This window comes from Siphateles boraxobius, unplaced genomic scaffold (assembly GCF_051911475.1).
Source record: "Siphateles boraxobius isolate OS27281-9 unplaced genomic scaffold, OSU_SipBor_1 29, whole genome shotgun sequence".
Lineage (NCBI taxonomy): Eukaryota > Metazoa > Chordata > Actinopteri > Cypriniformes > Leuciscidae > Siphateles > Siphateles boraxobius.
The window spans coordinates 20,671,041-20,743,129 of NW_027508908.1; the positions used below are offsets into that span (position 1 = coordinate 20,671,041).

At 39.3% G+C, this 72,089-nt stretch overlaps 2 protein-coding genes across 2 annotated transcripts in view; one reads left to right on the forward strand and one right to left on the reverse strand.

Moving 5' to 3' along the window:
• Positions 1-12,616: 12,616 nt before the first annotated feature.
• LOC143753962 (UPF0524 protein C3orf70 homolog A) lies at positions 12,617-30,260 on the forward strand. Its single transcript, XM_077246901.1, has 2 exons — positions 12,617-13,114; positions 26,102-30,260. Exons 1-2 carry the CDS (start codon positions 12,940-12,942, stop codon positions 26,737-26,739), a joined length of 813 nt encoding a protein of 270 aa, XP_077103016.1. The 5' UTR covers positions 12,617-12,939; the 3' UTR covers positions 26,740-30,260.
• Positions 30,261-71,590: 41,330 nt separating this feature from the next.
• The window catches only part of vps8 (VPS8 subunit of CORVET complex), a 138,627-nt gene continuing 138,128 nt past the window's right edge, over positions 71,591-72,089 (reverse strand). Inside the window, exon 45 of the mRNA XM_077246890.1 lies at positions 71,591-71,789. Coding sequence (XP_077103005.1) covers positions 71,646-71,789 — 144 coding nt within the window. The 3' untranslated portion in view covers positions 71,591-71,645. The remainder of the gene's footprint in view (positions 71,790-72,089) is intronic.

Here is a 72,089-nt window from a genome sequence, read left to right on the forward strand (position 1 = left end):
GAGCTGTCGTGGCTGTCACACACAGCCCCCTGGCCGATTCCGGTGAGGAGGGATCTCTTCTCTCAAGCCCGCGGCTTAATCTGGCATCCCCATCCAGAGCGCTGGTCTCTGCATGTATGGTTAATCAACGGATACCCGTTGTATTGCCAGGAGGAGTGATGAACACGATTAGGCAATCCAGAGCTCCCTCTACGAGGCGGCTCTACGTGTCTAAATGGTCTGTGTTCTCCAAATGGTGTGCCGATAGAAATCCGGACTCACGGATATGCAGGGTATCGTGGTTGCTTAGTTTCTTTCAAGAGCTGTTGGACAAGGGCAGGTCCCCCTCTACGCTTAAAGTCTATGTGGCGGCCATTGCAGCATTCGCTGAATCAATGCACGTGCAGTCAAAGTCTATAGGAAGGAACGAGCTGGTCATCCGCTTCCTTAGGGGAGCCAGGAGAATGAACCCCTCATGACCCCATGAGCTGAGGGCTTACATTACGCGCTCCGCCTGCTTCAGGCGCTCGGAGCAGCTCTTCGTTTCGTTTGGTGGGCGCACCAAGGGTCTCGCCGCCTCGAAACAGAGCCTATCCAGATGGATAGTGGACGCTATAGCGAATGCTTATGTGTCTAAAGGTCTGCAATGCCCTTTAGGCATCAGGGCTCATTCCACTAGAGGTGTTGCCTCGTCGTGGGCTTGGTCCAGCGGGATTTCCATTCATGACATTTGTGAGGCTGCGGGCTGGGCCTCCCCGTCCACATTTGTTAGGTTTTATAACCTAGAAGTTCCCGCCTTGCAGGCTAGACTTCTGTCAGTTAGAATGGGATGTACGGTCTGCCCAGATCTGATCGTGCGCAGACTACTCTCATGTGACTTAGCTCTCCTGGTTGAGCAGCATTTTATGGGTTGATTTGCTTTATATAGACAACAACAATATTTGAGATACAATGTTATACACCATGTGTAATCATACTGTGTCGGAAACTATGGTAATACAAACAGTTATCATTCACACAACCATGGCTAATTCCCTAAGGGTCGGTGAACAGTCTTACAAAAGCGAGAGCTTACAAAAGCTACAGTAAACATTATATCAACACTAATGTTGGCTAGCAAGCGAGTGGAGGCAAACAGCTTTGCCCTTTGTTTACCATAGCAACAACATAAACTTATAATTGAAACTGCTATTAGAAAATGCATCTAGAAATAATAAGACATTGGCCTACTTACAAGTTATGATTCACAAACAAAATTGCCCCGAAAAAGAGGGAATTGCTCCGTTTCAGGGGAAGCTTTTGTGCGTAGTCTGCATTGTACTCTCTTAGGTTCTGGAAGCTGTTTTCCATAAAATTTGCAGCACACGGACAAAGGTACAGTGTTTAAAATAAAATACATTTTAACCACTCTAAGTCTGTCAGCCTTAGGAAGGTCAAACAAATGAGTTTTGAAAACGGGGTGGAAAAAACAGCATCCCTTTGACATAGCGACAACACTGTCTTCTCTAATGCAGCTCATACAGGCCTCGTCCTCCTTTTTGTATATTTTGTGGGTGGAAATTATTTAAATGAGTACCATTGTGACTTCATAAAGCCCACAAGTCGTTCGTTGTAGTTCTTGGAAAGTGGATTCTGTTAAATAAAATATCTCCCTTTGGAGTTGAGCTTTGTAACCTTGCAGATCTTTTTTATGCTCAAACAGCAACATTACACACTAACTAAAGTTGAAAAGGGAAAAAGCATAATAGGACCCCTTTAGAACTAGTTTTATTTGGTTCCTTTACGTCCATGTTTTTTTTTTTCTCCCATCATAGTTGACATTCTTGCTTTGTGTTAATAGAATAATGACTGATTCACTGGGACAGGACTGAAATTATGGGATGTCAACATGGTGGCGACCAAGAGAATGCAACCTGCTCCATGTAGAATAATGCTTTTTTTTTTCTTTTGATAGGAACAATATAAATTAGTGTTGAACGACGATTAATAGCGTCCAAAATAAAATATATGCATATTTAAGGAATGTTTGCTGTATATATATATATATATATATATATATACACACATTTATATTATATAGAAATATTTTATATAGAAATAAATTAAAATATTTAATAACAAAAAAAATAATAACATATACATGCGTATGTCACGGATAGTGAAGATTCAGACAGGTGAGTAGAAATGTAACAGGAGTTTTATTATGGACAGAAGCACGGAGGCCAGCAGATGTAAGATGTAAGATGTGAGTAAGCAAACAATGATGATATGGCGAATGGAACTTAGCTGATGAGTAATTAGAATTGTCTCTTACAGATGGTGGTCGGAACAGGCTGGATGGAAGCCTGAGGCAAGTGTCTCTGGTGATGGTAGATGAAGTACAGGAACTGAATCGGAGAACGGACATCGAGGGTAAGTAGATCAGGTAAGTGAAGAGGTAGAGTCTGTGTGTCTAGCAATAGCCGAGACCAGACAAGGATGTGAAGGGGAAGTGAATGTTTTATAGGAAGTCGGATAAGAGGTGCAGGTGTGGTGAATCAGTACTCAGGGGAGAGTGAACGAATGGGCGGAGCGTGCAGCTCTGGTGGAGCCGTGACAGCGTATGAGTGTATTTATATACATAAAATAATTATACTCAGTACACATAATTATATTATGTAAACACAAACTTTTATTTTGGATGCGATTAATTGTTGCCCAACACTAATTTATATTGTTTCTATCTAGAATAGTATTATTCTTTTTTAGATAGAGCATTGAGCAGGTTGCATTCTCTAGGTCACCACCATGTTGATATCACATACACCATGTTTACATCACATTGACAGTACAATAATTTCAGTCCTGTCTCAGTGAATCAGTCACTAAATTTATTAATTAATTACAAAATCCCAACAGACTAAAACAAATGTTTTCGGGATTACCCTGATTAACATTTATAGTACACATTTACCATAAACCTAACCTATCCTCTATATTGCACATCACAATTAAAAAACTAATCAACAAGATATCCTAAATAGTACATCGAAAATTGATAAACGAATAAACATCAAAAACATATAGCCTATTGTATAATATGCTACAGTTATAAGTGATTATCTTGGACCATTCAGTAACAACAAGCAATGATATGCACAGGCCGTATTAAAGTCAAAATACATGCATGAAAATAAAGAAAAGAAACTCTGGGAAAGGAACTCAAACTATCAAAATAGCTTATATTGTTTAAGAATATTATTATAATACTTCATGATGATTTTAGTTAATATATAGCAACCATTGATCATTGTATTTATGTTGGAATTGTGTGTCTACCTGTGAGTTCTAGTCTGTGTTATATGGCTTACAATTCTGTACTAGAGTATAGTGTTTGTGGACAAAAGTTAAAATGCCACCAGATGTGTGTATGCATGCCTCTGTTCTCTGTCAGATCATATCTCTTTTTTAAAGTCAGCACAATGTCACAACACCACAAAACAGGTCTTCTCTGTCAGAGTAAGCAAGAGCAATAGAGAGTGAAAGAGAGAGAGAGAGAGAGAGAGAGCAGAGGAGGTTTATGACAGGATCTATTTTGCTTCGTATGCATGCAGATTGTCTCTGGCAGAAGCATATGCAGCAGCGCTGAGCAGAGATGGCACGCTGCCCTTCTCACATACCTCAACACAGAACAGCAACCGAAGCTGCAACAGAAGCCACACGCCCACTCTCACAAGATGTGTCCTCAGCTGAGAACTGCATTAAAACCTTGACTTCAATTCAAATAGCATGTCAACAAAACGGTGAAACATAGTCTGCTTATGCTACTTTATACTAAGTACTCTGTAAATGCAGCTGATGTTTATAAACCTAACCCTCATATATGAGGAAAAATTACAATGCTGAAAGAAGATAAAAAGAAACCTAATTTATTTAAGAAAATGGCATTGAAAGTTCCCTTCAGAGATACATTCACATGTTTTCTACATCAGAAAAGCCATAGATAAGGTTGGTAATGTATGAAAATGTGTTAGTATAGTCTAGGTTGATGAAAGTAAGTGCGGTCCAAGCAAACATCTTTAATTATATGGACAAATTACATTGAGACATTGATATATATATGAGAGAGAGAGAGAGAGAGAGAGAGAGAGAGAGAGAGAGAGAGAGAGAGAGAGAGAGAGAGAGCAAAAACTCCAGTGTTAAATTAACTTTATTTGAGACCACACTCAAGAGTGTTAAAGTGTTAAAATAAGAGTGTTAAAGGAACACTGAACAAGCAGCCCAAACAAAATCTCAACGGAAAAGTCAATGGACAAAAGCCCAACTACAGCAAACACTGATCTCCATAATGTTGACTTGACATTTTTTATTTTCTCCTTTGGTGATTCTGCTGGTTAACATCAGGTATGTTCAATAATGGTCAATAATCACTCAATTAATCACTTAATTATCTCATTAACTTTAACACTGCTTCTTTGTTAATTTAACACTGACATTTTGATTGACATTTATCTCTCAAATGCTGAAACAGAGTACAACATGTGAAAGTCTCTGTGACAGTCCAAAACACATGAATATTTAATTAGACAAGCTGTTCAGTTTATGATTGGTTGTTGCTAAACAACTGCTTCACACTGCATCTTCAGCACCACAATGCAGGCCCAGCAAAAAAAGGTTAAACCCTGTGGTAAAATTATAAGTGTGAAAGTTCGCTTTTCCTGGAGTTAACAACAGGTTTAAAAAAATGATAACCCAGGGTTAAGCGAAGTGTGAAAATCCCAAATTATTCTATGATCAATTTTATTTTCTTCACTTGCCTTCTACATGCAAAAACTCCAAACGGTGCTCACAGGGCACTTTGTCAGTACAGAAATTAAATGAATTAAGAAAAGTATCCTATCTTTCGGCCACAAGCCGAATATGTCTTTAACAAAGAGAACCAAAGCAATTACACAGAGACCGCCTCCAGCCTGGGACTTTTTCATAGACTGATTAGAAAGTGATTGTCCTTTGGGAAACTGTTTGAGGGACTTTTTGGCTTAACCCATTTCTGTGCGAATGATAAATTGTGCTATCAGTATTTTCCATAATCATGCATTTACAGTGCAGAGAGATAGACTCTATGTAAAAAGTTTAAGTACAGTCACAGCTTCAAGGGTACATGGTCGGTGATGTATATTCAGACTTTAGAGATTTATGTTAAATAAAGGATATCTACAGAAGCCTACAGCTTTGTCAAAATCCAATACTGTACCATTTGTAATGTCTGTTAGTGTTTCACTTTGCGGTTTTCGCTCACAAACACTGTTGGACCATTTATCCCAAAATAATTCCTACCCATTGCCATCTTGCCAGACCCCTCAGGACTCTTTATGCACACACACAGAGAGAGAGAGAGAGAGAGAGAGAGAGAGAGAGAGAGAGAGAGAGACTACAGGCCCCATCTCTTGGGGAAAATGAAAGTCTAATCAATCCTTTTCCTAGGGTCAGCAGACAGTGGCTTCATTGATTGGATAGTTATAGTGACACATGTGGTGGCAGCAGACGTTAGGCTTCATGACTCCACGCTCCAGTGAAACATGGCTCATTTATGAGCCTTTATTCTGCACGGCCTGCCTGCAGCCTCTGACAAAGTGGTTATGGATGTTGGCAATTAATGGTAGCTTGTGTGTCTTTGGGTGTCTGTGTGCATGTGTGTGTTTCCCCTTCTATTCTACAGAGAGTCAGCGACAGCAATATGGGTCTGGGGATCCAATACAATTTAAACAAGGCTGTAGTGGTGTGACATTAGAAATCTTTACTAACATTGTGGAGGTTTTGCTTGCAGACAGGACAATAAAACCAAATAAATACTGTTAATGCCAACGAAACCTTTGAATGATGAATAACTTCCTTGATGCCCTGGAGACAGTGCATATTGACATTTCAGTTGAATTAGAATGAAACGTAATTAAAGCGGAATAGACCAAAAGAAAGATCGTAAATAATGCATATGAGCACACGTAAAACTATTCTTCCTGCTCCTCTAGGCCAATCATTATGTGAAGCAGTTATCCAGATCTAGACTGATAGATACATACTGTATATCCTGCCATTTGTTTGCAGTATTTCACTATACATTGTGTGATCCTAGCACCCTTTCATTTCAAGATACATGCTTGTTGTACACATAGCACTTTATGTTGTGTTATGTTAAATGCAAAAATGTTTAGTCACATTTGACCACAATATATATATATATATATATATATATATATATATATATATATATATAGACCCCACCCTCACCAATGCAAAAACTCAGGGGACCCAGAAAACCATTTGTAAGGCAAATGTGTTTTCTGCCCAATGTTCTGCACAAGATATAAAGTCACAGATATAAGAAATAAGTTCACAATTTTAGGACAACAGGTCGTATTGAGTGATTTAATTAGATTTTATTTTACTCTAAGGCAAACAAGGACTATTTGTTCTATTTTTTTCTAACAGCTGTTTCAAGTTTCAGCTCTTTCCACAGTTCTCCTAACCAACTTTGAACTTGGCACAGCAGTTTCACACTCAAACTTAGCATATTTCACATTCAATATTAACTAAAACTACCAAAACACTTCATACATGTCTCAATTCAACACGTTCTTCCAGAACAGTATAGGTTCTGGAACAAACACATAAAACACAGACCTAAAAAACCACTAACATCAGGTAGCATTATATTTTATACATACACTCTCTGCTGCTAATACAGTTTGTTTTTACAATCTCTAGGACATTTTTACAATTACACACACACACACACACACACACACACACACACACACACACACACACACACACACACACACACACACACACAGAGAGAGAGAGAGAGAGAGAGAGAGAGAGAGAGAGAGAGAGAGAGAGAGAGAGACAACAGCAACAACAAAATAACATAAATCAAGTTATCATAAATTGAGTAGATCTATTGTGCCAAAGGCACAGCTTTAAAGAAAAAACCTGTGAAATCAATTGCTCTTTTGATGATATTCTATATGGTTTGTACATTTCATGCCATAAGGAAATTCTCAATTCTTACAATTTTTTACTTTCATCCTTTGATAAAAGATTGCCTGCGAGCAACTTAAGTGCAGGATCCACCATCAATGCTATAATGTAGCCTTAACCGCATTGTTACACACCAAATAGACCAATGAGAGAATTAAAAAGACAGACATTTCTCCTGAGGTTGTCTAACATGAAGTCAGTCACTTTGCTTCCAACAGTGGCTTTGAAGGAGGAAAATGTTGGGTGAGGTTCTCCGGAAAACTCTTTGAATGTGAAAACTGAAAAAGTGAAAAAAGGATGGATGCCTCAAAATTAACTTAAGAGTTCTTAAGAGCTCAAACATGACAATCTGGGGCTCAGGTCAGGAAGCAGACAGACTGGCTAAACTGACCGTCTGCTAGTGACCTCACTGAGGTCAGATAAATCCCATCACATAGAGATTCTTTCACCTAGATATCATCATATAGAGACTGTGTCTGTTCCCCGAATTAGGACATACAAAAAACTCCCAACCCCATTTAAGGGTAAACATTTAATTGATGTTCAACAAATAAAAAGCAGATATAATACGGATGAACAAATGATAAGCTCAGGTTGTTTAATATTCAATCCTTTACTTCAAAAGCACTTATTGTTAATGATATGATTAGAGATTATAACCTAGATGTGCTGTGTTTGACAGAAACATGGCTAAAACCAGACAATTACATAACTTTAAATGAGTCCACCTCCCGAGATTACTGTTATAAACATGAGCCTCGTCTGAAAGGCAAAGGGGGAGGTGTTGCTGTACTTTATAGAAATATCTTCAGAATTACTGAGAAGTCTAGTTTTAAATACAATTATTTTGAAATGTTGATGCTTAATGTAACACTATCTAGTATAAATGATAAATTACGTTTGAGATTTGTGCTGGCTACTGTATACAGGCCACCAGGGTACCATACAGACTTTATCAAATAATTTTCTGATTTTCAATCGGAGTTAGTACTGGCTGCAGATAAAGTCCTAATTGTTGGTGATTTTCATATACATGTAGATAACAAAAAAGATGCATTGGGACTGGCATTTAAAGACATTCTGAACTCTATTGGAGTTAGACAAAACATGTCAGGACCTACTCATTATCGTAATCGATACTCTAGATCTAATATTATCACATGGAATCAATGTTGATGCCGTTGAAATTCTACAGCAGAGCAATGACATCTCAGATCATTATCTAGTCTCGTGTTTACTTCATTTAGCCAAGGCTGCAAAGTAAGACTCCGTGTTACAAATATGTTAGACCAGTGCTTTAAGTGGACCGGTACGCGCCGGTACTCAGTACCGCCACTTCCAAATATAGCTCCTGAGCATAACGCCACCTCTCCGTGTGCCCAGAACGTGCTTTTAGCGTACCGGTACGCTCATTCGCACATCTGTTTTAATCATTTGGCTGCGCTGCCGATTTTCAGAGCGCCCTTCACAATGCACGCTTCCTAATTCGTCCCACCGAGAGCAGAGACTACATTACCCATACACCCTTGAGTTTTACAAGTGAAAAGAGCATGCGTCGCTTTTGCCGCTGTCAGTAGCTACGTTTACATGGACACAATCGGAATGAAATCAAAACGATTGATGAATCTGAACAAGGTGTTTACATGAATGATAAAGTAATCAGGTTGATGTGCGCGTTTATATGTCACAAGTTTCAAATCGGATCTGATTTTTTGACATGCACAAACTGCACGAATATACAGAGTTTCCCGCTGTTCGCGCATAAATATTCTCCTCTATTGGTTCTTTATTTGTTTTAAACAGCAGACGTAATATTAATTCGTCTCTGGTCATAATGTAGACTAGAGCATATTAACCGTTTTGCCGTGCTGATCACGCAGTAAAAATGCCCCTCCCCGCGGCCAAAACCAGGCATCTGTGGTAGATGAGAATCCACAACAAGGACTAGTGGGACGTTGTCCTGCTTCACTTCACATACGCGCGAGTAAAATGACAATTTTAGAATGACGGTAAACTTATTAATATGACACTTTATTCAACAGGGAAAACAGCTCGTTCCGCGCGTTATACTCATTACGTTTATTTAACGTCCTTGCACATGTGCAGTCCTTTCAGTTTTGGTTTCCAATCAAGTGTTTACATGTTCTCTCGATCGGATTACATAAAGGATAAACCACCCCTTTCAATCCGATCGAAATGTCATACGAATCGAGCTCAATAGGATCGATTAAGGTGTTTACATGAGGGTTTTTTAGTCCGATCGAGCCGTCAATCCGATTATAAGTGTCCATGTGTCAACCATGGTGTCAACTCAACGTGGTCCGGAGAGGGTGTGTGAAACGGGTAAAGAAATGAATGAACCATAGCAAGACTCATGTTTATGTTCTACTGTTCTATGGTTATTATGTTATTATGTTTTATAATTTATTTTATGTACATTTTGTTCAAAATGTTTTCAATACCCTTTTGCACATTTTATTTATCTTCAGTAGCTCTTTTTAGCTCAAGCAAATTCACAATTAAATTATTTTTTATAAGGTCGTCTGTTGACTGCTGTATATAAAACCCCTTCAAGAGACAACAAACGTTGTTGTTACCTCAGGGGAAGAGGGGAGTCAGCAAAAAAAAAAAAAAAAAAAATTATAATAGAGTACCGGCACCTCTTTTGGGCCACTTAAAGCACTGTGTTAGACCTATCACTTCTCCCACTAAAGATCGCTTTATTAATAATATTTCTGATCAGTTTCATCTCCTCAGCATCTCAGATAGCTTAGAAGAACTCGATATTGCGACAGAAAATTTTGACTCTCTCTTTTCCAGCACTTTAGACACAGTTGCTCCTTTGCGCTTAAAGAAGTTTAAAGAAAATAGTCCAATGCCGTGATACAACGAGCACACTCTGGCCCTTAAGAGAGCAGCCAGAAAAATGGAGAGCAATTGGAAGAAAACAAAACTAGAGTTTTTTTTGCATTTCATGGAAAGAGAGCACGATTGGGTACAGAGAGGCCTTAAAAGCTGCTAGATCTGCTTATTTTTCCTGCCCTATTAGAAGAAAATAAACAAAACCCTATAGGTATTTATTTGAAACAGTGGCTAAATTCACGAAAAATAAGCTTCAACTCCCAGATGTCAAGATCCCAGATCCAAGCAGCACAGCAGTAATGACTTTCTGAACTTCTTTACTTACAAGATTGATAATATCAGGGAGAAAATTATAACTATGCAACCATCTTCTACAGTATCGCACCAGGCAGTGCATTGTAGTCTCTCTGAGGAAATTTTTTATTTATTCATTGCAATAGGAGAGGAAGGATTTTCTAAACTTGTTAAATCATCTAAATCGACAACATGTATGTTAGACCCTATGCCGACTAAGCTATTGAAAGAGATGCTTCCAGAGGCATAGATCCTCTTCTAAATATCATTAATCATCTTTGTCATTAGGATACGTACCAAAAACTTTTAAGCTGGCTATGATTAAACCGCTTGTTAAAACGCAAATTGATCCTACAGAATTAGTCAATTACAGGCCGATCTCGAATCTACCTTTCCTGTCAAAGATACTAGAAAAAGCAGTATCCTCACAACTATGTTCCTTTTTAGAAAGAAATGGTATCTGCGAGGATTTTCAGTCAGGATTTAGACCGTACCATAGTATTGAGAGTCGAGACAGCTTTCATCAGAGTCACAAATGATTTGCTCTTATCATCCGATCGTGTTTGTATCTCTCTATTAGGGTTACTTGATCTTAGTGTTGTATTTGATACCATTGACCACAACATTCTTTTAAATTGACTTGAAAATTATGTTGGCATTAGTGGAATTACATTAGTTTAAATCATACTTATCTGACCGTTATCAGTTTGTAGCAGTAAATGAAGAGATGTCTTCTCGTTTAAAAGTTCAGTATGGCGTACCACAAGACTCAGTACTAGGACCTTTGCTGTTCACTCTGTACATGCTACCCTTAGGAAATATCATTAAGAAGCATGGCATTAATTTTCACTGTTATGCTGATGATACTCAGCTCTATATTTCTTCACGCCCTGACGAAACCTACCAATTCACAAAATTAATGGAATTCATTGCTGATATAAAAACCTGAATGATTAGTAATTTCCTACTACTTAATTCTAAAAAAAACAGAGATTCTAATTATTGGACAAAAAACTTCCTCAGATACTAACCTAGAATACTGTCTAACACTTCTTTGAAAGTCAAATCTTTCATTTGAAAGTCACGTGTCTAGTATCTGTAAAACAGCATTTTTCTAAATTAAATCTAAATTACGTCATCTACTCTCAATGACAGATGCAAAAAAGTTAGATCATGCGTTCATGACATCAAGGATAGATTATTATAATGCTATTATGGGTGGTTGCCCTGCACGCTTAATAAACAAACTACAGCTGGTCCAAAACGCAGCAGCTAGAGTTTATACCAGAACCAGGAAGTATGACCATATTAGCCCAGTTCTGTCGACACTGCATTGGCTCCCTATTAAACATCGTATACCTTTTAAAATATTGCTGATTACTTACAAAGCACTAAATGATTTAGCTCCCCAGTACTTGAGCGAGCTCTTAACGCATTATAGTCCTTCACGTCTATTGCGATCTCAAAATTCTGGCCAGTTGATAATACCTAGAATATCAAAATCGACTGCTGGCGGTAGATCCTTTTCCTATTTAGCATCAAAACTTTGGAACAGTCTTCCTAATTGTCTGGGAAGCAGACACACTCTCTCAGTTCAAATCTAGACTAAAAACACATCTCTTTGACCTAGCATACACATCACATTATATACTTCTATAATTCAATGTTAGGCTGCATAGATTAGGTCAGCCGGAACCAGGAACACTTCCCATAAATCCTGATGTACTTGTTACATCATAAGAAGGATGGCGTCTATACTAATAGTAGTCTCTATATTTATCCCGAGGTTTACTGCAGTCCGCCGGATCCAGGCCGTTTCCGGATCTGATGAAGGACCTGCGCCTGGACACGACGACAACGCAGTCCTGAAGTGTCAACTAGTCTCTCCACTGTGAAGACATTCCTTCCCTTCCCTTTAACTCTGTACAGAACATTGTCGGGATAATTCCGGTTCACGTGGCAACGCGGAAGCGATAAAAGCAATTCTGTATTATAAATTTTTCAAGGCTTGTACCTTGGAACCTGTTTCATGGTTTACGTTCTTGAGCCACCAGGCACTGTTTTGTACAAATGAGCGGCCGGATCGCATTAAGGGTTTTCTGTTAGAACGATGCCCTGTTAGCGGCCCCTAAATTAATTATTATCGTTGCAACGGAAGTGAATAAATCAAAACTAACTTTAGCTAGAAATAACTGTATTCTAGAGCTGCTGTAAAGCCAAAACAATCTCTGTTACTTTAATTTCATATTAGCACTGTAAAGCTGTTTTGAAACAATCTATATTGTTAAAAGCACTGTATAAATGAAGGTGACTGACTTGACTTGACTTTTGGTAGTCTAACGACTATTTTCTTTTATAGGCTATGATTCTTTCACAGCCTACAGTAGAGACGAGGGAATTCACGCATGAATTCATAACATACAGAGAGAGAGAGAGAGAGAGAGAGAGAGAGAGAGAGAGAGAGAGAGAGAGAGGCGGGGATCGACGGTGCAAGATCCGTCTTCGACAATAAGCATCAGTCTAAGCGCCGATCTGAAGCTGTTTATACGGACACATACGGTATCTAATAGAATATGCATCATTAATTTTTTTAGAGGCGAATTGAGTGAAAACGAGATGTTTTTGTATAAGGCTTAGAAGTGGAACTTGGGTAGTCGAGGTCTTGGGCGTATCTCCACTTTTGTTCATTTATTTTCGAATTGCTAAACAGCCGAGGCTGAGCGCATCTGATCTTCCCCGCGCGCCCGGCGCTGATGAGGGCTTTGTCGGTGTGATCCGTGCGCGATGGCCGCTTCGGGCGGACTGAAGAGTGAGAAGTTAGATGAAGCTCAGGCTCTAGCGAGGAGTTGCGCAGGGCGACCGGACTTTCTGCCCTGTGATGGACTATCCATCTGCGCCACACACAGCCACGGGAAGTGTTTCAAGCTGCACTGGTGCTGTCATCTGGGCTGGTGCCACTGTAAGTACACGCATCCAGCATCGTTGAGACGTGGAGAGATAAAATCGAAATTCCTCAAGACTTAAAACTGTCACCCACAAAGAGGAGTTTAATAGGTCTCTAACAGTTCACCAGTGTGACATGCAGGCTATAAAAGAGTTTATGTGAGAAAAATATAAGTGTAAATGACAAATCATAAGCTTTCTAAACATAATTTCCCTCCCGTTCAAGGTAGCCTGCCTCTGGGTTGCAATAAAACAAAGATTTCAAGCACAGTCTCAGGGAAATTCTTTTGTTCCCATTTCCCTACAGTGTTCACGAACGCTGACGTCAGATAAGAGTTTCTTTAGTTTATTTTTAACCAGTTACGACTGAAGGTCCTACATTTGAATATAGTTCACTCAAAAATGACGGTTCTTTATTGGCATTAATGGAACAGGCTACATGAAGAACCTTAAACATCTATTGAAAGTTCCCAAAAGGTTCTTTTCAGTGGAATTCTTTAAATTAGCCTATTAAAATGTTTTTGACACTAAGAAAAACTGTTGCAGCTGTAACATTTCGTTTTAAAATGTAGCCTACCGTAAAATGTAAATTTAGGCGACTGTAGGCCTGCTTTGAAATGATCAAAATAATCAATAATCAACAATAATAAAAAAGCATGCACATCTAAGAGGTATTTTGCTTATCAGACATAAAATAGTCATTAATCTGATAACTATGTATTTTGTTTATCCGATCAAGACCGTATAGCTTTTCACATATTCTCAGAGGGATGGGGAATCTTGCGTTTGTGTCACTTATGAAATATTAAACAAGTCGATAAATGATGCATAGACATATTATGACGTAGGCTACCACCACTGTATGTGAATGTGCATCTAGTTTCTGCTCTTCTAAGCAATAGATAACAGAAGTAGTAAATGGGAATACATTAACATTGTCTTTATGATTTTAATGTCAAAAAAGGAAAAGAAAAGTGAAATATAAAAAATACAGATACACAGCAACATTGCAATATGGTTCTGCATTATAGTTAGTTAGACTATAATTAGACAACTGTATCTATTGTTATATGGACAGACACGAATTTCCGGAGATAACCATAATCAGATGCACCTTATAGGCTACCACCGTTGGAGGGAGCTATTTCTTTTTTCACGTATACTCATCATATACTATCCCATTGCCCTGCTCTAAACTGCTAAATGTTGACTAAAGTAGCCTAGGCTATAAAGCATTATGCATTTTCTGTAACTTGACATATGAATAATAATAAGTGACCATATTCTCAAAATATGGTGACAAAACCTGTCCCTTAAGATTCCAGCCTTGAAAAAGTTTGAGAAATCAATATCATTATATAACCCAACTATCATTTAAAACCTAACATTGTTATAAATAATATGCAATGGTTTGACTATAGTGATATTATAGATAATTTTTGTTTAAAAGAAGAAAAAAACAATAATTTGCAAGGTGCATGAAAAACCCTTTGTCACCTTCATCTAGAATGCCATTTGCAGATGTTTCATTCATTTATTGCTCCTTTTTTAAAGCAGTGCAAGGTCTAGCAAGTTACATTGAATAATGTGTGTTTGACATTTTGTGTAATTAGTATTCATTTACAAAATATTTAATGGTATTATATATTGATTTGATTTTTGAGACATTCTTGAAGTCATGTTTTTCCTTTTATTAAAATGTAACACTGAGGTGTACTTAATTGGTGTGAACTAAAAAAATAAAGTAAAATCATAATAAGACCAAAACTCAAAGCAAAACTTCACCAGTCAGACAGTCAAGATTTTTGAGAATGATCCATTACAGTATCTAACTCAAAAGAAGGGACTTTACAACTGAAGTGAAACTTGCTAAGATTGTACTCTATAACAACTATAATGACTGTGCATTATAGAGGAAGGCAATAGAGAGATAAAGCTGAGCACTGGGATGTCTTTATAAGGCAGTGATAAGATCAGGCCATTTCTGGTGTCAGAGGTGTCTGATAAAAAATGGCAGTCATTGTGAGGCTAACATTGCAGAGGCTGACATAACATGTCATGTGACTGTGAAGGAGGGTGCAGATTCTTTAGATTCCTTTGACCTCACTGTGAAATAATTATCTCAAAATGTGTGTATGTCTGTCTGTAACACAGACAGACAGAGAGAGAGAGAGAGAGAGAGAGAGAGAGAGAGAGAGAGAGAATCAGTGGGAGCTTTTTCCCCCGGTTTCTCAGACATGGCTTAAGCCTAGACCCGGACTAAAATGCATTTTTGAACTGTTTTAACCGAAAGCAACTATCACGGACACAATTGAACTAAGGCCTAATCCCGGCTTAATCTAAGCGCTGTCTGTGAAACTAGGCCTTAGTAAAAATTCTCATTCTTCTGGGAAAATGACAGTAAATGAGGTTGCTAAGTTTTCATGGGTTTCAATAGGCAGTTGCATCATGATCGTGTTTCTGCCAACAGACTGTCTGGTTCTTAAGTCTCACTTCCTGTTTCAGATTTGCACAGCATCACTAACGCCTTCCTAGTTTTAAAAACAAAGGGAGAAGAACTGTCAAAAAAGCGTATGTACCTGACTTTGTTTTTTTCCGATTTTTTTCCGATTAGCTACGTCCAGCTGTGCTGTGCTGTATCTTGAGCTCTGAAATGAATACATCTAACAGTTTTGCTTCTTTTCTGACTGACACATTGAAAAGGAAATTAATCAGGATATGACAGGAAGTTCACATAGCTCTGTCAGAGGTCACGCGCTAGACTGGCCTTGTTGCTAAGTTGGGCTTTTTATCTCAGCTTTAAAAGGTCAACACAATTTATTCCAAGCTTTAAGGTTTCAGCTTTGGCTTTGCTTTTTTAAAGTTCAACATTTCTCTTTCAGAAAAAAATGATAACGGTCAAGTCTTTTAGCTTTTAGCTTCACTTAATATAAAATGACAAAGTACAACATAAACTCACCCACCATTCAAAACTAAATTGAGAATGCCAGTTTAATTCCAATTAAATTCCAGAATTTGAATTGATGTACCAACAGGATGCAGAATTGCAATTTGAATGTATGGGAATAGAATTAAGAGGGATTGAAATAAAAAAAAATTAAAAAAACTGGGGGGGGGGGGGGGGGGGGGGGGGGAGATGGGGGGGGGCATACTGTTTAGTTTTGGACTTTTTATGTGCTGTGTAGGAACATTTAAATCTTTGGTTGTCCTCTTGCTGCCATTCTAATTCCGATTCCAATTCAGCATTTTGTAGGGTGTGACCATTACAGGAATTATTACATTAGTGGCAAGATGTCTAATCAGACACACCCACACCACATAACTGTAAAGTTATAAAGTTCAGTTGTCACAGTAATTAAGCCATTATCTGTTCTCATTAGAGGGAGGATGTTTATGTCTGCAACACTATGAGCATTATGTAAACATGCTAAATATTAATTTGATACTGCGTGCAGTGCCGCATAGGCTCTCGGGCGGAACCAGTGCTGTTTAAAATGGAACGACAAGGATCCTCCTAGGAGCTTGACTGACATTTGCCCTACTTGTGAGCTGAATTGCATGAGTTGTGTCTCCTTTCATGACCCAGCAAAGTTATTACCAGTATTACACAGAAACTCTTTCAGGTGCTCAGCTAAAAAACACTGATTAGGTCAGTTTAATGATAATGATAAGATAGAGTGAGACACCGGGAGAAAGATACCATTACTTTTGCTAAATATAACAATTCCTTGCATGATTTCATTGTTACAATCAGCTGGACATTATCCCAAAATAAACCCCAAGTATGGTGATCAGGTCTTAAGAGGGTATATTTTGCGATAATGGCCGGCTGACTATTCAATTTTCCACTTATTGCATTGCTACTTACAAAATGAATAATGGATAAATAAATAAATACATGTATATGAACTACTGATTTGAGTTTATGATTTTGTTTTGAGAGAAGAAATTACCCCAGAGTGCTACAGGAAACATGGAACTACAGTACCACAGTATAAGATATTGGTTACCAGGAATACATTTCTTATACAGATTTTATACATTTTACATTTCATTGTACAAAAATATATTTTATTTCATAATAGAGCTATTGACCCATCAGAATTCTATAGAGTCTTTACTACATTCTGTGTATTTATACAACCATTCTGTATTTTAGCAAAGTACAGGAGAAACATACAAATGCTGTAGACACCTTAAAAAATATCAGCTGAGCAAAAACTGATCCCAAGATACCGTACAATACCATTGCTTGTTAGTCTCACACATGGTGACAAGAAGTCGTTGTACAGTATAAAGCCCAGAGGAATTTAGAAATGTATTTATACACACTTGCAGGATTGAATAACTGAATACAGATTGGCTTTGTCCTTTGAGATAAGTGTTTTAGAGGAGTTCTCTGCGAACCCTGGGGAACTCTGATGTTTTCTGCTCTCGTATTCCTCTTTTTCTGTCTTTTATTTGTTTGTCTTTGCTGTTTGGGTGCATGTAAACACAGCAGGCATTATTCTTGTTTACCTCCCTAAAGGTTAGCAGACAGATATGCATTTCAGGGACTTCAAAACTTATAGGAGGTTTTAAGATTTCACTAAATCTGCTGTTTATGGTTAGATTTTTAGAAATGGAAATTTATTTCCATATGTTAAAATAGTTGTTTTACAGCCACCAGATGTCTGTGAGATTTAATATAAAGGGAAATCATTCCAAAGTGCAAAAACATAATGATATGCTTTAGTCCAGTGGCCCTAGTGTGCTGGGTAGTATTCTGGGTGTTGTAATGCTATTCTGTACTTGTCGAGCTCTGATGAAAAAGGAAGTGAGAGTGCTATGTTTCTCCCAGTGGGCTGTAGGGCAGGCCATAGCACATCATTCAGTACTATGAGTTAGCTATGTTTAGTGTTAATAATAACATGTCTCCTCACAGCGTGTCTACACCGGACGCGAGCGGCGCAATGCGAGATGAGAAAAGACAATAGAAACCAGTATAACCAGTGATGTTGTCTACACTGGATACAGTGTGCGGCAACATGACAAATCCCCGACCTTAAACTGATGCCTCGTTGTATTTATGATGTACTTCAACTACTCTTGATACTTCTCAAAGGACAAATGCAGTGCAAGGATTTGCAACGGTCATGGCTGTATACAGTTTCTAGCTGTTGCGATGCGACGCGTCAACGGTATTGTCCGGTGTAGACACGGTGTGAGTCTGTCTGGGGTCTCCAAAGGCCTTAGAAGCCACATGGTGCGAGCAAGGGTTATTATCATCAACTAAAACTAAAACTATTGAAAACATTTCTGTAAATGTAAATAAAATTACTAAAAATTAAAGGTGCTCTAAGCGATGTTGGGTGACGTCACTTCTTGTTGAAACCAACAACCCCCCAAACCCCATCCCCAAATCCATCTTGTCAGTTATTGGCTGGAACAGTTTGTTATGTTTCGTGGTGCGGGTAAGTCCAGTTTGTTTTGTTGCCGTTTGTGGAGCCTGGGGTGTCTGCAGAGACCGCGTTTTTTTACAGTGTGTTCAAGGGACAGGCAGCTTGCGGATAGTGAGGGGATGTTTGCTGTATGTGACAAAAAATGTTTTGGCCTAAAAAACGCGTTACATCGCTTAGAGCACCTTTAAACTAAAATTAACATAATTTAAAAAAAATATATATATATAACAATTAAAGCTAATTCAAAATATTAATAAAACTAAAATAATTACATATTTCTGGCATGAAACTCTAGATGGTGCTGGCTGATAGGTCTTTAACTTATTGGTAGCAATCATGTCTGCATCTATATAGCACAGCTGATTGGTAGCTGTTGCATCAGCGGCCAATGAGCTTGCTGCTCAAACATTCAAATACTTGCCATTGTTTGCTGTTACTGTCTGCAGCACGCTTTCAGAACCCTCCCCCTTCCCCAGCTCCACCTGTATAGATCTGCTACGGGGTAATTGATGTATGTTACATGTGCAGCATTAGCAGCAGTATGTCTTACATGCTCACACCAATGTTTGTGAAGGTATTGGCAGTATCAAGTCTCAGTACTTGCTCTGCAGCTGCAGCAGCATGGTAGCATATATATATTCCGCCAAGACCAAATACATTAACATTGCCATACATTACCATGCGAATCTCTATTACCATACCAATCCCCTGAGAGATGTCATAACAGAACACTGGTGTATCATGAATCCCTAGGCACCTAAGTGCATACAGTGTAAGCTGATCAGTAGGGGCTCCAGGGCCCTCAGTGCGTACAGTATAAGTTGATCACAAGGCACCCCAGGGCCATCAGCCTAGCCATCAGTCTATACAGTGTAAGCTGCCCAGTAGGGACTTCAGGGCCCTCAGTGCTTACAGTGAAGGTGATTTCATAATGTGTAAGTTGACCAGTTGGGCCTCAGTATACAGTGAAAGATGTTACTAGGCTCCTCAGCACATACAGTATAAGCTGTAAGTTAACCACTGGGACCCTTCAAAGTATTTTAAAATAATTGTTGGATAGGTCCAACATTTTATTTAGAGAAATGTGATGTTCAGATATGAACAAGACTCAATATAATCTTGCTCAAATTATTGCTAAAAAATTAATATGATTCTCAGTGTAGCATCATATAAGCACAGCGTGAGATGATGGTCAGTCTGTTCTTGAAGCCAGCCTGGACGGGTTAGTAAACCTCTTAGACACACACAGACAGAGAGTCAGAGTTCTACCTGCGAGGAGCTGAGACCTGAGCGTGAACATGGCCTTGCCTGTCTAATCCTGATGAATGATTCACACTAAGGGATTTTCTAGGCCTTCATGATCAGTCTTCACCCAAACCCACATTCGCACTATTCTGGGAGCAGTCCAATGAGTAATTACAGATGATCAGGACAGAGAGATAGTGTAGGAGTGTAGGACTCATCTCCTCTCATCTGTGACTTCACTTTTCCAATTAGGGTTCTCTCTCAACCTTTTATCGAAATGCGTATTTCACACAGTCTGAAAGGCAGCCACCCTCACCAGGTGGTTCTTGACAGTCTGTTATGAGCAACAAGACAGATGCAAATCTCAAGTTGTGTCAGGCAAATCCTTTAAATAGAAGCTATATTTTTTCCAAATGCTCCTACAGACTTTTGTCATAGCAGCCACTCACCGTTTATATGAAGTATACACTGCAGAGAGAGAGAGAGAGAGAGTAGAGCTATTACAGTGAAAAGGGTTTTATGTGTGTACATCCTGACAGAACATCTAAAATAATAGTAAAAATTGAAATCGTACATTATTTTATCACTGTTATGTCATTCCAATCCGTGGGCCCTATTTTAACGATCTGAAACGTAAGTGTCAAAGCGCAAAGCGCAAATAACTTTGTGGGCGGATCCCGGCGCTGTTGCTATTTTCCCGGCGGGATAAATGCCTCTTGCGCCTGGCGCAAATCTAAAAGGGGTTGGTCTGAAGTAGCTTCATTATTCATAGGTGTGGTTTGGGCGTAACGGGAAACAAACCAATAAGAGCTTTATATCACATTCCCTTTAAGAGCATGATGAACGAGGTGCGCTTGTTCCATGGCGTAATACTATTATAACGGTGCATTTACCAGGCACGCTTCAGAATTGGTTCTCAGCCGAGGAGATCGATGTTCTCGCCAGGGCCGTAAAAGAAAGAGAAGTGACATTGGGGTTGGGACAAAACCCACCCAAATTAGCTTCGGTTAAACATGCATATAATAATTTGGGTAAATGTGTTGGCTTTATGCCTATTTTCCCCATCGTCATGGACACAACAATGACTTCCCTCGTGTTTTAATATTTTTCCTTATAATAATGTATCATTTGCAAAAAGTTAAATGCATCTGTGTAGATGAGAGAATCATCTACAGTGTATGCGCGTTGTTCACACTCTGTATTATGGCCTAGCATGCGCGCTTAAAATAGCATCTGAATGTACGCGCAACGCGCCATTGACTTTAGACCAGTTTTTTTCTGGTCAGTGGCACAATTGTTTTATAGAACAGCAAAATAGCGTGAGGGAAAGTTTGCGCCGGAACACGACTCCTCTTTGCGCTGAACCGCCCCGGGGAGTTTTTCTTAGTTAACCGATGTGTGTCTGTGGAGGGAAAAGTCTGCTTTGCGCGGACATCAAGAAGTCATTGAGTTGAACTCGATGTATGGAACTGCATTTTTATTTCAGAGAAGAAAGAGGGTTAAACAGGTTTGTAATAACATGATGAGGTGATGAAAAAAATTATTTTTTTCGGGGAGGGTGGGGGAAGTAATCTTTAGCTCTATACACTGAAGTCATGAGACCTGTTGAGAAAGATCACTATAGCTGGTCATCAATCTATGTTCTGTTTTCATCTAGCTTAACTACCTTAACTAGACTTCCATAGTGAAACATCAAAATCATAATGTTGTTTGAACTGCTTCACCAAATATGTTTTGCTGGCGATTAATTGACTATATTAGCACAAAACCAGCAAGACCAGCACCAAAGCATAGATAAGAATACAGTAAATACAATAAAAACTTACTCAAAATTAAAATATTGTAGACAGGCAAAAGTTCAAGTCATTGGTTTACAATTAAGAGTTAGTCCATCCTAATGCACAAACAATGTTTAGAAGTCGCTGATTTGCATTAAATACTTTTATTTCAAAAGGAACTGCGATTAAGTCCAAATTGTGCCTTGATTGAATCGGATTCAAGTTTATAGTCTCAAGTGTTCATTTCTGAAAGCTCAGAGTGCATGTGTGTAAAACAGGATATGGAAAGTCATGGTCACATCCGCCTGGAAACCCTGATTGTACATCAGGCTTTGTTTACTCAACATTTGTATATGCACAAGAAATCAAAGCCTAAAAATAAGACCAACAATCATGGGATTAGTTACTATTTGTAGACACACATTTTCTGGTACAGTCAGCAGAGGCTTTAAAGTCCTCTTTCTCCCTAAAAGGAACTTTAGTGATTATTCACTGATAAAATGCAATACTTACTGGATCACTCAAATCCCACTTATTTAAATGTACCAAGTATAATATCTCTAAAAGTAATGTATCCATTTTCATTAGCTTTCATCATTTCATCAAGTGTAACTGAAACATGAGGATGGACAGAACAGACTGGTAACGGCAGCTCTGAATCTTTCTATGGATGTGTAAATGGTGCAGACGTGTTTTCAATGAGGTACAGTGTTCCCATCCTAGCACTTAGCACTGCTAACCAGTCCATGGGCTTTACAGTCAGTAATTTGTAATGGGCATATAATATACTGTAATATATGATTGCATCAGGCTTTAGTGGTACATTGTTATCTGTCATGTGCAGAATGACCCAAATACTGAGCTGATTTAGCAGAATGATTAAGACTAGCTTCAAACGGTTCACTTATCAAACAATCTACATTGATTACAATTCACCACCAGATTGGATGAAAAAGAAAATGGTTAAAAACTAAATCAACCTCAAAATACTGTAAATCACAAGATTTTTTTTACACATTTCTGGATTCATTAGTGAATTAATCTTTAATGAAGTCACGAGGACTGAACTCAAGCTTTTGGATGAGAAATAATGAACTTCCGAAAACATTTAGTTACCCACAGAATTAAAAAAAAAATTTTTTATCAGACAACATACATGTGGCGAGGGACGGCCGAGGGACGTGAGAGAAAGGCGCGAGGCCGGTGGTGCGATTGCTAATGAGCAACACCTGTATAGCACACCGGTCTCGCATCTCTCACGGAGGAGCGGAAGCATAAAGGGGGAGCGACGACATTAATGATCGAGAGAGGAACAGGCCTGATTTTTGTTGTTCTGGTTTTTGTATTTGTGTTTTATTTTAGCCAGCAGTCGTCCGCGAGGGGCTGCTGGCCGTTATGTTTATTTTGAGTAAGCCAGCAGTCGTCCGCGAGGGGCTGCTGGCGGTATTTTAGTTTGTTTATTTTATTTTAAATAAAGTTTGTTAAATGTTCGCCGGTTCCCGCCTCCTTCTTCCCTGAACATTGTTACAATACAGTTTCAGCATACAGATCAGGCAACAGTTTACTCTGGCAGCAGAGATGGTGACGGATAGACTATAATACACAGGCATTTCCTTTCAAGGGCAGTAGGAATGTTTTTGCTCCCTTGAACCTAAGAAAGTCTTTCTTTAAGCTTAATCTGAAAAGACAGACATGATGGTTACAATTACAGTGGCTGAAGAACACTTGTTCTCAACAGGATGTTGATGTGATTATTACGCAGGAAGGTTTTTTTCTTCATGGCTAAGAGTTTTTGTACAAGCCTCAAGGCATCTATCATTTCACATTTCACACTTGACTGCAAACACCGCTATTTCAGATCCATAGTGACGTGGAGGCAATTGTTAAGTAGATACATTAATCCTTTTTTCAAATTCTGTAGCTTGTTGAAAAAGTGTAAGTCTACAATCTCAAAAATTGCCAATGACTGTACTGAATTTTGGGATTAGAAGCATTGGCTCTTTTTTTCCTACAGTACGGTTAACTGGTGCAAGTATTTTTTCCTTTTTTTAAATTATATTTTTAGGTAGGCCTGTTCTGTCTTCTTTTTCCCTCCGACACAGATTAGCATTCATCCTACCACAGCTAACATGACAAATCTGGGCATATAAACAGTCTATTTAACTGGATCCCCCTACATCACATGCTTTGAATGAAATTTATGTCATGATCTGTTCATATGATTCAGATTCATTCAAGTTCCCTGTACAGTTTTTTTTTTCTTATTTTGAATGTCCTATTTAAAATAAAACGGGATTTTTTTCTTTATTGTAAAGGACAGTAGACAAGAAGCAATGTGGGAAAGAGAGAGAGGGGCAGAATCGGAAAAGTACCTCAAGCCAAGACTCAGACTCAGGTCACCTGAAGCACAACCATGCCATGTGTCAGTACACTGCCCACAATGCTATTGGCTCCAACAACAAGCTATTTATTATATACTGTATAAGCTAAACAACCCCTCCCAGTCCTTGTTTTCGTAATTAACTAAGACAGTAGTCTACGTGATACGCAGGTATACGCCCCACTAGAAAATGTCAAGGATTTCCGTATGCCTACTAGGAAATGTCAAAGATCTCCGTATACCCACTTTAAAAAGCGTGAGGATTCGATACAACATCGTTTTGTGAAAGAACGTTCATTCATAAGTTCACCCCGTCTGTCTTTGCACAGCGACATGGATCGAATCGCGGAATCCAGCAACAAATGTAACTTAGCCTACTGTAAAGTGGAACGTCACGCAATTTGGCCATTTTTGAATGAATAAACCAAAAGTAATGATACAATGAATCAAATCTCGATATGTATTAAGTGTCTATGAATATTAAAGCTCAAAAAGACTGCTATTGAAATAAACTGGTATATCTAAATAGCTGGTATATCACAGTATACTCACTACAAAAAACTAGACTACACCACTGAAGACGCGTATTTAGGCTGACTTAATCTAAATAAAGTAGACAGGACTGAGAGACTGAAAGAAATAGCATTGCCAAGGAAGGACAGACATAATGAAAAATTCTGTGTTTATCAAATCTTCAGATTCTCACTGCCTTCCAATCACATTACAAGTTGGGTGTGAAAAAAGAGAGACCGAAAGAGATGTGTTTGTCAGGAAAGTAGTTTGTTTAGCAAAGCAGAACGATGTACATTAACCTGAAACTGATGTCTGTAATAAGAGATCATTCTATGTCTGTCAATGCTGTTTGAGGTTTTTTCCCTTTTTTAGGGGTTAAAATGAATGGTAGCCTAAATCTAGAAGGTGCAAAAAATAACGGGATGGAGCAGATAAAAGCGATATGCCTATTCGGACAAGATCTCTGAGATACCACACAGCTTTGTTTCATCTCTAAATAAGAGTAGAGATTTGGATTAGATGGAAATGATTCTTACTCCAGCCTTACAGCCAGCTGGGCCTCGGAATGTTCCAGAGTGAATAATCCATTCCATCTCTGTAGGGAATTCTGCCTTTGAGATACTGGTCATCACACTCAAACTCCTTTCACTGCATGGATGAAATGCAGTGGAATTGCCTTTAGATGAGATACACCTGTGAACTTTTTTACAAGAGACTGACTGAAAAAAAAAAAAAAAAAAACTAGCTCCAAAAATTATGGAGTTAAATGAGGACAAAATTCTGTATTATGAATGCTTGCTCTTGTCACTCATGATTAGATACCTCAAGTGCTCCTCTTTCAGATAATCAGTGATTTGTGGGTCAATGAAATAATGCTCATATTTGTTATACAGATGTATGAATTTATCCAAATTCATTCATGATTGGCATCTTTACTCTGAATTAAAATTATTTTTTATGTTTTTGGGGGTCATATATTAGTGAGGCTGATACAATTGTCCTGAAACAACGAATTATATAAAATATGATTAAGTTTGAGAATCTTTATTCTAATATTTATATATAATATATAATATTTTTCTAGTATTATACATTATTTCTGCCTCACTAATATACTATACACTAATATACTAATATATATATATAAACACCTTATACATGTCTGTTCTATGATCTCTAAAGTTGAAAATATGCCACATTCTCTCTTTGCTGCTCAAAAGAGTGCTGGTTTTGAAAGAATCAATTCTGTCCTCTGTGAAATACTAACACTTTCAGATTAGTAACCCTTGTTGTACAGTACAGGCATCTGGCAACTTATAACACCATCTATCACAGCTATCACTAGCACAGCAGGCAAATCAATGTGAGCTCAAGAATAACAACTCTCCAATGGGATTTGAATATAAGTTTTCAGCAAGAACATATTTATTCTTGCTCAACCTCATTTTTCTCGAACCCACCTTTCTTCATCTATTTTTTTAGTGAGTTCTCTCACATTCAGTCAAGGACGTCAGTGTCTGATGCTGCTCACATATTCTTTGTTTGGGGGCATCTATTGTATTCAATACATATGAATGTACATAATGAATGTTATTCTTTGCTTTTGAAAGGCAAAAATATCAATCTCCCTTTTTTTCTCGTTGCAGGTAAATACGTCTACCAACCCATGACCAGTGTATGCCAACTTCCCAGCACACTGGTTCCAATTGCCCCCTCAGGACACACCCACACCATGAACCTGTCCATCTCGCTGGCTGAACGCTTTCTTAGGACGGCTCCCAAGTTCCGGGCTCCACCCTGCCTAGAGTCTCCCAAATTCTGCGTCATCTCTGACCTCTTTGTGGATGATTACATGGTCAAACGTATCAACGGTAAGATGTGTTATGTGCAAAGGCCGCCTCCACCTACACCGAATCCCACACACCAACCCCAAACACCGGCATCTCAACCTGCACCCCAACATACCAACAAGCACAGACAGCAAGTGGGCCCAACTGTTAAACACAGTCAACCAAACGAGAAGATCTCAGGCCCTAAAATGGACCACTGCTCCTCTCCCTCCAGCTCAGAAGACTCTGGAATAAATGCATTGGGTCTGCACTACATGGAATCATGTGATGAGGACTCCTGCGTGGATGATGATGAGGAGGAAGAAGAGGATGACGAGCTGAGTACTGATGGGGACTCCAGTCCCTGTAGCCTCTGGGAACAGGATGAGTGCACTTTACTGTCACCGTCCAAATCAATGGTTGAGATCATTGAGAAGATTGAGACTACTGTTTGACGTGCCTGTTAGTTAATGCCACAGCTGGAATTCTTTAGTCACGGAAACACTTCCCTACACTATCCTATCTGCAGGTACATGAGTTCAATGAGGCAGTGCAAGCACACACTCCCTGTTATGGCAATGCCATCCGAGGTTGTCCCAGAAAATCCTTTGCGAGATGAGTCATGGAGACTTCCTGTACTTACTACAACTCTCATTTTCCTCATAGTCTGTTGCGCATGGTGAGGCTAATGTAGGTTACACTCAAGTAAGTGCACTGACATACACATATCGTCAGAACTAAGACCAAATGGGACTCAATACATGATAGAATATTTGATGGATGAACAGATGTATCGAAGTCAAACTCAGAAACATGAGGCTACCCAGGGTATGTTTCTCCCTAGAGAGCTCAGCCACACTCTATCCAATGCATAGTAGTGGAAGAGGGGATGGCTGATGCAATATGGAGAGATCCAGACTAAAACGGTCTGTGTGTGTAAGGAGGATGGAGAGTGCTACAAAGATATAAGGAGAAAGAGTGAGGCAGAGAGAGAGGCTTTCAACGTCCTGTTAGCAGGACCAGTTAGAACAGTGGGTAAATCATGCATGAGCTCAGAAGACGTCAAGACGGTAATGAAACTTTGGGATGAAAGGCGATTGAAGCTCCGTGCTTGAGGGAATGCCCTTTCAGTCAAACTTTCTCATACACAGAGATTCCCTAGAGGCTAAGGCAAGGGTACATGAGGGTTTCTTGTCTGGCACCAGACTATGTGGGAAGGACCCATCCTCCCTTCCTCATAGTCCTCAAGGTTTGTGGCTTATTTAGGAGTGGCATACAACTTTTTTGACAATCAGTTATAGAAAAAGTAGGTTTAAGATGAATTGAGAAAGAGGAAAGAATACAATTGTGTAATTTGTTTCCCAGGAAACTCATTGTGATCTTTGTTCAATTTTGTCATGCGCCTGTACCACTTTGTTTGAACTATGTGGTGTTACTGTACATCAACAAAGCCAAATGACTGCTTAGGGGCCATTCACACAAGGGACAGGGTCTTGCATACATCTGCATTCTTTTTTTAATTGTTGGTCTATCTAAATGTGATAGACAGATGTTATTTTGTCTTTACAGACCATCTCACTGTTTTTATGTTTTACTGCAGAAGAAAAAAAAAGTCATACAGGTTTGGGAACGACTTAAAGGTCTGTAAATGATGACAGATTTCTTGGAACCATCCCTTTAAAATGCCACATCAATTTATGACTGTTTTAAAACAGAACAAATTTGAGGGTTTAGGCAGGATATGTTCATTTAAATATGGACAAGTGTATTGAGGGTTTTATATTAGCAACAATGTACGGAAAATGCTCCAGTAACATTTAAATTCATGCATTTTGGAGATACTGTTTACAAAGCTTGCATTGCATTCAAGGTATACGTTTTTTGAGTTTGTGCATTCCAAGGGAATTAAACCCGTGGCCATGGTGTTTCTAGTGCCAGGCCTGATCAGGAATGCTATAAACCAGCCTTCAGGTCAGTTCCGTTGCCCCTGTCTATCTGTATTCAACGCAATAACCCTGTGTGAATGGCCCCTTAGTGTCAGTGAAATCATGTCTTTGAGACCTTCTCTGGCTGCAACAGTTTCAGTTATTCTTAATGGTCTAAGAACATTTATTCCATTCAGACTTGACATAGCATCTCCAGGTCTCATTTAATACTTGTATTCAAGTTAATCTTATTGTATTGAGACCAAAAATAAGACAACTCAAGCACAGTTATAGACTGGCCAAAAATGGAGGGAAAAAAGTATGTCAGGACCTGTTTGTCAAGAAGTGCTTCTTTAGCCTGGTTCATTATAAGCACATGAAACCACTCAAATGAGTTTATTTCTGTGAGGACTTGACTTAGGGGTCAGCCATATTGTAGACCAGGGGTGCCCAGTCCTATTCCTGGAGATGTACCTACCTGCAAATTTCTGCTCCAACCATGATTAACTTTGTCTACACCGTAGACAAACGGTGTTAGTAGTTAGTTCTTTAAAAAGTGACATCACCACATACTTGCCTGGTATGCATAATAAAGTGCTTTTAGTTGTTTTCGCGGAGCCATGTAAATGGGGATCATTTTGACAATGTTGTCATCTGTACAAAGAAATTTTTTTTAGTACATCGTTGTCGGATTCAGGAGCATCCAACACAGGTCGATCCAACACACCGGTCTTTAATTATCAAGTGCTTCTGAAGATCTTAATTAACTGGTTCAGTTGTGTTTGTTCAGGGTTGGAGCTGAACTTTGCAGGAACAAATCTCCAGGGAACAGGATTGGGAACCCTTGTTGTAGACAAAGTCTGCATCTGAAATCGTATACTTATAACCATACTATATAGTATATGTCACAAAAAAAGTATGTCAAAATTAACAGAACTGTAGGCAAAAAGTACCCGGATGACCTACTATTTCAGGTTAGATTCTGAAGTGTGTATACGAGGGGAGTAAATGGCAACTGACACTGGGTCACATGATAATGAAAACATGGTGGATGTGGTTGGCCTACAGTAGGTCAAGACTGCACTCATACTACACACATTCATACTATTTAGAACATACTTTTTTAGTGGTTGCAAAGTAATTACTTATTCAAAATTAGCACCTATTCAATGCAATTTTCGGATGCAGCTTAAAAGGCCGTTCACACAGAACGCATTTTTTTTCATTTCACTGCGCTATTTTTCCATTGTTGTTCAATGTAAACGCACTAGACAGACGTCTTTAATAGTTGCGCTCTGGTCTTGCGTATTTTTCAGCGTCTCGCGCACGACACAATGTTCTTAAAAACGCGGCACTCAAGTTAAAACAAATTCAACTTTTAAAAAAAATGCGTCTCTAGACCTTGCACTTTATTTTTCGTTCCATTGACCCGCGAACTTGTGTTTTCAGCAAAAAACACGTTTTGTGTGAAGTGTCTGTTCGCACTGCTGTCACTGCTGAGATGGAATACACTCCTACATGAAATATCAAAACTGAACAGAAAATTCACACATCAATGTCTTGCTCCATATTTTTAAAGGGATTACAACTTTGTTAACCAAAAACTTTATGACAGTATATTTGCTAATTATGGGGCTATGAGCTGAGACTGCCAAGGTTGTACTAACTGGATGAAAATCAATATATAATACTAGCTTAGCGTTTGCTAAACCTATGTAATATATACAGTAAGCACATATTTAACCTCACTGCCTGAACAAAATGATCCATTTTGGAGTAATGCTGAAAATCTGATGGAAACTGATCATCACTGAAGGACCACAATCCATAGATGGTGCAGGTGTGATTCTCTCATTGTTACAGAATGAATGAATATGACTATCTCTGTCCCTGCAGTTTCATATCAGGGACTGATACTTTAGCTACAAAAATATACTGTTGATACACAAATGTTTAGCAAATATTAAAATATACCCCTTTTCTCTTTTTTTCTTATATCAATTATTGTTATTTACCTTTTTTTCTAATAAAGAAATATTGAAAATAAGAAATGTTTCTGTCTTTCTTTCTGAAAATATGTTATGTTTGTGGATCTCAAAAACTAACGTTATGTATTTCACAGAAACATTTTTGTGTGATTCTTGAACTGTTAAAGGCTAACTGCTTTGGCCTTTTAATCCTAGATAATCCTAGAGAAGTTCCAGTTCAATTTGCCACCTTCATTATCAGAAAAGAGGACATGTGTGAAGGAATACTTAGCAAAGAAGCTTGCTTGAAGCCATTGAAGCAGTAAGACCTTATGCCTACTTGGAAAACAGATGGGCCTGCTAAAAGGAAACGGCTCCATGGAATACAAGCCTGAACCAATGCAATAACAAACAACAAAACGTCCTCTGTTGCTGTGCACACTTTCATCTCCGTAAGATTACATCTGAAGAACTAGGCTTACTACAAAACATAATGGTCTTTGTGACCACTAATAGGTAAGAAAAGTCACTGGTGACAAGCTGTGTACAATGTAACAAATGAACGGGTGTAGCTCTTGAATACGTGGTAATAATATAGTAAAATTATCAATTAATTGCTAACCTACAAATAGCACATTTAATTTAGTAATGAATTTAAAAAAACAGTGTTTCATAGTTGGTCTACCCTAGTGAAAGCAGTTCTGCAGAGCTGGACAGTAACTAAGTACATTTTTGAGTACTGTACTTAAGTGCACTTTTTGAATATCTGTAGGCCTACTTGAGTATTATTTTTTCTGGAAACATGACTTTAAATTCACATTTGAAAGACAAATATCGTACATTGGATTCTACTACATTTCTATCATGGTCCTAGTAATTCCTATGTAGCAGCTTTGAAAGTCAGTGGATGATTTTTTTTCTTCTCTAAAAGGTTTTTGCAGGTGTTAAAAAAGCCTAACCATTAATCACTCTTATAGGGTCATGTGAATTCAATGATTTCCCAGTATTTTTTATACTGATTAATTGATGGCAAAATGGAAGCACGACCATACTTAGAAAGTATGCTTCAGTTTATGATCAGTTTATGATTTATGAAGGCAAATGATTTACAGTATGTATTTGCCAACAATACGTTGACAATTTTTTTTATTTACTTTTGATACTTTAAAGCAAGCGATCCTGCTCAGTTCAGTTCTCATCAAATAGTGTCAGTACAGTCGCTGAATATTTAGTGTCCCCTATGGTGGATTTGGTTTGACACTCTTTGATTAAGTGTTTGATTAAGTTAACTTATGTGTTGGACTGATCATCTGTTGATTGCTCATGCCTTGGTCTTGTATGAGAGTTCAGTAAAAAAGGATGCACAGCGCTCAAAGTCACAGTCTTGTGGTGTGTTATTAAATATAGTGATAAGACACAGATAAACATAAAAGGACACTAGAACACAACATGGTGCCAGAAGTGACAGTGGAGTGAGTACCGCAAGCAGTTTTGCTGACACGAACTGATTAGCATGCCAGCTTAAATTTACATGTAACGGCAGACGAACTTGGAACAGTTCAAGCCACCTTCGCCACTAGTGCTAACAGACAATTTAGCAGAAAAAATTGGCGTAGATAGGATCAGCGTTTTCAGCTGTACATGACTGGGACGGGAGCAAGTGCCAAACAAGAGCAATTGCTATTTTGCTTGTTTTTTTGCTAAATGACTTGTCATTACACAGAGCTATTTAGATATGCAGGGCAACCGAGTTAGCCAAAACACAGATACAAGCAAAACAGCAAAATGCCGCTGAAGTCCAAGACTCTCAAGTAAATGCTATACAAAAAGCGACACAACATAGATGTAAGGAGCTGTGACACAACCTGGTGTAAGGAGCAAAAGTTGTAAGAAACCAGCAACACTAAACTGCCACAGATGTGGAAAGAGTCATGAGCCACGGCAATGCCCAGCCTTCGGAGCAGTATGTTATAAGTGCGGCCACTAAAGCCCAATTTATACTTCTGCGTCGAACTTACGCCGTAGCTACGCCGTAGGCTGTGCGTAGCGCGCATACCCTTCGGCGTACCCTGACGTGCACCTCTCCAAAAATGTAACAACGCGTCAATTCTACGCGGACGCAAGCGCTGTGATTGGTCTGCTCAAACCGCTCCCTCGGGTTTCACATGCTCCCTCTGCGTGTGTCAACGCGGACAACGACGCAGAAGTATAAATTGAAACCAAAGCGTGGGCTACGGCATAGAGGCTCCGGCGTAGGTCCGACGCAGAAGTATAAATCAGCCTTAAGGTAACCACTTTGCCAAGGCATGCCATGCAGCTAGTCACAACGATAGCAGAGCAAAGACAATGCACAGCATAATGAATGAAATAGATTCCATGTACATTGGCACTTCAAGACATGCACAAGTGCATGAGAGGGATCGGATAAAGGAAAGTGCGTGGTACACGACAGCTACCATCCGTGGCATAGAGAAAAATATTCAAACTAGAATCTAAACCTTTGTACCAGTCGCACTGAGACATTTCAAATTATATCAAACATGTGTGATACTGTATGATAATTATTCACATTAAACTATATAGATTCTTGGGTGAATTTCAGGTGATCTCAGCAAGAGGGAGACGGAGTGGAGTGAGGAAGAAAAAGATGTATTCTGATGTGAGACTTCATCTCAAATGGTGATGCTAAGAGTTCAAATGTTGATTTCCAGCAAGGTCCTTTGTCCTCTCAGGGAGTGGTTGCTCCTCAACCAGACTTCCCAGCATTTCCTAATTTCTCAAGTCTTACAATAGCATTTGGGGGAACGCGCTCCATCCCAAAAGGTGTTGTGTCACTGAAATGCAAGACCTACAAAGCTACAGCCACATTACAGTTCTATGTGTCCAATCAATCAGACATGCCGATCCTGGGCAGAGTAACATGTGAGGAGCGAGCCCGTTCTCATCCTTTGGCGGCATATGTGACGCTATATGACAAAACGGCGAAATACTACGCACATGGCACCCTTTAGCGTGAATATAACACGCGAACCCAAGGCGTCATAAAGTTGACTGGCATCCTTTAGCGTGAATATGAGACGCAGACCCTACCCCACACCTAAACCTACCCATCACAGTGTGTGTTATATTGACGATAAAGGGTGCCATGTGCGTAGTATTTCGCCGTTTTGTCATATGGCGTCACATATGACGCCAAAGGATGAGAATGCGTTAGAGGAGCTGCAGCTTGTGAAAAGGCAGCTTTCAACCAAAGAAGAGCTGGTCAAGATGCATCCATCAGTCTTCGCTGGGTTAGGTGAGTTCCCAGGAGTCCATGTTGACCCGACAGTCACACTGGCAAATCATAAGAAAAACATTACAAAACATACTTTACAGATACACATACAAAACTCATTCATACACAAGCTCTCTCACCCACTCACACCGATCCCTCACATTAACTTATATTTTATTCCAAGTTAAATAATAGGTTGTAAAAAATAATAAATAAATAATAAGTTGTAATAATAATAATAAAACCAGTAAATTAATAAATTTAAATTAAATTAAATAAGAAAAAAAATAAATAGGCCTATAAAAATATATATATATACAAAATGATAATAAATTTGGCCTAATAAACAAATGAAACAAGGATTGCATTTAACTTAGTGTAACGTGATGCGGTGAAGGCAGATATGAGGCTGGATCCAAACGCAGTTTACACGCTTTATTTAAATAAACTCAAACAGAAACTCAGAACGCGGAACAAGAATCTTAACATAGGGAAACCAACACTCACGTTAATCCTGAAACATATAACAACTCACAAAGACAGGGCAGAAACACAGGGCTTAAATAATCAGGGACAAACGAGCTAACAGGATAACAAGGGGGCGTGGGAAAATCAGAAACACCTGGGAAAACTAATGAACAAGACAGGGAACCAAAGAACATGACAGGACACAGACCCACATCGTGACATAACCCCCCCCTTAAGGGCGGCTCCTGAAGCCCAATAAAACAAACAAAAGTCCAGGAGGGCGGTCTTGGGGGAGGGATGGGGGGCCAGGTCCATGCAGGGGAACGGGACCTGGACCTAGGCAAGGCGGGCCTGGGCCGCAGAGCGTGGGCGGACCAGACTGGGCCGAAGGCCAGGGCGGAGCAGGACGAGGCGAAGGCCAGGGCGGAGCAGGACGAGGCGAAGGCCAGGGCGGAGCAGGACGTGATGGCGGCCATGGAGGTGAAGCCCCTGCAGACGACCATGGCGGCGCAGCCCTCATGGTCTCCTCACCGGACCCTTGTCCCCCCCCAAAAAAATACTTGGGGAAATCCACGGGTTCAGGAAAGCCCTCCCGGAGCTTGAAGGGCGCAGGCAGGGCGAGGCGCAGAGGCTGGGCCGGCAGGGCGAGGCGCAGAGGCGGGGCCGGCAGGGCGAGGCGCAGAGGCGGGGCCGGCAGGGCGAGGCATCTGGGAACGCCCTCCGGAGCCTGGCGAGCAAAACGAGTCCTCCTCCTCCTGCGACGGCGCTTCACTGGGCTTGAAACTTTCACTTGGCTGGATTCACTTGACTTGGAACTTGACTCACTTGACTTGGACCTTGACTCACTTGACTTGGAACTCGACTCACTTGACTTGGAACTCGACTCACTTGACTTGGAACTCGACTCACTTGACTTGGCGGCACTTGACTCACTTGACTCGGCGGCACTTGACTCACTTGACTCGGCGGCACTTGAATCGGCGGCACTTGACTCACTTGAATCGGCGGCACTTGACTCACTTGATTCGGCGGTACTTGACTCGGCAGTTGACTCACTTGACACGGCACTTGACTCACTTGACTCGGGACTTGACTCACTTGACTCGGGACTTGACTCACTTGACTCGGGACTTGACTCACTTGACTCGGGACTTGACTCACTTGACTCGGGACTTGACTCACTTGACTCGGGACTTGACTCGGGACTTGACTCACTTGACTCGGGACTTGACTCGGGACTTGACTCACTTGACTCGGTGGCACTTGACTCGGCAGTTGACTCACTTGACTCGGTAGACTCGGTGGCACTTGACTCACTTGGCTCGGCGGCACTTGACTCACTTGGCTCGGCGGCATTTGACTCACTTGGCTCGGCGGCACCTGGCTCGGCGGCACTTGACTCGGCGGCACTTGACTCGGCGGCACTTGACTCACTGGACGATGCACTTGACTCACTGGACGATGCACTTGACTCGGCGCTTGACTCACTGGATTCGGCAGGGCTCACATGAGGCGCAGGCTCGGCGGGGCAGACGAGAAGTGCGGGCTCGTCGGGGCTCACGTGAAATGCATGCTCGTCGAGGCTCACGTGAAGCGCGGCCTCGGTTGGGCTTACGAGAGGCGACGAGAGCCCGGGAGGTGTCGAGTAGAACAAGCCCGTAATCGAGAAGAGATCATCCAAGGAGCAAGCCTGAGCAATATACCCGTCAAGAGTCCATTCAGTAAGATCCCTCGGCATCCATCGAGCGATCTTATAATCCAGCCCGTTCCAAAACAGGTCCATGAGCTGGATCTCATCTAGCGCTCCCAGATGGCAAATGGACAGAAAATCCTTTGCGTACCTTTGGACGGACTGGCCCTCTTGCAATAACGTCGACAGGTATTCTCCCAGAGCCCGGTTGCTGACAACTGCTGGATCCATGTCTTGGTGAGTTGTTCTGTAACGTGATGCGGTGAAGGCAGATATGAGGCTGGATCCAAACGCAGTTTACACGCTTTATTTAAATAAACTCAAACAGAAACTCAGAACGCGGAACAAGAATCTTAACATAGGGAAACCAACACTCACGTTAATCCTGAAACATATAACAACTCACAAAGACAGGGCAGAAACACAGGGCTTAAATAATCAGGGACAAACGAGCTAACAGGATAACAAGGGGGCGTGGGAAAATCAGAAACACCTGGGAAAACTAATGAACAAGACAGGGAACCAAAGAACATGACAGGACACAAACCCACATCGTGACACTTAGAAGTTAAAAGCATAGACACGTTGTTTTAAGGAATAGAGATAGGGATGATCTGAAAAAGCGAAAAGACGTTATAGATCTCAAGGAAAGAGGGAGATTATTCCAGTCACTTGGAGCTTTATATTGAAACGTTCTACGTCCCACTTTATAAATTCTGGTTACAAAGGAAAAGGGGTATTGCATGTGTCTGAGACGATAATGAAGATCTGCATGGGATTAGATACTGTTTTAGATAGGAGGGGCATAAAACATTTAAAGATAAACTGAACCCAGTGAAATTGCCTTCTTGATTTAGGTTGCAACCAGTTTAGTGATTCATACAGTAAACAGTGATGAGTTCATAGCACTGCTTTAGTGAGCTTGAAGTCTGCTCTCACACGATCACCTGTGCTAAGGTTCTATGATCACAAAAAACACTAACAATACAGGCTGACTCATCGAAAGATGGCTTGGTAGCCTGTCTTCTGCAAGAGGGACACCCTGTGTGTTATGCATCACGAGCACTCACTGACACGGAGTAAAGATATGCTCAAATAGAGAAAGAGCTACTCACCATAGTCTTTGCAGCAAGGAAGTTTCAATAGTACATATACGGCAAGGCAGTGACAGTGCAGTCAGATCATAAGCCCCTTGAGAACATCATGCAGAAACAGTTGTGCAAGGCCCCAGCACAATTGCAGCGAATGCTATTACAACTACAAAAGTATGAACTGAACATTGTATATACACCGGGCAAGCACATGCATATTGCCGATAAACTATCCTGTGCAACTGTTAGTAGGGAGGCTGATGATGGTGAAGACCTCTATGATGAGAAAGTTGTGCATGGATGGAGGCCACACTGAGTCCACAGACACTCCAAAGAGGCCACTGCAACAGACCAAGTGTTGCAAGATCTGTGTGGTCTGTAGAGACTGGCTGGCCACAGATGTGAACAGTAGGCTGCACAGCTTCTGGCCTATGCGGCACAAAATCAGCATACAGAATGGCATTGTGATGGTAGGAGACAAGATAATCATACCTCAGAGCTTCAAAAAGGTAATCTTAGAAAAGCTACTCATAGCTCACCAAAATATCCAGAGAACAAAGGCCAAAGTAAGAAAAGCCCTCTACTTGCCTGGAATGGCACTAGACATAGCGATTAGGGGTGGCACGGTACATGAAAAAACATCCGAACCGTTCGGTTCGCTTGTCTCGGTTCGGTGCGTGTGTGCGTCGCACGGTTCGACGCATGCGCAATGTAACCTAGTGCCCGTAAACTCAGACAGTGTTTACTTTTCACGCAAAATAAGAGATGTGTGGACATGACAATGGACATACATATGACGCTTATTCGACTTGAACCGGCGCTGCACAGACCGATCGATGAATGACATCAAAGTATCGCGAGAGCAACGGCTCCGTATGCTTTTCAATCACTCTCGCGGTACTTTGATGTCGACCAGTCTGTGCAGCGCCGGTTCAAGTCGAACAAGCCTATAGACAGTAAAAGTGGAGTATGGAGTGCTGCAGGTCTCGTCACGTATAGAAATGTCAAGTGGGAGATATAAGGAAGGCTAACCGGAGTTGGAGGATGCGCCAGCGTCAAGTCTGGTGTGTGGGAACATTTTGGATTTCATGTTACCTATGATATTTAAAAATATACAGTGACACCAAGTTTAGATAAGATCTCCAGTCATATGTTTCCAAATACTGCACTTTAATTTCAAGTGAAAAAAATGTATCCTCACTCTCAGGGAATAGAAGCATTGTTGATACTGTTTTTGTGTTGAGGTTGAACTTATGTTTCACTTTATGGTTATGCCCTTGCTATTGTTATAGCCCCATTATAGGCAATGATGTGTAACATATTTTGACTTTTTTAAAAGATAGTGCTTTAAGAGTTCCTCTCTTTTTCTTTTAAAAGATAAACATTTTGTAAGTGCTACACTGAAGTTGACAGTTTGATAAATGCAAGTTAATATTAATCTTTGTGTGCTAAAAATGTACATAAGTCCCTGTAGAGATAGCAATACACATTCTCCTTTTTTTCCAAATTAACAAAAGCATTTCATCGATGTCTTCTCTCTTGCTGTATCAAAATGTCACCTAGCTTTCCTCAGAGATGGTCTCAATAATGTGCTTAAAGTCAAGTCAAATTCAGTTTGTGCATGATTACATGATATAATTTTTTTGTTAATACTGTATCCTGAATTGTGGATAATTAAGCTATAGCCTATATCATATGCTGAAGTAGATTTCTGGAATGTTAAAAATTAAAAGAAAAAATAACAACAAGAACCATACAGTACCGAAAACTGTGACGCTAAAACCGTGATACGAACCGAACCGTGGGTTTTGTGAACCGTGCCACCCCTAATAGAGATGATGGTGGAGAAATGTGTGCCGTGCCAACAACTCCAGCCATTACATCAAAAAGAGCCACTCATCACATATGACGTTCCAGAACTCCCATGGATGAAGGTTGGAGCAGAGATCTTCAAGTTGAGAGGTCAGTCTTATCTATTGATCATGGACTATTTGACAAAATATCCAGAGGTACTGAATTTATCCGACAAATCAGCCACTCAGTAATACAAAAGATGAAATCAGTCTTTGCCAGACATGGTATCCCGAAAGAATTAGTGAGTGACAACGTACCATTTGCCAGCTACAAGACAATGTCCTTTGTGGCATAATGAGACTTTAAGCTCACATTCTCCAGTCCAGGATAACCTCAGTCCAATGGACTTGCTGAAAGAGCAATAAAGACTGTTAAACATGCATTGAAGAAAGCTATACAAACTGGCATAGACCCACATCTAGTGCTGCTGTCACTAAGAAATACACCAGTGACAGGCCTGAATGAATCTCCTACACAAATGCTGATGGGCAGAGTCTATCATAACGACCCTGAGTGTTCTCCTCACCTGATGGTGTCAGTCTGTCGGAGTTTTGAGTCACTCCCCCATGTTAATTGCTAATTATGGAAATGGAGTATAGAAGTGCTCTAAGTTTTCATTTGGTTAGCACTCTCTGTGGGTTCTCACAGGAGCGGCTCTTAGCATCTGATTTTCTTTCTTATATCATGTATCTTTAATATTTTGTTGTAGTTATTTTGTTCGTCATTTCTTTGTATCTTTATTTTCCCTAGACGTTTGTTATGAGTGGTTATTGTTATATTTGTTAAAGAAAATAAAAAATGTTTCATTTGTTGAATGGTGTTTGATCCCTCTCTATGTTGCGGCTTGGAACGAGCTGGCCGTAACATGAAATTGGAGGCTCGTCCTGAATAGCTACATGTATAAGTAAGTGTATAATGTTTTAGTGTTTACCCGTTTAAATGAGTAGACTTCAGGTATTTAGAGTGTCCTCAGCTGGGTTTCCAATCCTTCTATCGGGACACCTTTTGTTATTTTAGTTTGTTGTTTTGCCTTTATTTTTGAAGGTTATTCTGGGCGGTGGTTTTAAATCTCTGTTGGGGTTACTATTTGGGCTTTTGGTTTAAATGTACCAACTGTCCTTGAGTTCAGCGTTTAAATGCCGCCTCGAGTCCGGTACACCTTTGAAGATTAGGTAGGTTTAGTTAGTTTTGTTTATAGTTAGGAACTAAAGTCTCTCATTTTCATTTAAGGTGACACTTTGTTTGCCGTTTCCGTGTCTGTGCTGTTTGTCATGCCTGCTAAGAGTATGAGGATGATGTGGGGAACAACTTGTGGTAAGACTTTATATATCTTGTAACTTGGCGGGGTTTGCAACAGGAGCGTGTTATGCTGTGAAGGTCTCTGGCAAAGTGGCTTATGGGATTTGTAGTCTCAACGTTGTAGTTTAGAGTGGTCTTCTCACACGTGTTACTGTTGCTTTGTTTCGTGTTAGCCTAACTCCTGTTTTAGCAAGAATGTCTTTAGTCGTTGAAGATTTCTTTGCGTTTCCTTCAGAAATATTACTGACGAGATGCATGAAGGAAGAGTTGTTGCAGATTGCCGAGCGTTTTGGCGCGGAGTTAACGAGTAGCGATAAGAAGCTTAAAGAAACTGACGAACACTCTGAAAAGTGCACTTTTCGAGCGGGGTGTTTTAGAGGTAAGAGCTGAAGTTACTAACCCTGATGAGTCTTTAACATCTCCTTTTTATGATACTGACAGAAATGTAAAGTTTAGTGAGATGTCTTTACAAGAAAAGCAGTTATGTATTGATAAAATGAAAACCATTATGCCGAGCGTGATGCTTGTTTTTTGAAAGAGTTAGAGAGAGAGATGTTGAGGTAAAGAAATTACAACATCAGTTTGAGATGTGAAAATTGGAGTTGCAGTTTGAAAGAAAGGGATGAAAGACATTTTCAGTTAAGGAAACTTGACTTAGAGCTGAATGCAAAAACAGTTGAAACTCCACCTTCCGTGTCATCTAATGAATCAGTCTCTGCTCCACTTGTTTTTGATGTTTTTAAAAACATTAGGATGCTACCTGTTGTGATGTCAGTCTGTGCTCCCCTGTCTTTTCATGCTTAGCAGTTCCCTGTTATGTTTAATAGTCTCCCCAGGTTTTTCAGATTAGTCACGCCCCCTTGTTATCTTGTTTAGATTGTTTGCCCTTGTATTTAAGCCCTGTGTTTTAGTTCAGTCTTTGTGAGTTCTTGATGTTGTAATGTTGAGGTTGGTTATGTTCCCCAGTCCTGTTCCCTAGTCTGAGTCTTTGCTTGTTTTGAGTTTATTGAATAAAGTGTGCTGCATTTGGATCCTGCTTCCTCGTTTCAATCGCAGCATAACAGTACCAACAGTGTTTTCTGAGAGAGAGGTAGAGAAATATTTTCCTCATTTTGAACGTGTCGCAGAGTCACTAAAATGCATTCATCTTAACTTAAAGCTTGTGTCAGGTGATGTTGTGGGAGTTTGTTCAGTCCTTACTGTCCCTGTGTCACTTTCACACCTGGAAATGATTTAGCAGGGGGAAATGTGTGGGAAAAGTCAGATGGTGGGGTTCTGTATATAGTAGTTCCTGTTGTAGGAAAAATGTATGATTCTCCTGACTGTCCTAACTTATTCCATGCATGTGCAAAAACTTATCTTTTCTGTGAATTCCTCTCAGCCAGAAACTAATACTGTGTGCACTGATACTGGAGATGAGATCCCTGTGTCTGAGTTAAAGTCTGTCATTGACAATGTGGAAAAGTTTGATTCCATCCCTGAAAGTCCTTTTGACTGTGGTGCTTGTTCTTTATCTCCACTTTAACTCGAGATGAACTAATCAAAGAACTAATCAAAGAACAGCAGTTGGATTGCACCCTCCAAGATCTGTTTTCTTTTGTGAATGAAGAAGGAGGTGACCAGAACTAATTTCCTGTCTACTTCCTTAGAAATGGATTGCTCTGTAGGAAACAACCTATGTGTTCTTACATTTTACTAGATCCTAGGATCCAAATTGTGGTTCCTGTTCAGCTGTCTCATGAGGGCGTCGCTGGTCATTTGGGTGTACGAAAGACCTATGGCAGGATTTTGAGAAAATTCTATTGGCATAGTCAAATGTGATGTGATTAACTATTTACGCTCCTGTCATATATGTCAGATGACCGGGAAGAAAAACCAAAAAAAAAATTGGCTCCTTTACAGCCTATTGCTGCTGTTCCAACTCATTTTGAGCATTTGATTATTGATTGCGTTGGTCCTTTACCATGATCTAAGAGTGGACATGCTTATTTACTTAATGTAATGTGTCAGACCACACGTTATTATGTTGCCTACCCCTTGAGATCCATTACTAAATTGATTGTAAAGGCTTTGACAAGTTTTATGTCTATTTTCGGCATTCCAAAAATTATTCAGGCTCTAACTTCATGTCTCGACACTTTTCTAAAGTCATGCAACAACTTAAAGTCACACATAACATCTCAAGTGCTTATCATCCTCAGAGTCTGTGATCGCTAAAAAGATTCCATCAGACTCTGAAGTCACTTTTGAAATCTTATTGTTTTGAAATTGACAGTGACTTGGAAGGGGGACTTCCTTGGATGTTATTAGCTATTCATGAAGTGGTTCAAGAGAGCATGGGTTTCAGTCCTAATGAGTTTGTGTTTGGACACTATCAGGGGCCTCATTGCTGTCTTGGCAGATAAATGGAAGACGTCTGATCCGCCAGAAAATGTTTTAGATTATGCAAGTAGTTTTTGTTACCGACTCTATGAAGCTAGAGCTATTGCCCAACGAAAATTAAGTAAGTCTCAAGGGAAGATGCAGAGATTGTTTGACCACAATGTTAAATTCAGAGAATTTCAAGTAGGTGACCAAGTGCTGACATTGTTACCAGTTTTGACTAGTCCTTGCCAGGCTAGGTTTATTGGACCTTATACGATTGCAAAAGGTTTTCTCAACAACAACTATCTATTAAATACGCCTGATCGCCCAAATAAACTACAGGTTTGTCATATTAATCTATTAAAACCTTATATGACTCCTGTGACTTCTCTGTCTGTTGATATTGTGTCAACTACTGCAACTGTTGGTCAGAGCACTTCAGAACTATCTGAGAAGATGGTGGAAATTCGGGTCCAATAGCTATGGACAAAATTAACAGTCTTTCTCAGTGGAAGGGCGACTCCACAATTCTGAAGTTCATGCTAATTTGACTTCTTATTTGTCTGAATCAAAGAAGACAAATATAATTAAGTTGGTAAGTTCATTCCCCTCTCTCTTTTCTGATATCCCTACCCGAACTCATGTCGTTGAGTATGACATTGACGTTGGTGTGGCTCAACCTGTAAAACAACATGCATATCGAGTAAACCCTGTAAAAAGGGAGTTGCTTCAGAAAGAGCTGGATTACTTACTTGCTCATAATTTAGCAGAACCCAGTTTTAGCTCTTGGAGCTCTCCTTGTATTCTTGTAAGTAAATCCAATAATTCTTATAGTTTTTGCACTGACTACAGGAAGCTTAATACTCTGACAAAACCTGATTGTCACCACTTACCTAGAATTGATGATTGCGTGGATCGTGTTGGCTCTGCACAGTTTGTCAGCAAATTCGACCTTTTGAAAGGCTATTGGCAAGTGCCCTTGACATCTCGTGCTAAGCAATTGTCTGCTTTTGGAGGAAACCTGATCGTTTCCTGCAGTAGCCCACACCGTTATGCCTTTTGGGGTCAGAAATGCTCCCGCTACGTTTTGAGTAGTTGGTAAATCGAGTTCTGTCTGCATTGTCAGGTTGCAAGGCTTACTTAGACAATGTTTTGTTTAGTTCTCCTGGTCCGAACTGCTTGACCAAATTAAAGAACTTTTTGTACATCTGGCTGAAGCCAATTTAACAATTGCCCTTGCCAAGAGTGAGTTTGGAAAAGCCACCGTGATATATTTGGGTAAGGTGGTTGGTAGGTGTTGTGTAAAACTGATCGTCGTTAAAGTTGATGCTATTTGTAGTTTCCCTACACCTAGTACCCGTCGTTAACTCCGTTAATTCCTGTGAATGGAAGGTTACTTTCGATGGTTTTGCCAGTGTAGTTACTCCTTTGACTGATTTGAGTCCAAAGAAACCATTCAAGTGGCCAGAACAATGCCAGTGTGCTTTTGATAATGCTAAAGCCCTGTTAGCCAACGCTCTTGTACTCGTTACACTTGATTTTCAGAAACCGTTTCTCCTTGCAGTTGATGCCAGTGCTTATGGAGCTGGTGCAGTTCTTTTACAGGTAGATGCTGATGGAATTGAACATCCGGTTAGCTATTAAAAAATAATAATAATAATCGCAATCAGCAGGCTTATTCAATTATTTAAAAAGAGGCTTTAGCCCTTGTGTTGGCTGTTCAAAATTTTTGAGGTCTGCCTGAACTCATTTTGTGGTCCCATCATAGTTTACACAGACCACAATCCTTTGACCTTTTTAGACCGAATGCATGGTAAAAACCAAAGAATTATGAGTAATATCTTACAACCTTTTCATCTACTGATCAAACACACCCGCGGCAAGGATAACTTGATTGTTGATACTCTTTCACGTGTGTAAACGTTTTTTTTGTATTGGTTGTGCATTTCTCTTTCTCTCCCTCTCTCTGTCCCTCTTTGATATCCTAGGGCCCAGGAGATCCGAGAGTGAAATGGAACGGGATTGCAGAGATGAGTATAAATGGCCCCAATGTTTTTGTGTAATATATCTATACACTAATTTTTGCAGTCGTTCAAATTTTACTTGTTTTTTTCTTTTTTTCGGTTCTTTAGTTTAGGGAATACCTTTTTGGAGTGGGAGGTGTAACGACCCTGAGTGTTATCCTTACCTGATGGTGTCAGTTTGTGGGAGTTGAGTCACTCCCCTATGTTAATTGCTAATTAGGGAAATGGAGTATATAAGTGCTCTGAGTTTTCATTTGGTTAGCACTCTCTGTGGGATAGTTTCTCACAAGAGCGGCTCTTAACATCTCATTGATTTTATTTCCTATATGCATCCTATAACATGTAGTTTTAATATTTGGTTTCACTTTATTTGGATGGTCCCATTAACACATTCTGTTGACTATAAGTAACGTTGCACATGTCTACTAACTCTCATTAGAGTGTTAGTAGAGTATTAGTAGGTTTAGGGTTAGAATAAGTCAACAAGTAGTTGCAAAGTTACTTATCAGTAGTGTGTCTGTTGGGGAGCATCAAAATAAAGTGTTAGCAGATATTAAGCAGACAGTCTACGAATACTCTAATGAGAGTCAGTTGACATGTAGTTGCAAAGTTACTTATAGTCAACAGAATGTTCAAAAGGGACCATCAAAATAAAGTGTTACCTAATATTTTGTTGTAGTTATTTTGTTTGTTATTTCTTTGTATCTTTATTTTCCCTAGACTTATGTTTGTTATAAGTGGTTATTGTTATATTTAAGAAAATAAAACATTTTTCATTCTTTGAACGGTGTTTGATCCCACTTTTTATGTTGTGGCTTGAAACGAGCTGGCCGTAACAATATGCATACGAGGGGTGGATGGGCGCCTGCAGTGGTGGTTCACAAGAGAGCTGAACCCTGGTCTTATACAGTGCAAACATCAGCAGGAAAGACATTCAGGAGAAATAGATGCCACTTGAGGAAGGTACATCAGAGTCTGTGCAAAAGTATTGATCCTGATGAGCATTTGGAGGAGTCTTCCACCAATCCCCTGAGAGTTATCCGGTGAGAGAGGATGAGCAGCCAACATGCCATACTAGAAGTGGTAGAGAAGTAATACTGTAGGCCTACGGCCAACTAGATATAATGATTATATTGTGGACATGTCTGAAAAAAAAAAAAAAAGAAAAACAGAAAAGGGAAACAGTAATCAGTAACGGAAGACACAAAGTATTCTCAAAGTAATTTGATTGGACTATTGATGTTTACAGTGAACGTTTAGAAGTAAATATGTGGTATGGTGTTGGATTAGTTAAATTAGTCAAATGTTTAATTAAAGCTACTGTTTGATGGATTTGATTATTTACTTGGGGAGATTTGAGTGAACCAGTCTGAATGTAAATATTAAATCGTAGTTTTGTTAAAAAAGGGGATGTGGTGGATTTGGTTTGACACACTCTGTGTTTGATTAAGTTGATTTGTGTTTTGGACTGATCATCTGTTGATTGCTAATGCCTGTGTCTTGTATGAGAGTTCAGTAAAAAAGGATGCACAGTGCTCAGAGTCACAGGGTCCTTCTCATTTCTTATTTTGTGCATCCTCGTTTCCTTTCCTCGCTTCCTTTCCTCGCGCCTCAGCTCCTCCCCCTGTAGGTTGTGAGGGAAGGACGCAAGGAAAGAAAATGAGGACGGAGGAATCGAATGAAAGCTTTTTTTATACATTGGAATACTTGATCACTCGAGCATCACTTCACAGCGTCATCAGCAGAGCTCAAAGGATCTTCCCTTATGTTGTTCCCTTATGTCTTCTCTGAAAGCCTCCTCACTCCTCGACTCCTCGCGGTGCAATTAGAGAATTGAGATGTCCTTCAAGATGGCTTTGCTTGATTGGTTTCCGGGTCATAGGATGGAGGACAGAGGAGCGAGGAGACGAGAAGGGATATTGAGAAGCACCCACAGTCTCATGGTGTGTTATTAAATATAGTGATAAGAAACAGATAAACATAAAAGGACACTAGAACACAACATCCCCAAGTGTCTATAGATGGATCTATAGCCATTGAAGTGGCAGTGAGGAATGATTTCTCAGAGAGCTGCTTGGACAAAGTTACCTTCTGGTACAATTCATTTTCAATTGAGGGAATTGAAACAATGGAAACAATTCTTTAAGCTACAGAAATGGAGTTCCATGACATCACTGCCAAAATCTGCTACTGTGAAGAATGGTTAAAAAAGCAATATATCATACTATAGATTTAATATTAGAGGAATTATGAGATTATACACAATTATAAAAAATAAGGTTGAAATTCCAAGTTTTGCACATTTATAACTCTCTGCTGAAAACATGCTTCCATACATTCTCGTACTGCAAGGTATAACAAACAAACTTTCTAATAGACATTCAAAGGGTAATTATTAGTCTAAAGTCAAGATAACTCTAATTTCTTAAGTTAATTAATTGTGCCTGGGGTTAATGCATAAACTTGAACACAAATAAAACTTAATTTCAAACAGGCTGAAATATGAGCATATTATTAATTTGTTGGAGACATAACCAAGAATACAATTTACATTTACATTTACCTTTCACATGCGGACATACCATTATTTTACCATTACTACATTACCATTGATCATTCACTATAAAATTATACAAGCGCAATTACACCAAGAAGTAAAAAAAACAACAATTTTCAGGGTTGTAAGGATGACACTCTAGTGTTTTTGTTGTCGCTAACCTCTGACATGAATAAGTGCATGTCCTCTTTGTTTTATTCGCCTTTGTTAACATTCCTCTCGACGACATAAAACTCTCTCATACTCTCACGACGAGATGCACATGCGCGGGCAAAACTGCTGTGGGGTAAAACTGTGGCTCAGACCCTTCTTAAAATTTCTGACATGCCAGAAATTCATCTGACCAACCGATGGCCGGTCGGGAGAGGTTAATCGCCTCTTGTTTCTCCCTGTACGACAAATGGCGCATGACAAAGCTGAAAATCGTCCCGACCCGAAAAAGAGTCACACGAGTCAGAATTATGCTCAAAATCGGACGGAAATCCCACAGTGTATCCCTGCCTTTAGCAAGCAAAAAAAAAAAAACTATGTCGAAAAACTATGGTAATACAAACAGTAATCGATCACAAAACCATGGATAATTTTCCTAACAGTCAAAAGCAAGAACTTACAAAAGCTACAGTAAACACTACATCAATACTGTAATGTTACTGTGGCGAGCAGGACAAGGCCGAGGGACGTGAGAGAACGGCGTGAGGCCGGTGGCGTGAGTGATAATGAACATCACCTGTGAGACGCACCGGTCTCGCATCTCTCACTGAGGAGCGGAAGCATAAAAGGAGCGACGACGCTGAAGATAGAGAGAGGAACAGGCATGATTTTATGTTGTGTTTTGTTTCTGTTTTGTGTAGCCAGCAGTCGTCCGCGAGGGACTGCTGGCTTATACTTTTGTATTTGTATTTATTTTATTTTATCATTAAAATTTGTTTGATTGTTTGCTGGTTCCTGCCTCCTTCTTCCCATAACATCTGAACCCCATTACAGCTAGTTAGCAGGCTAGCTGAGGCAAAGCTTTGCCCTTTGTTTATATCATAGCAACTACATAAAACTTTAGAAAACACAACTACAAATAATAAGACATACATGTTGTGATCCATAAACAACAGATTGTCCAGAAAAAATGGGAATGGCTACATTTTTCGGGAGAAGCTTTTGTGCGTATAGCCTGCATTGCACTCTCTTATAGGCTCTGGAAGCTGTTCTCCATAAAATGTGCAGCAAACAGAGTTATAATATTCAGGAATAGTGTTAAAAATACATTTTATCCTCTCTAAGTTTGTCTGCCTAAGGTCAAACTTTTCCGGGGTGGAAAAAACAGCGACAACACTCTTCATCTTCTCTTGCGCAGACAAAACTAGATCACTCCCATTATAACTTACAAAAGTGCATTTGCAGATGTACACTACCATTCAAAAGTTTGGGACCAGTACATTTTCAAAATATTTTTTTAAAGAAGTTTCTTATGCTCACCAAGGCTGCATTTGATCAAAACAGTGTCAAATTTTATTGCAATTTAAAATAACTTTTCTACTTTACTATATTTTAAATACTGTTTAAAAATATTAAAATGTATTACGTGTGATGGTAAAGCAGAATTTTCAGCATCATTACTATAGTCATTAGTGTCACGTGATCCTAGAAATCATTCTAATATTCTAATTCGATGCTCAAGTAGGCTAAACATAAAACAAATTAATAGCTTGTACTGTGCCAATTACACACTTTATAAGTTCCCTGTACACTGTGTGAATGTGTAGCTTATAAGTGTGAAATAAATATAGAATGGGCATTTCAACACAGACATTTGCTGAGAAACACTGTCTTTCTAGCAGTTGTTCTATACTAACAAATGATTTATAACTGAAATATTCCCTTTCTTAATAGGTAACAAGCACATTTATCACTAATAAATGCAATATTACTTCAGATTATGTTCCCTATTCTAATGTAAACATTTGCTGTTTTCCAATAAGAAAAGAGACATGTAATATTGCAGTGAACAACACATCTTGAATAATCACAATCAACACAGTATATAAAAACATATGAATGAATGAATAATAATAATAATATAAAAAAGTCAATAAAAACACTGTTTTTCTTATCACAATCTTAAATAGAAATTTAAAGTTAAATGGCCCTTTCATGTCCTTTTCAACACTGCTCAAAAAGTTTCTAGCCAACACACCTATTTAACATGTAGATATTTGTAGATATTTGTACACTGTGTTTTTCACTGCAATATTACATGTCTCTTTTCTTATTGGAAAACAGCAAATGTTTACTTTAGAATAGGGAACATAATCTGAAGTAATATTTATTTTATAAATAAACTTGCCTTGCCTTGCCTTGCCTTGCCTTGCCTTGCCTTGCCTTGCCTTGACTGCCAGTACTGAACAATAGTGAAGCTACATAGAAGAAAAAAAAATGTATCATCTAAAAGGACTTTGTCATTTATGCATGATGCAGATGCACCCTAACCCTTTTGTTTTTGAGTTATTGTTTTTTATAAAATGTGCATTAAAAATTACCAAAAATTGTAATTTTATTAGCTGAAGGGGGTCATATGATACTACTAATTTCTTTTTTCTTTTCTTTATGGTTGAGCATTATTATTGTATTTTAAATGCAATTTTCTTGGTTCCTTAGCTTAACTCCCCATAAAAGGTAAAAGTATTGATTTCTTTAAAATAAATCTTATTGACCCCAATTTTTTGTTTATATTTGTGTTATATGACATCACTTTTTCTTTGTAGATAGTGTAATACTACATGCACTAACATGCTAGGCCACTGCAATGACATAAACTGAATGATGCAATGCAACTAGACCTGCAACAGAGCACAGACTTATAAATGCAGGGGTGAGATATATATCTGTCTATCAAGACTTTAAATCAATCCCACTCAACTACTGGTGGGGGACCAGACTCCAGCAGTCGAGAGAATAGAATGACTACGGCAGTGCATAACAACATTAAAACACTCAAAGTGATGGGAGAACACATTTACTGAAATAGTCACGTCATTGTGCACAGATCTGAAGAAACCTCTCAATAATACAGCTCACAGGAAACACATGCTAATGAGCAGACAGAAATTTTAGATCCAGCATCCACTCATGTATGTCAAAAAGACATCTGTATATCTGGGGATGGAAGGAGAGAGAGACGTAAACAAATAAAGCTACAAGGTATCCGGTAGATAGAGAGAGGGAGAAGACTCTCATCTCTGAACTTAGAAAAAAAGTAAACTAAAATGCACATTCAGTCTGAAGTCCTTAAATGCAGACCATCTAATAACACAGAGCTGATCTTATTAGATATGCGCTCTACTTGAAACATTAGAGAATAATTAGACCATTACCCCTGGGCTGGCATTTGCAAAAAGTAAACAGTCATTTCTTTCATTGTCAGAATGTGGTGGTGGGGTTCATTCCGTTTGTGGAGGGCTGTTGTTGTTCATCTTCATGCAAACAGTGCAGCACAGCAGGCAGAGTGCTAGACTGAGAAACATTCATAGAATCCAGCTAATTAATCCAAGCTAACCCAAGGCAACAAAACATCATCTGGCTTACAAACGCATAACTGTGAAAAGCAGGCCTTTTCTTTGAGCTTAAAATGAGGGTTTCTTCAATTAAAATATTTGGATTGCCACTGTAAAAATGTAAGTAAACTTACACCTAAATGAAGGTGACTGAATGATTGTGTTCGGTCCATCTTTTGAAATTGACTTAACATATTAAAATAATATTACATTGAGGTGCCATTTGCATCCTACTTGGTGTTATTCAAATATATTCCTTACCAGAAGTTATGACTTCTATGACGTATGCCTATGTACAGAATACTGTGCTGTAGTGAGTTGCTAGCCCATCATGACATTTCTGCACAGCTGAAGCCTGTGTGTTTGTGGCAGGGCTGTTTACCATTCAGAATTAATTTGTGAGAATGCCAGTTTTAAATTCCTGAATATAAATTCACATTTTAATATAAAGAAGCACTTTGAATTTATTTGGCCAATTCAACTGTCACTTCTGGAAGTGAGCCTACCTCTTTGCAAGAGCCAGATGAATGTTTTAAACCGTTCATCCTTTCTGGGTCTGTATCACTCACAGGGCAGGTTGAAAATCGGCAGCAGGTCAACATATTACGTGACACTGGTGGTTCGCGGTCTTTTATCCTTTCTAGCGTCATGCCTTTAGATGCTAAGTCAGCCTGTGAGGTCAGTATAGTTGTTTGAGGTATTGGTATATGTTATGTCCCAGCCCCACTTCATCGTATCCACATTCAGTCTAAGCTTGTTTCTGGTTGGTTCCCTGTAGCTGTAAGATCATGTTTTCCTGTGGAGGGAGTACACTTCATCATGGGTAATGACATCGCGGGAGGTACAGTATACCCTGATCTTGAAGTTGTGAATGTACCCATTTCTGATAGCGAGTCAGATGAGCTGATTTCAAAACACTCAGTCAGTGTGTTGACTAGAGCACAAGCTCGGAAAAAAAATCAGGAGGTAACTTTGTCTGATTCCATGTTCCCTTCTGTTTTTTCTGAGGACAGGATGTTTGCTGGTGGAGAGTCGACAAGAGGTGTGTGAAACAGTGCCAGAGACTTTTACCACTCCTGAAGTACCACTGCTATTGACACGTGAAGGACTCATTGGTGCCCAGGAAAATGACCCCTCACTGGCAAAGTGTTATGCCGCAGTTGTTGCTGACCCGAGCAGGTGTATGAAAGGTCAGTGTTTTCTTGTGGAAATCAGAGTAATGATGCGAAAGTGGTCTTCGCATACAGGTGCAGCAACTGATGAGACTGGTGAGTTTTTCAACACAGTGTATCAGATAGTAGTTCCGGTTAGTTGGCGTAAGCATGTGCTAGGAATAGCTCATGAACACCCGTGGTCTGGTCATTTAGGCATCACAAAAACCTATGACCATGTCCTTAAACACTTCTTCTGGCCAGGAATGAAATCTCATGTAACTCGGTTCTGTAACACATGCAGTTCATGTCAGATGGTAGGCAAACCCAATCAAGTTGTGCATCCAGCTCCACTGCGACAAATTCCTGCAGTAGGTGAGCCATTTGAACATGTTCTTGTGGACTGTGTGGGTCCGTTACCAAGAACAAAAGCTGGTAACCATTTCTTACTGACTGTTATGTTGCATGTCCACTCGTTTTCCAGAGGCAATCCCTCTGAGGAAAATAACAGCATCAGCATCACAAGGGCATTGATTAAGTTTTTTACTACATTTGGTTTGCCCAAGTTTGTTCAGACTGATCAGGGAACCAACTTTATGTCCAGAGCATTCAAACAGTCCCTGCAGTCCTTAGGAGTGTCACATTCTGTGTCCAGTGCTTACCATCCAGAGTCACAGGGAGCACTAGAGCGCTGGCACCAAACCCTGAAGTCGATGCTAAAAAAGTACTGTTATGACACAGGGAAAGACTGGGACGAAGGTGTGCCGTTTGTATTGTTTGCCATACGGAATGCCAAAGAAGAGTCCCTGAAATTCAGTCCTTCTGAGCTTGTGTTTGGCCACAATGTGCATGGGCCGTTGAAAGTACTGAAGGAGCAGTTAGTGGCTGGCTCCTCCTCTAAGTCTAATGTGTTAGATTTTGTTTCACAGTGTAGGGAACGTTTGCATCGCGCCACTTCCTTGGCTAAGGAAGCCCTCTCCTCTTCTCTGGCTCGCATGAAACAGCAGTACGACAGAAACGCTGTTGAGCGCAAGTTTCAGCCTGGTGACAAAGTGTTTGTAGTACTACCTGTGCTTGGTTCTTCTCTTTCTGCTCGCTTCTCAGGTCCATATGTAGTGGAGGGCAAAGTCTCAGAAACCGACTATGTCATCCACACCCCTGAGCGCAGGAGGTATCCGACGGGCAACAGTGTGATAGGCTATCTAATACAGAGTTCTTAGCTGACGTGGGAGCACAGTTTTCCTACCTTACTGACACTCAGCGGGGAGACGTACTTACCTTGTACAACTAATTTCCCATGCTTTTTAGTGATGTACCATTTCGTACAACTGTGATACAGCATGATATTGATGTTGGCTCTGCCATTCCAATCAAGCAGAATGCTTATAGGTGTCCTGTTGGAAAAAGAGAGTTGATGAAGAAGGAGGCTACTTATCTGCAAGAAAATGGTTTAGCAAAGCCTAGCAGTAGCTCATGGAGTTCACCCTGTTTACTGACACCAAAGTCAGATGGTACCCCCCGGTTCTGTACAGATTTCAGAAAGGTCAGTGCAGTCACGGTCCCAGACTCGTTTCCATTACCCGTATGGAAGACTGCATAGATAGCATTGGTTCTGCGGTCTTTATCACCAAACTGGATCTTCTTAAAGGATACTGGCAGGTCCCGTTGACTGATAGAGCTTCTGACATATCAGCATTTGTGACTCCAGATCACTTTCTTCAATATACAGTGATGGCTTTTGGCATGAGAAATGCCCCAGCCACATTCCAACGACTCATGAACATAGTGTTGGGAGATGTACCCCAGTGTAATGTGTATATGGACGACGTAGTGGTCTATTCAAATTATTGGGAAAGTCATTTGGCTAGCCTGGAAATCGTGTTTGAACGGCTTGCTTACGCAGCATTGACCCTTAACCTAGCCAAATGTGATTTTGCTAGGGCTACTGTCACTTATTTAGGGAAACAGGTAGGACAGGGGGCAGGTCAGACCAGTGGAGGCTAAAGTGGCTGCAATATTGACTTGTACAATTCCTACAACCAGACGAGAGCTCAGGCGTTTCTTAGGCATGACAGGATACTACAGATGTTTTTGTAAGAATTTTAAGTGGTAGTGGCTCCTCTTACTAAGCTCTGTAGTCCAGCTGTACCATTTGTGTGGACACCTGAATGTGATTATGCCTTTGCCGCTGCTAAGTCTCTATTGTTCAGTGCTCCTGTACTGGCAGCGCATAACTTTGCTCTTCCCTTCCAGTTAGTGGTGGACGCTAGTGGTACTGGAGCTGGAGCTGTTTTGTTACAGGTTGGAGAAGATGGTGTGCATGACCCTGTTTCATACTTCTCCACAAAGTTCAACCGCCACCAAGTGAACTACTCCATCATTGAGAAGGAGACGCTGGCCATGTTGCTTGCATTACAGCACTTTGAGGTATATGTGTGTTCCAGCCCATCTCCTGTTGACTGTGTACACTGATCACCATCCTCTAGTTTTCCTGAATCAGATGTATAATCACAATCAGCGTCTGATGCTTTGGGCATTCCAGCTTAACATCAAACATAAGAAGGGGTCGGAAAATGTGGTTGCCGACGCTCTGTCTCGTGGTAAAGAGGTGTCTTAACTTGTTATCAGTAGAACACAAGTGTTAGGACCATTATTATATAATATGGTGAATGATGGTGATTTCTGTTAACAAAACCTATGGTTTTGATCTTAAGTGAGGGGGTGTTACGACCCTAAGGGTCATGTGTTTGGTTGGGGTGTTTATTTCTTCTCTCTTAGGTGGTGGCCCCTCCCCCTCCATGTCTCGGCTGCATGCGTGAGTGGCAACAGGTGTGCCTGATTAACACTCAGTACCTGGAAGATAAGGAGACTGTTCTTTCACAGTTTGTTAGTGTTGTTGTGAGGTGTGTGCTTGTGTTCTGTTCATTTCTCTTCCTACCGGTTGTGACCAAATTGCAGACCAGCTTCATTCAACCTGTGGGTTGAACACCAACTTGCATTGTGTTGTGAGTTTAGAACAGTGTTTGGTGTTTGTTTGTTTGTTTGTTAACCTCCTCAGTTGAGAGAGGATTGTTCAGTAGTTCAGTTAATGTTGAATCTTGATTTTCTCAGTTATTTAGTTTGTGTTTATTGTTTGCCTTATCTTGCTTGTTTGCGGTCTCATTCTGAGAGAGTAGTTTTGTATTGGTTTTTCTTTGTCCATATTATAATAAATGCATGTTTTAACTTGCACATGACTCTGACTTCCTGTTCTCTTTTGCCCTGGTTATTTTAAATTATTGTTGCTTCCCCTTCCTCTGGATTTACCATTTCGGGGAACGTAACAATCACAAAAAGCAAAGATTTATTAAAAGTTTTAAATTCTTGAAAATATTGTTTTAGATGATGTCTATAAGACATGACTCATTAGTACTACTGATTACAGTAATTTTAAAAACTGTTTCTTGTCACTTGTCACATTCATTTTAGGGATCACCCATGTGCATGCACAATATTCTTTCATTCATTCATTTATGTTCATGAAATGTTCAGCATAAAACTTTGCAAAACTTTACACTTTACAAAAAGGTTTTGTTCATTAAAATTAGTTAAAGGTGCAATGTGTAAAATTTTTGAGTATCTATTAACAGAAATGCAATATGACATCCATAACTATGTGTTCAGTGGTGTATAAATAACTAACTTAATAAATCGTAATGTTTTTATTACCTTAGAATGAGGCATTTATATCTACATAGGCGCGGGAATCCCCTTCTATGAAGGTCGACATATTGTGCCGTCATGTTTCTACCGTAGCCGACAGCGAACAAACAGCGTTACAGAGCGCGTTTCGTCACTACCTTGAAAGAGAAGCCACAGAAAGCTAGAAGCTAGCCATAAACACCGTGGGTAGTGACTTCTCCCTTGTCAGTGGTGTAAAATATGTAGTTGGATTGTTTCATGTAACTTAATTCTCCCTCGCTGTGTTATGGCTTTGCTATGTGGGGTTAAATGTGCTGGTTACGTTCGTGAGACAGCTGATTAGTACTCTTGTCATTGACCGTAAAACAGTTACAGGAATCACCAACCCGTCGATCTTGGAAGCATTTTAAGTCGATCGAGTTTCCAAAATCAGAGAAAAAGCCTATTGTGTGTAGTAAATGGTGTCTAGGGGATGCGGAGGCGCGCGCGCTGTTACTATCACATTATTTTTGCCGCACGCACCTTTGGGCTCATGCGGACGCGTCCAGTATAAACAAGGCTTAACGCTTTAACCAGCTCAGCCACAGTAACAGCTCATATTAGCCAGCTAAACTTTTACTACCCTGTTAGAAAAAATATATAGTTGCATAGTTTCATGTGGTTCTTCTCCCTCGCTGTATTATGGGTTTGCTATGTGGGGAGAAATGTGCTGGTTACGTTCGTGAGACAATCAACTAATTACTATTATTATATTACGTATTAAGACCCTTGATCCTCACCTGACTATGGCTTTGAAAACTTTATCCATGATGTGGTTTATAATGGACTGTGGTACTGAAACTTGGTTTACTCTGGCTATTCTCTGCCGTCTCAGACGACGATGTTTGTCCCGTTTTAGCCACCGTAGCTTCTTTGAAAGGGAGGGGTAAGCGGTGGGCTGAGCCCTTAGTGTAAACTCGCAACCGAACCGCTAGATGTCGCTAAAAGTCACACACTGCACCTTTAATGCATTAACTAACATGAATTAATATTAAATTCTGTAAAAAAAAAACATATTGCTTATTGTTAATTCATGTTGGTTAATGCATTATGCATAAGCAATATGTTTTTTTGTTTTTTTTTAACTGAATTTAATAATGTCCGTTAATACTAATACAGTTGTTCATTGTTTGTTCGTGTTAGTGCATAGTGCATTAACTAATGTTAACAGATAAAACGTATATAATATATAACAATATATTAATAAATGTTGCGATTAATATTATCCACACTAAAAAAAATGCTGGGTTCTTTCATGTTTGGGTCAAATATGGACAAACCCAACCGTTGGTTTAAATTAACATAGGTTTTTAACTAATTAATTTAAACCTTCGGTTGGGTTTGTGTAAGATTAATAAATGCTATAGAAGTATTGTTGGCTTGGCTGCTGTAATAATCACACAAATAACTCAGAAAAAAGCAGTATTCAAAATAAAAATCCAACCAACAAATGACATTGTGGAACAAAGAACAGAATGAACTCTATGTATAAGCCCTGAGATAACTAACATAGAAACAGGAAGGTGTGATGAACTAATTAAGTGCCTAGGGAACAAATGACAGCGAACATGGGCAAACCGAAACTGAACAACACACTAACTCAAAACAAAACAGAAGCATAACACTGACAATTGTTCATTGTTAGTTCATGTTAACTAATACTGGAGGAACCATTGATATGCTTGAAGTTTATTGCGAGAACATTCTGGCTCAATTTTCCATATTTGAAAAAAAAAAAATGTCTCATCTTTTTATTTTCTACAGGGAAACCTGATTCTGAAACTTGCCATAGAGGTTGAATTCCATGTCCTCACTTTAAAAGCAATGTGTATTTTTTTTCTGTTAAAATACTGCTTCCTATCCAAGCGTGACATGCAGAGACCACTTTTCACACCTGTTCAAAAAGTCATAATTTTTATTTTGTTATGCTAGTGAATGAAATTAAACACTTCACCTCTAAATCTTATCCAAACAAACATGTAAGACATGTTGCAGAGCACAGAGTGATCTAAAAATTTTTTAAAAAAAACAGCGTAGCCTATATCATCTTATTTCCGTGCACAGGGATATCTTCTAAAATAGTAAGGGGCACACAGACTATGAATCACAATATGGTTTGGAAATTATCAAGCATCACCAGAGTTCAACAGCAGAAGGGACATAGTGTTTTAATTGTTGTTTGTTTACCCTGAACACAAATAAGTTAATGATGATGATGAATTACTATTGTCAATACGGAGGAAATGTCCTTGAAGATCCCTCATGAGCAAAAAATCCGAACAGATTGGAGTTTTTCTCAAGAGTATGATAGCCTTCCCGAAGCATAAAACATGATGCACTGAAAAGATTTAGAGCCCACCAAGATAAATAGTGAGCTAACATTTCTCGTTTAATGTCCAGCAGCGATAGGCTCGGACATCTCATTGTATGTTGTATTTTGAGGGTGGATGGTTTCAGGTAAATTGCCCAGATTAGAACATTGACTTTGGAATTAGCATGACACTACTAAATGCAGCACAGCCAATAAAAGCCTTGGCAGTGCAATTATTTAACAACACATTCAGTCAGTATCACAACTTGTGAGGACTCCATAATTGCCCTCATATCTTGTTAAGCCTACAGTATAGTGTTTTTTTTCTTTCCATAGACTGAATATTCACAGTTTGAGCAGAGGGGTTTGAGGGGCGGTTAAATACTCAAGAGAGGCCAGCTGTGGTTGAGTCAGATCATTAAAAAAGGAAGAAAAAAGGGAATGGAGACCAAACACTCCACCACAAAGCTAAATCAACCCAATCATGAGGGCAACAAAACCTCTAGCGCTGCTACATTTACAATTCACAAGTTAGTTTGTCAGTATTATTAATACAGATGAATCATAATCCTTTAGTTGTGTTGATTGCTGTTGTGTAAAAGTCATTGTTGAAGAAATTATTTTAAACAAACATTTTTAAAGTGGATGGCCTCTCATACAACAATGAAAGGCATACATCAGGAGAATAAAAAAGAAATTACATGAAGCCTCAAATATTGAGTCTTATTTACTCTCCATTGAAAACTCTTATTTTAGGTTTGACTGTAGTTTTCCAGGGAAATTGGGGAAAATATTAAGGCAGTTCATCTGTTCTGCATATTTATATGGTGATTACGGTTACCAGGAAAATAAGTAAGTGAAAGTCTCAGTTTCTTAGAAAAAAGGGACACTCACTTTTTTTTGTACCACAAAAAAAGTTTTTTTTGGGGTTTGGGTTTTAAAGGGTAACTAAACCCTAAACCAACTTTTTTAAGTTAATGATCTGTAAGAATGGGGCTTTATTAGTACTGTTCATTGATTCGAGTAACTTTTTGTTACATTTGTGTATAAAGTGTTTTAATTCTACAATATATCGTGTAAAAACGTCTGAGTGCTGGCCTCTTCAGGTTGAACGGTGGCTACTGCTGTTGATTTTTCCTATTGGATGTTTGGGGTGGTTCGTGACGTAAGGGGTTGTTGGTGAGGTAGGCAAGTTCCATACAGACAGACGCATCTCAGGTGCACGCCCCCCTCTGCTGGGCTCCGCCCACTTTTCCAGCATTTTTCAAATATTGCCAGTGGGTGGAGTCAGACTCTGACCAGGGGTTTAGTTGTAAATGAATCAACACCGAATCAGTTCCTTTGTAAATGTATAAAGGAGTTCTGCAGAAAACAGTGATGACACTTAAGCCACATGTAAAAATCTATAAACATATAAATGGAATTAGAATGGGACATCTTTGGCGTGTGCTGTGTAAGATTGAACACTGGCAGTTGCTACATTTACATTTATTCATTTAGCTGATGCTTTTATCCAAAGCGACTTACAATTGCTATATATGTCAGAGGTCGCACGCCTATGGAGCAACTAGGAATTAACTGTCTTGCTCAGGGACACATTGGTGTCTCATAGTGGATTCGAACCCGGGTCTCTCACACCAAAGGCATGTGTCTTATCCATTGCGCCATCACCACCCATGATCCTACATTACACTGATGCCAAGTAAGGAAGATCAAGGCTGGCCAACTTCTATACGAGCTGAAAGGATGAAGGGCTTCAAGCAGAAGATCTGCTCATGCTGACTATAGTCTCATTCATCCTCAGAATTCCATCACTTCATCATGAGAAACAAATCAAGTGTATGGAACAAATGTCCTGCAAAGTTTTCAATGCATTGTGGTTTAAGTTTTTCTAACTTAAGACTAACATGTTTTTATGGCTGTGATAAGTAGCTATAATTGGCATTTTTATACTGTATTTGCACTTTTATGTGTTTGAATTGGTTGTATGGTCTTGTTTGGTTGGCTGTCTTCTTTTTTTGGAAAGACTTTTTTATAGAATGTAATAATGTATATTATTGCCAGGGTTATGTTCTGTTTTCATGGACTTTTATTCTACCATGTTTTCCCTGTGTTCTGTTTGCTTTGTTCTCTATGTTTCTGCTTATTGATTATGTGCCTTATTGTTTCACCTGTGTCTAGTTTAGATTCTTTTGTGTATTGGAGCATTAACACCATGTCGTAATTAAAGTAAATAAAGCTCATATCGGCTTTCGAATCGCTCTCAGCGGTACTTTAATGTCATTCACCGATCGGTCTGTACAGCTGTGGTCAGGTGGTACAGTCGTAGCTCTCAGAAGATTTACACGTTGTAATTATAAGTTCTACAAGCACGCGAAGGGTTTTTACCCGTACACAATCTTTACGGTAATTACGACATGGCGTAAACTCAGATATATACAGCCCTGAGTTTCTGTTGTCCCTGGTCGGGTCAATGTATAGTGTTTTGATAGATGTTTCTTATGTGACAACTGTTTATTCTGTTTTTCTTGTGTTTGTACTCTAGCGTTCTCCTGTAGATTCTTTGTTTTGTTTATTAAAGACTATTTAAAGTATTTTCATGTGTGTGATCTGTCAGCGCCAGACAATTATATAGGCCTACTATAAAATAATTGTATAAAATAATATCGGAAATATAAAGACAAAGACAAAAACCTTGCAGTGGTGCACTTTTTTCACTGTCGTCCTACTTAAATGTCTGAAAATATAAACACTTGTGACAGTCTTACAATAAATATTTATGTACTCTGATTTTAATTCTCTTTTGATTTAAGTTGCTATGGTAGAAGCTAAACTGATATAAGTGATAATTTAGTATAACATTATTATTCTTTAATTTTCTACAGATGCAGATATGTTTTATGAGCCTTTGTGTGCTTTTTGGTTTTGGTTGCCAAATCGCGCTGTATAATATGACATAGTCCTGTATTTTGTCTTGCACCCAAACAACCTGAAACTTTTCAGAATGTAAGGAATTTGAATAATTTTTTAATAGAAGCGTCAATATTACAAAAAAAAATCTCCTTAGAAGTCGTCACCTTTATTTCTATAGCACTTTATACAATGCAGTTTGTTTCAAAGTAGCTTTACACTGCTAATGATTCAATGTTGCAGCTGTTCAGCTCTAAAAGAAAATAGTGTCATTGTTGAGCTGAAGTCATCGGCTCTGAAGGTCTGAAAGCACTAGTGAAAATGCTGTTTTTGTATTGTTACTATTCTATTACATTTTCTATGATAATTATTAAAATCAATGATTGATTATTATTGTTTGCTTTGCGGCCCCTTTAAATAAAGTTTTTAAAAAGACCAAGCATTCAATCTACCCCGGAGCATCAGAGCGTCCACGAATCTTTCCACGACGTCGCTGGCTGGGCGGCGAGAGCGAATTTTGCCGCTCTCGCCGGCGGCTGTGTGAACACACGGTCAGGCACGATAACCAGCGCTGATACGGTGGAAATCGGATAACAGACCGGTTGATTACACTTGAATTACTTTTTCAATTTTTAGTTTTTACTTCTAATATTTTTGTTATATGTGTTTAAATGTAGGCAATGGTGTATACATGTTAAAGTCGTCATGAAACGGAAGTTGAGATTGGCCTTTTTTCCTTATTTCCTAAATGTAGGGCGGGGCTTGATTTCGTCCTCCGGGAATTGATTGGATCGTTGGAGGTTGGGCGTTGCTAAAAAAATGGAGGCAGATTTGAATGCCAGTTTACAGTCAGTCAGAGAATTTCTAATATACGTAGACGGGCTTTGAGTCGAGGAGGATTTCTAGTAACTGTAGATAGCCAGCCACGCCCTCTAGTAATAGATTTGAGAAGAGAAGTCGTTTCAAGGGGGAAGGGAAGGGTGACGTATTTGATTAAAGATTATAAGGGTACATGAATTTAAAAAAAATAATGAAGTGCACAGATAAATCATTTATAATAAACACTACAATATTACATACGAAAAATACGAATGGTAAAATTTGATTTCATGACGACTTTAAAACGGTATCCTGTGATTTGCTGTCATGTATAACGTTACCTGGTTGTGTGAAGTATTTTACAAAGGTTTACAGGAAATTAAAAGTTAATATTACTTATAAATAAAAACAATTAATACTCATAAATATTGCTTTTTAAAAAAGTTTTCCTCAAATATTTCTACTCAATTTTATTTGTTAATGTGCCAAATATAGTTACTCAGATCTAATTATTTTGCTTACTTACATTTACTCAGTTCATATGGGTATATATAATACATTTCACTGCGTTTAAATTTAATCAATATTTTTAAGTGTAAAAATGTTTCACCAAAAAATTGAGTAAATCATAGTGTGTTTCTTTTTTGATAATATTATTACACTGTAACAAGGACATCTTAAAATAAAGCGTAACAAAAAAATATAACATTTTCAATGCTGTTTAAGCCTTTTGGACCACACCATTCAAAAGCACTGCAGAGATGTCAACCTCACTCAGGCGTTGGATTTGTCCACTTGGGAATCTTGAAAACACCCATTGCATTTTAAGAGGGGTTAAACAGCTTTTAATATTCCTTACTGATTCAGGCTCAATTAAAGAGAAAGTAATATTACAAATCCCTTGCATTTTAAATCCCAGCCATGGCAACATCCACAGAAAATGATGTATTCCCATTTAAGGCAAAAAAAAAAAAAGATCTCCTATCCAACTAATAATTTTTGTCCTGAAAACATGAAAATGAAAAACAGGAATGGAAAGTCAGCAAATTGCTTTTTAAAAATAGTGCATTGAAAGACTGCACTTGAAGCAAAGTCTGCTTAATGCTTTTTTTTTTTAAAAGAAACACAAACACTGCACTTCACAGCTCTCTGCACTTGATTTTGTGTCCAACAGTTTATTTTTTTTATATTTATGAAGCACTCTCCTCAAAACCAGATCAATACAGTGCAATATGATGCCAGTTTTTCTCTCTTCCTCTCTCTGTGCTTTACAGAGTAAAGGAGATCCTTTAAAAGAAAAAGGCTCATGAAACATGTCTTGCTGGAATAAAAAAAAGAGAGTTTTTAACAGCATAGCTTTCTTTTTGTAGTGTAATGAGGATGTGCTCTTTTAAAAGGCTTCAATATTTATGATTCAGTGAGATTACACTATTAACCTTATGCATCAAACATCTTTATGTGGCAGGCAAAGCATCCATGCATAGTAAGCATATACTGTACAGAAAAAAAAACAGGACTATTTTTTTATTAAATAATTAAACACGTTACACCTCAGAAATGCTTTAAAATTTGTTAACCTCGTAACAAGCAACTGAGAGTACGAAAGGTCACTTTTCACAAATGACCCGTAATAATTTCTTGCCCCGAGAGCACATTTGTCAGGTTTCCCTAGAGACACAGGTCGAGGCTTAGCACAATCAGAGGGATTTAAAGCTGCCATTGAAAAACTCTCCATCCTTTTGATTCACTCTCTTCTGCTGCCCACACATATACGTAAACACTCACCGGCATAAATAGCCTTTTATCCAGGGTGTTCAAAGTGCGTACGTGTGTATTAAATGTGGAAAGTGAGGTGGAAGCATTCATGCTGCTGCTAAACAGCTTAGGGAAAATTAATGATCGATGTATAGAACTATAGGTGGAAAAATAACTCGCAGAGTCCTTACTTCAAGAGGCATTCTTGCTGTGGCAATGTTGGTTTCCATCTCCAGTGTTAATTGATGGGAACCAACAGGAAGACACTATAACTATCAATGTATCTACACAAAATGCACTCACAGCTGCATCAACAGGGCAGTGTTTGTGGTGCATCTCTGTGCCTTACACTGTTTAGGACACTGAAATGAGCTTTTGAAGAGAGAACAATCCTATCTCAGAGGCTGTAGGGGAACAACGCCTGCTCTTTATTGCTTAAAGAACTCTGTGTATCTGGTCTCTAGCACACACATCTAACTGTTTCCTGTGCAAGTAACTGTGTATATTGGAATCAATGATACTGATATAGATGCACTTTGTTCGCCAGCTGAGAATGCTCAACCTGCTTAATACTGAATATAATCTAGTTTTATTCAACGACCAAATTTGACAAAAAAGGCCACAATGGACCATCAGGATTGCTGAGCAGTTGGTGCCTCCTTAACCATAGTCCATGTTTTGTACACTTCTAAAGTGAGGTAAAAAACAAACAAAAAAAAAACTGTTGTTTCATTATCATAAAAGAATTGAATGTGGGGTTGAAATCACATTATAAAATAAATGTTTTTCTCCAAAACAAGTTGGCCACTATTATTGGCATCCTATATTTTTTTATGAGTAAAATGATATTCCCATTAATATTTAAAAAAAATTTTAGCACACCAGGGTGACTAGGAACATGAAATTGTCTATTACTTCTTGTTTCACATGAGCTTATACGTATATACTTTTTATACTTTGTAGTGAACTTTTTCCTTGTAGAAAAGTTAGAAGCTCAGACCAGGAGACGGAGGAAGTTTTCCAAGCAGAAGTTCTTTTATTGCTTGTCGGTAGCTGCAGTCATTCCAACATCGTCTGACTTCTTGAGTCAAACATTGTAATATATATACATTATAAGAGGGAGGGATTACATTGTGATGGTGGAAACTCATATACAGGTTTAGGAACCGGTATTAAAAGAGAGAGGGGAAAACTTATTCAAACCCTGAGACTCCAGAACAGGAGTGACAGGACTCTCTCTTGCTAAGACAAAAGCTTAGCAAGAGTCTCCAAGAGTTTCATTAACATGTTTCATTTAACTTACAATAGAAAGAAAACCCGTCTGACAGCTGTATATAGAGACACAGAATAAGACAGGAGTTTCGTGCTCCACAGCTGAATGCTAAATTCAAGTTACAGAACTTTCTCAGTTTATATATGAAACTAAATTAAACATTTGACAAAGTTGTATTCCTTCAATTCCCCCTTTGGGAGTTCTAAATAACTCCCACACTATATACAAATTTAAACAATTAAAAATTCATTCTTGCAACTCGTGATAGTTACAGGCACATAAGGCATGTTCTGTGTTTGTTTTTCTGTAATTGAATGTTGACACAGAAACAAAACATGCAATTAGGGTCCGTGAGTCTTTTCTGGTTGGAACTGTGATTTTCTCGTGATCAATCAAGTTCCTGAACCATGAAGAATTATCTTCAGTCATCTTGGTGTAATTTTGCTGAAAGATCAAGAATGTCTTGTTGGACCAACATGTTTGTGCACAAGTGAGTCCTGGAATGCAGTCATCTTCGGATGTGACATGCACACTTTCTTTCCAGCAAACAAGGCATTTGTGACATATTCATCAGCTCTAAGAATATGTTGTTTCTGGAGTCCGGACTTTGTGCGATCTTCATGATGTGTAGTAGTAGGACAATCTTGATGATGTCGATGGATGACTGAAGGTTTCGTAGTCTCTGCGTTGTGTATTTTTTTTCTTTTTCTTTTCTTTATCCTTTTGTGATAGTTGTCTCGGAAGTGGGTCAAGTTGTTTCTTGAGGTTTTCTTGTGGCTTCATGGTAGTTATAGATAAGTTCTCAAGATGGGTAGAAGCTTATCCAACAGGGCGTGCTACAGCTGCACATACTGCTAAATGTCTTGTCACTGATTTCATTCCCAGATGGGGATTACCAGATTGCATTGACTCAGATCAAGGTACACACTTCACAGGACAGATAGTCAAGGAAGTGTCTATAATGTTGCAGATTAAGTGGAACCTTCACTGCCCATACAGGCCACAAGCTGCAAGTCTGCTCGACAGTAGAGCAGTATTAGTTCAAACACTAGGGTGGTAAATTTTACGAGTCTGCTATTGTTGTTCCATCTTTCCCTATTTCTTAAACCTTTGACACCTAAGGAACAGTGAGGTAAGGATGGACTAGGATAGGGCCTATGAGGGAATCTTCACCGAAGGGTTGGCCTCCGACGCCTGTTGCAATCGGTTCTTCCCTCGGCTCCCCACTGGTTCCGTGTCCTAACCTATCCCTGTTGGTGGGGGAACAACCTTACAGTGTGTACAATGAGTCCAGGTTTTCCTTCCCTGACACAATACTGCAGCTGCTGTAATCAACATCACTTGATGTGGCCCATGCCACTTAGGTTCTAACGGAGGAACGTCTTTGTACAGATCAATTATTGATTCAGGAGGCATAATTGTCTTCTGTGCTGCACTATCTGAACACACTTGTACAGTTGCATAGAAACAAGCCTGTTTAGCTGCCATATCAGCAAGAGCATTACCTTTAGCTTCCGTAGTATTAGTTGTGAGATGTGCTTTCACTTTGATCACTGCTAATTTCTTTGGAAGTTTCATGGAAAACATTAGATCTTTCACTAATTCAGCATGCTTAATGGGGGATCCAGCAGAAGTTAGAAACTGTCTGGTTTGCCAAATGACACCAAAATCATGAATTACCCCAAAAGCATATCTGGAATCTGTGTAGATATTAGCAACTGATCCTGAAGCTAGCGTGCATGCTCTTGTTAGGGCTACTAGTTCTGCAGCTTGAGCTGAAAAATGATCTGGAAGACGTCCTGAAGCTAACACTTCCGTGGTGGGCGTTACTGCATAACCTGCTCGTCTGTTACCTTCAATTACTTGAGCTGACCCGTCAGCAAACAACTCAAATTCTGAATTCTCTATGGCAGTTTCTTTTACTACACTCCTAGGTGTATATGTAAGCGTAACACAATCGTGAGTCATTTCTCCTTCATCCTCTAACAAATTCTCAGTCATTGCAGACATCATACATGAGGACGGATTCGTGACAGGTGCACGCTGTAAGACAATATTCGGGGCTGTGAGAGTTGCTAACCAATTTCCCCAGCGAGAGGAAGTGACAGAAGTGACTTTTGCTTGATTCATTAATGCGGACACTGCGTGCGGACATCTTACGTTTACAGACTGTCCTAACACCATTCCTGATGAAGCCTGAAGCGCTAGATGCACTGCCTGTACTGCTCTGAGGCATGGGCCCATACCTTGAGCTACTATGTCAAGTTTACCAGAATAGTAATGAATTGGGCGTAAACTGCCCCCATGATCTTGCATTAGACATGCAGTCATGAAGCTTAAATGTTCATGGACATAAAGCACAAATGGTCTATCAGTTTGGGCAATTCCTAATGCTGGTGCTTGACATAGTGCTCTCTTCAAATCATTGAACGCTTTGAGGTGACATTCTTCCATACAAACAGTATCAGAATCTTTACCATGGCCTTTCAACAAGTCATAGAGCGGCTGTGCAATTGAGGCATAGTCTTCAATCCAAGGTCTACAGTAACCTGCTGTTCCTAAAAATGATCGGAGTGTTTTAATGGTAGTAGGCGGGGGTATGGCTTTGACTGAAGCCGCTCGATCCTGTGTAATGGATCTGTTTCCTGCACCAATTGTTTGACCCAGAAATGTGACTTGCTTTTTAGCAATTTGAGCTTTGTGAAAGCTGCATTTGTGTCCTTTCTTATGCAAATAGTCCAACAATGATGCCAATTCAGTTTGATATACCTCGTGATCTGTTGAGGCAATCAAAATATCATCGACATATTGGATCATAGTGGACTGTTTTACCGGACATTCTGGGTCACACAAATCACGTCTGACAGCCTGATGGTATATGGCTGGGGAGTTTTGAAATCCCTGTGGCAAACGTGTCCACTGGTATTGCTCATAGTCAACTGTGAAAGCTAACCATGGCTGGCTGTCAGAGTGCAACGGTACAGAAAATAATCCATTAGACATATCAATTACTGAAAAGATCTTACTTTCTAATGGTATGCCATAAGAAATTGTGGAAGGATCTGCCACTAGAGGGGTGATTTTATTAATATTTTTATTGGCTACTCTGTAGTCTATTGTAAGTCTCCATGTCCCATTGGATTTCTTGATGGGCCATATGGGCGAGTTACAGGGACTATTGGTTTTAACTAGCACTCCCTGCATCAGCAACTTTTCTACAATAGGTTTGATCCCCTGTATAGCTTCCTTATTGATCGGATATTGTTTGGTGACCGGAGGTGGAGTCCCCGTCAATTTTATTGGTTCTACACCTGTCAACAAACCACAATCATCCTTGTCTTTAGCCCAAATTGGATGATTCTGTAAGAAAGCATACTCTGGAGGGATTACATTATTGGTAGAAACTTGTGCTGAGGAAATTTGAATGCTAGCAGATTCTGAGGACATGTCTAAAGTTAGATGTACCTGTCTCAGGAGATCCATGCCTAAAATTGCACCTGTGTTTAATGGAGCACATAGCAGTTTTGTAGTCAGAGTTTTAGGGCCAAATTGTACCTCTATGGGCGGGGTTTCATACAAAACAGAATCTTCACCTACTACACCAGTTAAAGAAAGTTTGGTTTTCTTGTACGGTATGTCTAAACCTTTAGCCAATTTTGTAGGAATTATTGTAATCTCTGCACCTGTATCAAGCAAAAAATCTATTTCTTTCTCTTGTATGCTACCTTTCACAAAAATTCTTTTGTCATTATGATGGATTACAGGTGAAAGGTAGCTACTCACAGCCCCAACAATTAGTTTTTTTCCTGGTCTTTTTGTGCTCTTAGAAGAGCCTGAACTAGCTGTCCTAAAGTTTCAGTGGACACTTGCGGAACTATTTCAGGGTTGTATGCAGGCTGAGAAGGAGCAGAATTATGCATAGCATTTCTTTTTGTATCTTGCAACTTCTTCCTACACTCTTTCTCCCAATGTCCTAATTTTCCACAGTAGTGGCATTTGCCTTCTTTTTTAGACCACCTGTTTACTGGTGGCGTTGTGCTAAATGTAGCTGCTGCCCATGCTGCCAAACTGTCTAAGTTACTTCTGAGAGTTCTGTTAGACCAAGCTATATCTAGGAATGGCAAAGCTCTTCTGTATTCAGCAACAAGACCATCTGACCAGATACGAATCAGTGGTCCTTTGTCATCAAGCACACTTTCAGAGTCATCCACTATTCCACTGTACGTTACAGCTGACTGACAAAACCTCTCAGTATATTCGCACACATTTTCATCTTTCTTTTGTACACAGCTAGTAATTCTAGACCAATCTATTTTGGGCCCTAAGATATTCTTTAGGATTTTCAAAACACCTTCTCTCATATCACTTCTACTGGCATGTTGTAGTTCAGAAGTCACGGCAGATTCAAAACTGTTGAATTCAGTTTCAGTTAAAATTTGTGACATTAACTGTGTGACCTCTGTTAACGACATGTCATATAGACGCATTTTGCTGATTAATGTTCTTCTAAATTCAGAAAACTGTTTACGTGCTGAAGGTAGGCTCTGGGACAGTCGCTCTATGTCTTTAGGTCCAAGTGCTTTTGCAACAGTTTGGATTTGGACAACAGAAGAGTTGGGAGGAACACTTTCAGTTCCCTCAATTCCCTGCGATCTCTTTCTAGCACCACACACATTTACTGAATTTACAGGCACATCAGTTACTGGGCGGAGAGCCGCATCTGTTTCAAAGAACGCTCGTAAGTCAGGGTAAATGTTATCCGGCTGACTAACTTCTTCTACATCATTTTTTTCTATAGGTTTGTTGCGGTTCAATTTCTTAGTCAAAGAAGAAATTCTAGCCCGTAGCTCTTTGTTCTATTTTTCTAGTTCTGAGATATGCTGAGACTGTTGTGTAGCTACTGCTAAACCAAATTCTCTGTGACAACAGATAATTGCTTCCACATTGTTCTTGCGAACACTTGCTCCTAGAACCTTTTTACACTCTTCTACAGACCAAATCTTATCTGGATGAATCTCATATTTCTGTGTTAGTTCTTGTCTAACTTTTTCAGTGACTATTAGATCCATCTGTTCTCCTAACAGTGTTTTAAATTCGCTATCTGACCACAAAGGAGTAGCAAGACCACCTTTTTTAGTTGTGGAGATTAGTCTAGCACTTTTCTTAATCATTTTGTGGATTTCTTTGTTACCACAGAAAACAAACACTAAACTTCTCTGATTACAGAGGGTACGCTTGTTAACACAAATCAACTATTTTTAAACTTCCTTGTTACCAACACATCACAAACTATTAGCATGTTACGCTAATCTTCCCTAAAAGAAAAATGCAAAGGATCTTTCACCTTCTTAACTTTTAGAGGATAAAACAAACAAAAACACTAAATCTTCTCTGATCAAAAGAGGCTACACTCGATAACACAGTTAACCTTCCTTGCCCAGAGCAAAGGCTAACACACAAAATATTAGCACGTTACGCTAATCTTCTCTAAAAGGAAAATGCAAAGGATCTTTCACCTTCCTAACTTTTAGAGGATAAACACATCCCTGTTTGAACAGAGGTTCACCAATATTAACACGTAATGTTAACCTTCCCTAACTTTAGAGGATACCTTCTCTAGCAACGTAGAGGCTATACTTTCATCTTTAAAATAAACTTTTAAAGGGTAACTTTGTTAGCCAAACACTGCAGCTGTCTGATAACTGTTCTCTGATGGCGCAGAGATTTGTTCTGGTCTTCAGTGGTTCTTTGAATAGATTGAAACTCACCAAATCGTTGTTTATACGGAAAGGATTCCGTGTGGAACTCAGTCAAAAAAAGTTTGTTCTTTGTTGAGCTTTGAAGTTTCAGAATTCAGTTCTGGAACTCAGTCTTTGTTGAGTGGAGATTTCAGTTCTGGATTCAGGTAAGATTCTCTCTGGAATGCAGTCAGATCTTTGAGCTTGAATTCCAATCTGGATTCAGGTGAAGTTAATTCTATCCGGGTCACGACACCATCTGTAGTGAACTTTTTCCTTGTAGAAAAGTTAGAAGCTCAGACCAGGAGACGGAGGAAGTTTTCTAAGCAGTAGTTCTTTTATTGCTTGTCGCTGCAGTCATACCAACATCGTCTGACTTCTTGAGTCAAACATTGTAATATATATACATTATAAGAGGGAGGGATTACACTGTGATGGTGGAAACTCGTATACCAGTTTAGTAACCTGTATTAAAAGAGAGAGGGAAAAAGAGAGAGGGAGTGACAGGACTCTCTCTTGCTAAGACAAAAGCTTAGCGAGAGTCTCCAAGAGTTTCATTAACATGTTTCATTTAACTTACAATAGAAAGAAAACCCGTCTGACAGCTGTATATAGAGACACAGAATAAGACAGGAGTTTCGTGCTCCACTGCTGAATGCTAAATTCAAGTTACAGAACTTTCTCAGTTTATATATGAAACAAAATTAAACATTTGACAAAATTGTATTCCTTCAACTTTATACTCATATTTATATATGAGAAAAAACACAAAGGCCAAATTCCCTTAATTCTCCATCACAATAGGTAAAAACCAAAGAATATAATTCTGATGTGCAGCAAAAGATTGTTGAGCTTTAAAAATAGAAAGTGGCTGTAAGAAAACAGCTAAAGCATTGAAAATTCCCATTTCCACCATCGATAATTAAGACGTTCCAATCAACTAGAGATGTTACGAATCTGCCAGGAAGAGGTCGTGTGTCTATATTGTCTTAATGCACGGCGAGGAGGAAAGTTTGAGTGGCCAGAGACTCTTCAAGGATCACAGATGGAGAATTGCAGAGATTAGTTGAGTCTTGGGGTCAGAAAGCCTACAAAGTTTTATCAAACAACCCCTACATCACCACATGCTGTTTGGAAGGGTTTCAAGAAAAATCCTCCTCGCTCGTCCAAAAACAAACTGCGGCATATTTAGTTGTCAGACACGTCTAGAACTTCAAAAGGGACCTGACTATGGACAGATGAAACAAACAACAACAAAAAAAGCTTTTTGGCAGCAAACCCACTAGATGGGCTAGGTCCAAACAGGGATACAAAGTACCCCATGTCCACGGTTAATATATTGCTGGAAATTTAATGTTGTGGGTCTGTTTTTTTGCTGGAGGTCCTGGACATCTTGTTCAGATACATGGTATCATGGATTCTACCAAATACCGACAGGTTTACTTGAGTATATTAAGGATGTGGTGCCAATTCATTTATATCATCTGATTTAACACTGCAAGAACTGGAGAAGTGTGGTGTCATTGCTAAGCATTTGTTAGTTTGTTAAAACATAAAATTACAAACATGAGTTCTGTACAGACATGGTAGTGCTTTATTAAGATTTGTAACAGTGGGCGGAGTCATCTACTCTTCCACCAGTGGTGGTGGAGAAAGCTTTAACTGGAAGTTCTCGCTGTGATAAATACTTCCTGTTCCTGGAGGGGCAGGATTCGACAGACCGGCCCTCTCATTGCCATGAGAATGGGTGAGTTCTGTCAGAACGGCAAGCTGAAAAACAAAGAAAACAGAAATGAAAAGTGTGGCAGGGCAAAGGTAGAAAAACAATTAATAATAATTAAAATAATAGTTCAAATAGTAATTAATTACAATAACAACAAAAATCAAAAAAAATAATATTAATGATATTTTATAATATTAAAATGTATACAATATTTATATATAGTAATTAACATAATAATATTAATATGCAACAATAATTATCATTATCAAAACATTTTCATTAATATTGAGTAAGACAGCACAGTACGTGAACAGAAACATTTGGAGAGAAAAAAAGAACTGTGCAAA

Bases quoted from the DNA above. Each gene is read 5' to 3' on its own strand.
- LOC143753962 (XM_077246901.1), top strand. From the start codon at position 12,940: ATGGCCGCTTCGGGCGGACTGAAGAGTGAGAAGTTAGATGAAGCTCAG. The intron at 13,115-26,101 runs GTAAGTACACGC...TTCTCGTTGCAG, and splicing joins TCATCTGGGCTGGTGCCACT to GTAAATACGTCTACCAACCC.